Source organism: Pinus tabuliformis, chromosome 4_1 (genome assembly GCF_031772625.1).
Source record: "Pinus tabuliformis cultivar Carrire ecotype Pingquan chromosome 4_1, CPIR1, whole genome shotgun sequence".
NCBI classification, from domain to species: Eukaryota; Viridiplantae; Streptophyta; class Pinopsida; order Pinales; family Pinaceae; genus Pinus; species Pinus tabuliformis.
The window spans coordinates 573,621,155-573,693,243 of NC_142303.1; positions in this window are offsets into that span (position 1 = coordinate 573,621,155).

Consider the following 72,089-nt stretch of genomic DNA (forward strand, 5'->3'; position numbering starts at 1 on the left):
GAATTGGCAAATTAACAATGATCTGGATTTTTTATGGATCAACTTTAATGCCTTGAGAAGAAATATAGTGACCTAATACTATCCCTTCATTTAACATCATAAAACACTTTTCATTGCTCAGGGACAGATTAGCTTCAATACATCTCTTCAAAACTTTTTCAAGATTTTCTAATGAATGCTCAAATGAATTACCATACACTGAAAAATTGTCCATATAAACTCCAACACATTCATGAACTAAATCAGCAAAAATAGCTAATATAGCTCTCTGAAATGTAGCTGGATCATTGCAAAGTCCAAATGGTAAAACATTATAGGCATAAGTGCCCCAAGGACATGTAAAAGTGGTTTTGTCCTGGTCCTCTAAGGCTATCCTGATCTGGTTATAGCCATTGAAACCATCAAGAAAAGAGAATGATGATTTCCCAGCTAATGTGTCTAGCACTTGGTCAATAAATGGTAGTGGGAAATAATCTTTGAGGGTTGCTTTGTTCAATTTTCTGTAATCAACACAAATCCTCCACTTGCCATTTTTCTTGGGCACTACTACCAATGGGGATACCCATTGACTATCAAAGATATGATAGATAAAATTGACTTTCAATAGTTTTTGTAATTCATCTCTAACAATATCCTGAAGCATGAGATTCATTCTTCTCTGTGGTTGCCTCACTGGTTTGATATTACTATCTGTATAAATATGGTGAGTGCATGTTTCAGGGTGAATTTCGTGCATGTCGGTGTAATCCCAAGCAAATGCTTTCTGATATTTTCTCAATAATTGAATCAATTTTTCCTCCTGAGATGAGTCTAGGTGAGTGCTAATATTCAAAGTTTTTCCTGGACTAATCTCTATGGTCTTGCTCTGTGTGTTTGTGATAGATTGAATGGGAAAAATGTTCTGAAATGTTGTTTGCAAAGAATGAATGGTACATGTTTCCTGAAAATTTTGTGCCAAAAGTTCATCTGCAGCATGATATTGTTCATTTCTTAATTCTTCGGAAATATCAGGTTGAGAAAGGAACAATTCTACCAAATCATCATTATTATGTTCTTGAAAATCATAGATTTGATTGATGCTGAAAACAGATTGAACTTCTTCCTTATCATTGTATTTATCATCAAGCCATAAATTGTGTGCTACTGCTGGTGATTGTGCTGATGGGTAAAGAGTGAGTTGTTTTCTTTCAGTTCCTCGTGAAATAATCATATTACCCGATCTACATCCTATGAATGCATCAGCAGTTGCTAACCATGGTCTACCAAGGATGATAGGGTGTCCTCCTAAATTAGATTTTGGCTGAAGAACTAAAAAGTCCACTGGATACTCCCAAGAGTCCAGTGAAACAATTATGTCCTCCAAAATCCCTTCAGGAATCACTTTAGACCTATCAGCTAGTTCTAGAACAATTGTTGTGTGCTGCAAGTTTGTGAGCTGCAATGTTTTCATTGTTTCAAGAGTCATCACATTTATTGCGGCCGCAAGGTCAATTAAAGTGTTTGGAATATGTATGTTGTTAATGATTGTAGTGACTCTAGGAATACTAGGATCAACATACTTTTCCATTGAAATGGTGTTTGTCATAAGGCCAGCTAAATGTCCAATAACATGAATAGTTTGTGGATCAACTCTTTTTCTGGTAGGCTTCTTGAGGCATAGTTCTTTGATTGCTTTAGTATATATGGGAATGTCTTTTATGGCTTGTAACAGTGGAATTTTTATATAGACATTCTTTAGCTCATCTAAAACATCAAACTGTGGTATAGACATGGGAAGTTTTGCTTGGACCAATCGTTCTGGAAAAGGTGGTGGATGCAACAGTTGCATTTGTTTATTTTTGATGTCATCATTTTGTTTCCTTTGAGTTGGAGTTTCATTTTCATTTTCTTCATTTTCTTCTTGTTTTTCAGCTATTGGAAGTTCTTTTTGAAGTACCTTACCAGACCTCAGCGCGATATTTTGTAAAGGTAATGTGGGATATGATGGTCCCTCATCTACACTATAAGCTGGTCTCTCTGCTCTATTATTTGGATTTGGTACAGGTTGAGCAGGAATCTGAGTGGGTCTAGGAGGTTGTTGGTTAGATGGAAGTTGTAATTGAGGTGGATTTATTGGTGGAGGAGCAGGCAATGCTTGTTGAGTGTGTTGGGGTTGATAAACAACTTGCTGCTAAGGATATTGTTGATATGTTTGAGGATATTGCGAATGTGGCTAATGATACTGTTGATATGGCTAAGAATACTGTTGGTATGGTTGAGGATATGGATGATATTGTTGAGAGTACTGCTGAAATGGTCTCCATTGTTGCTATGGGTAATTTTGGTGTTGCCATGGCATGGGTACATTCCAAGAATTCTAAGCATACATCTGATCTTGTGTAGGAAATTGTAAATTTTGGTTTGGAAACATACCTGGAGGTGGAGGTCTTGGTTGCCACGGTCTCTTAGCGCACATGAAATACACATTCTCCATATCTGTGTTAGCTTCCACATTACAATTCTGCAAAATCTTGACTTTAGAGCAATGAAATATATCATGATTTTCAATACAAATGGTGCAAACTTGAATGTTTTCTAATGGGCAGTCTTTCAAGGCATGTTTCTTTCGGAATTTTGGACAAAAGACAGCCATTAATTGATCTTCATCTTCTTGTCTTTTCTTTGCTTTTAGAGTGCCAATTTGAGTTCCTACGGTACTTAATAGATCTGTTTTGAATTCTTCTAACAAGTTTCCTATTTCAGCCCTTGTGACACTTGCTGAAGCAGATTTTGTGGCTTTAGATGATAGAGCTCTTTTTCCATATCTGGCTTTGCTCCTTGAATACTTTTCACATAAATCAGCAATTTCTTCAAAAAGTAAAGTGGAAATATCGCCTTTGCCCATCAAATTAAGATCATCTAAGTATTCCTCTCGAATTTCCTTCAAAAATATTGTTCGAATCAGATCAAGAGACATGGTTCTATGTTTTGATTTTTGTAAATTGTAAACAAATCATTCCAAATACTCCTCTAAACTTTCATCCTCTTGTTGATTCATTCTAAAGATATCATCTTTAGAATCTTTCAATCTACAATAAGGTTGGTATTTCTTTAGGAATATTCTTCTCATGCCATCCCAATCAATTATTGCATGTTCACCAAGTCCCATGAACCATCTTAATGCTGATGCTTTTAATGTTCTTGGGAAGAGTCTAAGCCTATGGGCATCATCTGTGTAACCATATGTTTGACATACTATGTCAAATTCAAACAAGAATGAATCTGGATCTTCTGAAGCCATGCCATAAAAGTTTGGTAACATAGATGGAGGTATGTTTTTCATTTTTATTTCCTCATCATAATTTTCTCCTGGTTCTTGAATAGGAAATTTAAAGGTTGACTCTTCCTCCTCTCTTCGACCTTGATTTTGTGGTCCTCTTGCTGATCCATCTCCTTCCTCAGCCATTTTGATAGGTTCCTCTGTTGATTTAATTTCTTGTTCAGTGTCACTTGTTTCAAAGAGAAGTTGTTCTAGTGATTTTTCTCCTTCTTGAGATTTTTCAAAATCAGTAGGTTCAAGGAGAGATTGTTGAGTTATTTTGCTACTTTCTCTTGTTATAGAGGATTCAAGGAGATGTTTCTTCTGTGATTCGTTTGCCAACAGAATTTGTCTCTCAACGAGTGTGAGTCTTTGCCCTGATTTCAATTTATCCTCTAATTTTTGTATGGTGACTTTCCCAGCTGGTGTTGTGTGTTCAACTTTTCCTAAAGGGTCTACTCCTAGTGGCGAATTAGTTTTTGGATGGGGGGGTTTTATGAATCTACCTTTATCATCTCTAGATCTAGACATAAGTAAACATGACTTCTAAAATGATGAATCAAAATTAAATCTATGTTTTTGTTTTTTTTTGTTTTTATTTTTTTTATTTTTTTTTATTTTTTATTTTTTAAATCCTCTAGTTGTGCCTCCCCGGCAACGGTGCCAAAATGTAGTTACCAATCCAGGGGTCTAGATTAGACTAAATTTAATGTCAACCAAGGTAGGTAAACTTAGAGGCACGTGTCTAAAGTTTATAGACCTAAAAGGATCTCATCTACCTAGATAAGTGTCTACTGTGACAGGCTACAACACTCTTTTACAAGAGATTGGAATATGTTTCCTTTCACAATTTAAACACCTATATCCTCTAATTTAATTAGTTGTTCTAAAACAAAGTGTTACTAGTCTGAGTCTTCAATCCTCTTACAAGGATATAGTTCACAAAAACTCTTTCCAGCTAACACACTAAGCATTCATGAAAACCAAAAACTCTTTTAAGCATACTAAAACTCAAATTCATGAAAACAGAGTCCATAGAGATACTTTGAAATTCAATGTTCAATTAAACCTTTTACAAGATCTTGTTCAATAATTTAGCAATTGAATTTTCAAGCTATCACCATGAATCATACAATAACACTCGCCAGAACTTCTAATTGAATTAATAAACTCACAAGCAAGGAAATAACATCAAACGCTATTCAGATCTGAAGGCTAAATCCTACGAAAATGAAATGACAGTGTACCAATCTTCACGTAGGGCCCTTCCACGCTTCGATGGCACACTTAGAAAACTTCAGGTGATGAAAACGTTAACACATAAACACTACAATTGATGAAACACTGCCTGTGATTAAGTTCTGGAAAATTAATTACATACTAGAACAGAGTTCTGGAATACGCAGTCTTAAGCCTGCCCTTGCCTCCTCCTAGTTATTACCATTTACATCCAAACGTACATGCATTATCGCTTCAGATGTTTCTGCTTTTACAATAAAAAAGGCTAGGTTCATTTTTTTCTAATCCTAACTAATTTCTAAAACAAAACGAAATCAGTTTAGGTAACTTCAGATTTTTGCTGCTTTTACAACCAAAAAGGCTGGGTTTGACCAGCATTGACCATGTATTCAGGAGCTCCAGATTCGATGCTGAATAGATCTTTCACCATGTATGTACATCCTAGATCACGTCCTTATCCTCTGTTTCGATTTTCCTACCATGCCATGTGTCACAACATAAACCAATTATAGGAAGTCATGACATCCCGTAATTTTGTTGAAAATTTCCAATTTTTAACATAAAAATCCACAAATTAAATTTAATGTAAAATAACAATTATAATGCTTCATTAATCAATTTCAATGGACTATGAGGGGTTTATGGGAGAAAATGATAGATAAATGATGGATTTTTAGAAGAAAAGAATGGCAATAAAATAGTACCAACAAAGACTTAAAGTTCGGCACTGTTAATAAGGAAATTCCTTCAGAGAGTAATTTAGCCCCTTGTGCAGTTAGTTCCCATTTGAATTTCAGTCCAAAGAAAGGTTCCCATTCAGTTCAAAACATCCCTTTGTATCTACCATCCATCACAGTACTTCCTACCATTCAATCTGCTAGTATTCTTCCACATATCCCAATCATGGCAGGCCAGCAAGCACCTATGAAGATAGAGAGAATTGTTGCTGCTAGATATGGACCTTTGGTCTTGCCTGTTCCTTTGAATCCTATGCCAGTGGGAGAATATCAAAAGTATATGCCTAAGATTACTGGCACAGAAGGAGTAACAGCTGAAGAACACGTAGAATATTTTTATAGTTATGTTGATAACCTTGATATAAGTGAAAATGATGTGTGGATGAGAGTTTTTGTCCAGAGCCTTGATGGAGAGGCCAGGAAGTGGTTCAGAGAATTACCCCAGAGATCTATAACAGATATTGAAGCCTTAGATGATGCATTTTTGAAGCACTGGGGAGATAAAAAAGACTTGTTGTATTATCATACTGAGTTTGGTAACCTGAAGAGGGAAAATGGGGAATCATTGCCTGATTTTAATAAAAGATTCAATCGTATGTATAGTAAGATACCAGCTGAGGTAAAGCCTACCCCCACCTCTACCAAACTCACTTATGCCAATGCTTTTGACTCTGATTTCTGCCTATTGTTGAGAGAAAGAAGATGTGCTATGCTGGCAGACATGCAAGATGCAGCCATAGAAGTAGAGTCTAATGTCATGGTTATAGAAAAGCTCAAAGGTCAAGCTGATAGGAGGAGACAGAGAGGCTAGGCTTCTACCTCTTCTGCATCATCTTTAGAGCCTAAATTAGATAAAATGACTAAGATGATATGGTCATTGGCTGCTCAAATTTCTAAGCTAAAGGTTGAGCAGAATTCAGGAAATACAAGGCAGCAGAACACATTTTCTCCAAGAAATCCTAATCCATTCAGAAGAGCAAATGAACAGTTACAAATTATTCAGAGGGGTGAAGAATCAAGAGAAGAAAAGAAGGTTAAAGCTCCCTTCCAAAATGTAGTCATGGAGGAGGAACAATTTGAAGATAAGGATGAAATTCACTGCATGGAAGATAAAGGCAATGGTGCATTTTTGACATTGACTGCTTATGAAGAATCTTTGTTGCGGGAACAAAACAGTCAAGAATGGGACAAAGAAGCTGTTCTACAAACTGAACAATAGCAAAGATACAATTTGAGGTCCAATGCAAGAAATGTCAAAGAGAATGCTGCCCAAAGAGCTGTTGTCCAAACAGAGTCTCAGAATATCAGGCAGAGAAGATCAGCAGCTGATCCAGTCATCCTCAAAGCTCCAGTTCAAGAGGTAAAAGGTTCTGATAAGTTATCTTCCTTTTTCAGCTTTGAGTCAGATGTTTAGAAATTGAAAATATCTGTGCCTCTGGTAGAGTTGGTGAAGAGTGAAGTATTTAGAAAGCCTATCCTTGAAGCTCTTGAGCTAGAAATCACACAAACCTCCACTGACTCTGTAAATTTGCAAGATGACAAGCTTGCCATTGTGCTTAGCCCCATGATTGAATCTGTTGATAATAATTCTCCATATTTTTATGTCTCATTGACCATTCATGACAAAATCCTCCACAATTACCTACTAGATACAGGGGCTAGCCGCAATCTAATGCCTAAAGCTGTCATGGAAGAGTTAGGCCTTGGCATCACTAGACCTTATCATGATTTATTCTCTTTTGATTCAAGGAAAGTGAAATGCCTAGGATTGATTAAAGATCTGGCCATTACCTTAACTCAGTTGCCCATGAAGAGCATGATGATGGACATTGTGGTAGCAGATGTTCCTCCTAAGTTTGGCATGCTGCTGTCCAGAGGATGGATTAAGAGAATAGGTGGGACATTATAGAATGATCTATCTTATGCACTAGTCCCAGTGTTTGGAGGAGAAAGCAGGAGATTTTTTAGAGAAGCACAGCTAGCATACATCATCAGTGATGAGAAGAATCCTGCTAATCATCCCATATATGCAGTGGACACTGATTTTGGAGCATCTATTCTCCAAATAGAAGAATCTCAGAAGGCTTCAATGCAGATCAGGAAACCAACAAATCAGGCCGAAGAGGAGCAAGGAAGTCAGGTTTGGGAGATGTTCTTTGATGGATCATGTTCCAGGGAGACTGCAGGAGCATGGGTGGTGCTGATATCTCCACAACAAGAAAGCATTCAGCTGTCTTTTAAGCTGGTTTTTCAAGTCACAAATAATATAGCAGAGTATGAGGCTCTGCTGTTGGGCCTTAATGCAGCAAAAGACAGAGGAATTAGAAGCATAAAAGTGTTTGGAGATGCTGATTTAATCATTCAGCAAGTAAATAAAACATTTCAAGCAAAGCACCCAAGGCTGAAAGCATATAGAGATGAGGTATGGAGAATTAGAGATTCTTTTGATTATTTCTGTATTTCATATATTCCTAGAGCCCAAAATTAGCTTGTTGATTCCCTTGCTATTTCTGCTAGTCTATTTATCCCTCCCATGCCTCCCAGACTAGTTTATGAAGTCCAAATGTAGTACAGACCATCCTTGCCTAACAATGTTCACCATTGGAAAGTTTTTGATGATGATAATGAGATAAATAGGTTCCTTCAAGTCATTGATGAGTTTTCCGAAATGCAAATTGACCAAGAAAATGAAGCCTTGGAAGAAAGCCCCCAGTCCCAGCTTAGAAATAAGATTGGTAAAAATAGCATTGTCCAGCTTCCCAGCAATCATATTCCAAAAGGTCTAATTCCTCTTGAAAGACTGTTTTACCAAAATGATGTACCTTACAAGGCTGCCCAAAAGGAAGACCAATCTACAGTCTATAAGCATGATATAGGGAGTCCAGGTCAGCGTAGATATGTAAATTTGTCCACTCATTTGTTTGTTGATCAATGTGCTGAATATTGCAAATTAATGAAGCAATTTGCTGATGTGTTTGCCTAGGAGTATAGTGAACTAAAAACTTATGATAAGAAGATTATTCAGCATAAAATCCCTCTGGAGAAAGACACCATTCCTTTCAAACAGAAGTTGTGACCAATAAATCCTATGCTTCTGCCTCTAATTGAAAAAGAAATAAAAAAATTGCTGGCTGCCAAGATTATATTTCCTCTTAGATATTCCAAATGGGTAGCCAATCTAGTAGTGGTGAGGAAGAAAAGTGGAGAAATCAGACTGTGTGTTGATTTCAGAAACTTGAACAAGTGCTCAAAGAAAGACAATTATCCACTACCAAAGATGGAGCATTTGCTGCAAAAAGTCTCAGGAGCTAAAGTAATGTATTTCTTATATGGATTTTTAGGCTTTAATCAGATTGTTGTGCATCCAGATGACCAAGAGAAGACTGCATTGACCACTCTTAGGGGCACTTTTATGTATGCCAAGATGCCTTTTGGATTGATGAATGCTGGAGCAACCTTTCAGAGAGCTATGGATATAACATTTGTGGGAGAGATGGATAAATTTGTTCTTATCTACCTTGATGACATAACAATATACTCTAGTAGCCATCAAGATCATTTGTAGCATTTGAAAAAGGTTTTTCTAAAGTGCAGGAGGTTTGGAATTTCAGTCAATCCTAAAAAAATCACAATTTGCTTTGGATGAAGGCAAGCTATTAGGACATGTGGTTTCTACTGCAGGTGTCCGAATTGACCCAGAAAAAGTAAAAGCAATACAAACTTTATCTATTCCGAGATCAAAGAAGGATATCCAGTCCTTTCTGGGAAAAATTAACTTTGTAAGCAGGTTTATCCTTAATTTTACTGAATATGTGAAGCACATTACCTCCATGTTGAAGAAAGGGGCAGAAATCAAATGGACTGATATAGCAAGAAAATCATTTGAGTCTATTAAAAAAGCTATTATGGAGGCTCCCACTTTAATAAGTCCAGACTACAGCAAGAAGTTCCATATATTCTCATTTACCTCTGAAGACACCATTGCAACAGTTTTATTGCAAGCAGATGAAGAAGGTTTTGAACATCCTGTAGCATTTTTCAGCAAGAACTTGAGGGATGTTGAACTGAGGTATGATATTATTGAAAAACAAGCATGTGCCCTTATCAAATCCTTGAAAGCTTTCAGATTTTACATCTTGGATTCCAAGATAATTACATGTGTACCTTCTGCTGCAATAAAAGATGTCTTAACACAACCTGATGCTGATGGAAGAAGGGCAAAATGGATTGTAAAGATGATAGAATTTAATATAGAACTAAAGCCCACCAAGCTTGTCAGAGGTCACAGTCTTGCCAAGTTATTGGCTGAAGAGAATTGTAGATCTTTAGATATTAATCTCCTGTGCACAGTTGCAGAAAGTGGTCAGACAGATGAAGAAGAGGAAGCAGCTGAACCAGGAAGAAAACAGCTAGTGGCAGAAAATCTAGCTTCTTGTGATTGGTATTCTGTAATAATTAATTTCTTGCTGAAGCTAGAAATCCCTTTAGGACTTACTCAAAGTCAAGCTAGAACGGTTAAGCTTAGGGCAGCAAAATATTGTATTTATGAAAATCTGTTCTACTAGAGGGATCCATCTGGAATGCTTTTAAGGTGTTTGGACAAAGAACAGTCAATAGAAGTCATGCAGCAATTTCATTCCATCATGTGTGGAGGGCACCATTATTGGAAGACCACGACCCACAAGATCCTGAGAGCTGGGTATTACTGGCCCTCCTTATTTTCTGATATATTTTCATTTGTTAAATCTTGTGATAGGTGCCAAAGATTTGAAGGAAAGCAACAGTTGAAGTCCCTACCCTTAAAACCAATACTTGCAAAAGGACCTTTTCAGCAGTGGGGCTTGGATTTCATTGGAGAAATCAATCCACATTCCAGTGGCCAGCACAGATGGATATTAGTAGCCACTGATTATTTCACTAAGTGGATTGAAGCAATCCCTACAAGGAAGGCTAATCATAATGTGGTCATGAAGTTTTTGACAGAGAATATCTTCAGCGGATTTGGTTGTCCACGTAAACTAGTCACAGATAATGCAACAGCCTTCAGGGAAAAAGAATTGGTGGAAATGTGTGATTCAATGGGTATTAAACTGGTTCATTCCACCTCATATTATCCACAAGGAAATGGTCTAGCAGAATCCTCTAATAAAAGCCTGATAAGGATAATTAAGAAGCTATTAGAGGACAATAAAAAGAATTGGGATTCTAAGCTCATGTATGCACTGTGGGCTGACAGAGTGACCATTAAAAAATCCACAGGGAATTCTCCTTTCAAGCTGGTATATGGTACTGAAGCTGTATTCCCAATTTAGCTAACTCTCCCTGTGGCAAAATTCCTTCAAACAGAACAAAATGAGGAAGAAGAAATGGCAAAGAGGATCACTGATTTAGCAGAAGTACATCAGATTAGAGAACAGCTGGTTGAAAAGGCTGTAGCACATCAGAGAAAGGTCAAGGAAGCCTTTGACAAGAAGGCAAAAATAGATAATTTCCAGGTTGGAGACTTGGTTTTGAAGTGGGATGCATTGCCAGAGAAGAAGGGAAATCATGGGAAATTTGATGCTTTCTGGACAGGCCCTTTTATTATTATACAGATTCAGGGGAACAACACCTTCATACTGAAAAGTATGGGAGGAGAGGCAGTTTTTGATGGCCCAGTTAATGGGCGGTTTTTGAAAATTTATGTGGTTTAAGGTCTTTGGGCCTTAAAGTTGTAAATATTTTGTTTTTATCAGTTTTGTATAGGCGAAGTAGACTCCATGCCCAATGGAACACTACGAAGTTTGTTAATTTGTTTTTCATCATCAAGGCATTGATCTGTAGGTTCTTAAGACCTCGCAGGGAGGATCTCAACCCCAGAATGGGCCAGCGTTAGCTCTGCTATGTTCTTCAGCGTTTGATGGATAAAAACAGGTTGGGCAGTGTTGGTTTTGGTTGCAAAGGGCTCGCAACAGTTTTTCCATATTTTCCTTCATTTTCCCTATAACTCCATAAAACCCTGTTATCACTGTCTTACACCCACATTTAGCTTTAAAGTCGTGTTTCCATAGCTCCTGGGTGCTGGGTTTAAATTTTATAAAACCCCGATAACGTGACCGCACACCATAACTCTCCTTTTCCTTGTCACTCCGCTTACACTCTTATAACTCCCCATTCCCCATTTTCTGCTAAATTTCTCCATAAACCCTGTTTATATCCTTTTCCCTCGAGTTCCGGGCGCAAAGTTAACCCATGAGACCGTGTTCGTATAAACCCCCAGCGCTAAAGTCTTAACCCTTTATAGCCGCACCCATACAAAGAAAATCAATATTGTCGAGGCCCTCCCATGTCACATCATTTAGCAAATGTGCACGTTAATCCACCGTCGTCTAATCCTCCACCTTGTGATCCGACAATTTACACTGCCCCCGCTCTCGCAAGCCGCATATGCAATAGCCCGTGGGGAAAATGGTTTCCTGCCGGACCTTCCAGCCACGCGTCGCAATCTGACTGCATCGCGCCCCTGCATACAGAAACCGCCTGCGATCCCAGAGCGGTGCGGGGAAACTGCTTACCACCCTCTCATACATCGTCCCGCTCATTAAACATCGTGTAACTTCATTGCTCGATGACCGTTGGATATCCCCGCCCGAGATCCAATGGCCCACAATCTACCCTTGCATATACCTTCCGATAGCCCACGTAATCCAATCTCCCCTATCCAATCTGTCAGATCCAACGACTTATAATCAATTGCGCCTCTGTTTCTTCCCATCGCTTCCCGCCATGAGATCTCAGCTATCCATCCATTTCATCCAACGACTAGCATTCATTCTCAACCCTTCGTTCATTTTCCATGTAATTTTCATGTTTTTGGCCTATCCCGTGCTTCCAAGGAATGAAGGTGATCATCCACCAACACTCTGCACTTATTATCTTCAACTACCTCATTCAAGAGACAGTACGGCTGAGGAAGGAAAGGACGACCTCGAGCAAATCAAAGTGTTAATTAGTTATGGAACCCCTTCAATATAGCACTTCACTAGTTCATGAAGTACATCAAAATATCTAAAAAGGCCGATTTTGTTCATTAAAACACACAGTTTGCAGCAGAGACCCATATCAAACAGTTAATGTGGTTGGTGGTCAGCTATGACCCTCCACGCATAGCATAGCAGAGTGTTTTTGTAATCAACCTCTATATATATCCAGAAGAGAGAATGTAAGAAGGTTGATGAATGTTATCTTGATGTAGGGTTCAACTTCTGGACAATGTAACTACTGTGATACCTGTAGTGTCTGGTCTTCATTTTCAGCTAATGCAATCTTCTTTTGCTGTTAATTGCTCACTTTCCACTTCTTCTTAGTTCCAGGCTATGCCTGTTATGCATTTTTCATGTGCTTTAAATGTTTAGCATTAGAGGGGCTGTCATCCCACCTCTGTGTTAGAATCTAGTATGTATCATTGAATTTTTATGCAGGTTTCTGTTGTTTTAATGTCAGAGAGTTGTCATCCTATCTGTGCATTAGGAAATAGATTTGCAAACCTCCTTATTGGTTGCAGCTGGCCATCACAGCGTACTGTGCATCTGCTGGTGTGTTCAGTATTCTCCAGCTTCACCTGTTCCTCAAACTTTGAGTAATTGGTGGTCTAAAGCCTTGTAGTCTGGGGGTGTTCACCCATGTCTGGGGTTAAGCATAGTAGAAGTGGTTATCTGGCTTGAATATGCATCATTCCTTCCATTCATCCACCATTTTCCAACATTTTTGTTGAGTTTGTAATGTTCTTGAGCATCTCTAATACACAACCTAGGAGAGTTTCTTGGGGTGATAACAGTAATCATTGAGCTACTTGGATTAGTCTTCTTATTTCCAAATCTAGATTTTTGAAAATCCTTTGTAGAAAAGAACAATAAATTTCTATTATTTTTGGAGCATGCTAATGAGCATAAATCGAGTTGGTTCCACTTGAATTAGATCACAAAAACATTCTATTTAATAACAAAATTTACCCCATTTCATTTGCACTTTATTAGGTTAGGAATTTGATATATTTACTAGCTCACTAGTTCTCGAATGCCTGGATTTTAGACTAGTAATTTTCCATTATTTAATAAATCTTTCCCAAGCTCCATTCCACCTTCTAGACCACTTCCTAAGCTTTCAGCCTAATTTTTGTAATAAAACAGGGGTTCCTGTAGACATCCTGTAGGAACCAGTACTTCTTGTAGACATCCTGCAGGAAAACCTGTAGTGGCTTGTGTTGAGCCCGAATTGAGAAAAATCATCAATAGAAGCCAGGATTAGGCCCCTACTTTCCCTCCAAGCCATCTGAACCATTGTACTCATTTTCCTCCACACCTATCTCCCCTACCAAAGAACCAAGAAAGATTAGCATTTATATTTTTCAAGCAAAAAGATAAAAAGGAAAAAGTTATTTTATATTTATTCATGCACACAAAAGTTAGCACTCTCTAGATCAAATTCCATGCTCAATTGGCTTAAATCATCACATGTGATAAGTAGGGTTAAGTTAGGTTTCTTTTACATTTATTTCATGATATTTATGCAATTAGAATATGTTTCTTTCCTTGTACTTTATTCCTTGTAATAGGTTATGGTTTCCATTTTAGTTCATTTTTTGCAATTAGTTTAGGGTGTGATTTCAGTACATGCACTTCATTACATCATGACATCAAAGAAATGACACATTGTTTGCTGCACAAATAGTGTTGATACCTCTTAAGTTTGTAAAAACCAAAGGTTGATAATTAAAAGTTGGTAGCCTTGTGAGTTGCAGCATTCTTTCTACAACACCGAGGCTCATCAAAGACCTTTAAGAGACTAACTATAGTCCTCTTTTGAGTGAATATGAAAGTGAATAAAACCACCCTGATAACCCCCAAGTAGCTTCACAGTATTCACCCTTCCAGCCCAAAAGTTTGCAGAAGCCAAAATCCAGTATTAGCCAGGGTATTTCTGGCTCCCCTCCTAACCCTCCCCCTACCCCTCTGTCTACCCCCGCTACCCCCCATCCCCCTCCCCTTACTTATCCCTCTCCCCATCCCCATCCCCCTTCAAGAAGAAGTATGGATGACGATATTAAGCTACTTGTTTTCAAAGGAACTAGATTGGAGGATCCATAATAGTTTTGGCTTTTATGTGAAGTAGTATGGACAATGAAGAAAATCAACGATGAGAATATAAAGAAAGTGCAACTCGTTACAACATTATGAGATAGAGAATTGACATGCTATATGAAGCATTCAAATAATGAGAACATAACATTTGCAAATTTTAAAACATCACTGATAAGATAATTTAAGAAACCAAAGTCTGGGTTGCAGTGCATCACCGAGTTAAAAGAGATCAAAAAGAAACCTACTGAGTCTGTTTGGGAGTTTGATCAGATATTTAAGGTGTTATTAGATCAACTAAGCTTCGACATAGCTCCGCGGCAACATCAAGAATGCTTTATAGATGCACTGCTACTCCATATCAGATTGCCATTGACACAACAAAAGATAGGGACTCAAGCTGAAGCTTTAGAAATTGCAATGAAATTGGAATCTTTTCTTCTAGGAAATACTAATGTAGGTATGCAACAAATTCAAATTCAGCTGGTGAACCTAACCATCTGCAAGACATCAAGAAAAGCAAAGAAGTCAGAGAAGAAGTATGGTGTACAAAGTGCAAATCGGAGGGTCATTCTAAAGAATATTGCCCTATCTTTAGGAATCACATGGCTAGTGGAGCACCAAATCCCTTGAATGTAGGATCTAGCTTGTGGTGCGAAATATGTAAGACTAGATGCTAACGTCGTTCAAAAGACTATTACTTGTTAAATAAATATGTGTAGACTCCGAGGAATCTATACTACAAATTTTGTAAATTAGTAGGACATGATGAGAATAATTGTCGGGCTTACGAACTAATGATGGAGCATGGTGCTAAAACTTATAGAAGGAAATCAGAAGAGAATGGAAATGAGGAAAATGGACAATGTGGTGGTCAATGAGGTTACCAAGGAAGAGGTCGAGGTGGTCGAGTTGGTCAAGGTCGTGGAAATATTATTTTCTATAACTGCAACGAGCCAAGTCATTTTGCGAGAGACTGCTAGAACCCTACAAAGACATGTAAGTATTGTAAATTCTTTGACTATGTAATTGAAGAATGTCCTGTACTTGTGGCAAAGATGCAAGAAAAGAGGAATCCATAGCTGACACAAAATATTCAAATGATGACTACTAAAAGAAGCATCGATGAACCTCGAATTTGTATTGTCACTAGAAGTGGAGCTACGACCGATAGTGATAAAGAAGATGAAAATAAAGAATCTAAAAGTGCTTGGGCTAGAAGGACTATTGAGAAAGTTCCTTTTTTATATATTCAGAAAGAAAAAGAAGTATTTGTGGATGCAAAGCAAATTTTTATGGATGTTGGAGCTTCGACATCTAGTGCAAAGCCAAAACCTGATCATAAAAGTAACCACGATGTGTCATCAGCTTCGATACAGGACCAACCTTTGACACAGGATCTAGCTCTGATACAAGACCAAAATTCAGTAAATCAAGTAGGTATTTTAAAGTCTTTTCTATAGACTTGTATGAAAATTTTAATGAGATCAAAAGGTTGTAGAAGGGCTTTAGGAGTTGATAGATTCTAGTGCATCCAAAGAAACACTATGAAGTGAGATGCACGCAGTCACTAATTTTCATCAACAGAAGAGAACTGGAAGAGAAATGAGGCTTGGTGTGCAGATAGGAGTATATAAGATGGATCAAGTTATTCTGGATCTGAGATCTGATGCTAATGTCTTGACAAAGCAAAGATGGAAATTAATGGGTAAGATGAAGCTAAAGTGGTCACCTTTTCAGTTAAGGATGGAAAATCAACAAAAGATCTTCCCTCTGGGAAGACTACACGTTGTCACAATGGATATTGAAGGAGTTTGCACTATTGCTAATTTTGAAGTAATAGAGATCGTTGATAACAGTAACCCTTATCTCGCATTTCCTAGAATTGATTGGGCATTTGAAAATATGGCCATAATTAATCTAGAGAAGAGACATATGATATTTGAAGGCAACAATATGAGAGTAATTGTTCCCTTGGACCAATCAGAAGGAGTAAGATATACAAAACCAGTCAAAGAAGAACACTGTGCAACTGACGTAGAAAATATCTATCAAATGACAACGAAGGAACATGATTTTGTTAACCCTACTACAGAGGGAAAGTTGAGTTGGGAGCATGATAGTTCTTGTTCCTCAGACTCAGAGGAAGAGTTGGATAACTCACAAAATAGGCTGCATGAAGTATCCACAAAGCGTTGTGCAATAATTACCAAATCAATTCACTATATGATATATGAGGTGTGTAACATGCCTTCTTATGATGGCTTGGGTGATCTAAATACTTTTCTTAATGATTATGAAGAAGAAGTTCTAGAAAATCAAAGGTTTCTAGCCTTGGATATAGCCCTGAAATCTACCCCTGCTAGATGGTGTAATGCACACAAGAAGAATATAGGAGGCTGGCAGGAATGTCAAAGATTGATGTGGATAAGGTTTGGATAGATAGCTACAGAAATAGAGATAAAATACGATAGTGAAACTAATCCTAGGAAGCATATCCAGCTATGCACTACATCATGGAGGGAGACTCAACAACAAGAATGGGTACATGGATTCATTCATACATTAGTGACTATCCCTATGAACTGGTACTTAGAAACGGAGTTTCGACATGGCATAGTGAACTGGGTAGACATGGTTGATGAATTCATATTAACATTCAACTTTGACGATGATTGTCCATACATAGATTTGGCCCTTCAAATAGTAAAGAAGAAGGTCTTTGAGAATGTAACCTCACTTACATGGCAGTAGCCTGATTGGGCTGCACAGATAGAAAATGCAATGGAGTGTTATAACCTTACTATAGATGAAGAAGAAGTTCCTCGCAACATCAACATAGCAGAATCAGAAGGATATCGTGAAGTAACTGGACCTGAGCTAGAGATACCAGACATAACGAAGCCACTAAAGACCAAGAAGGTGAATATAGGATTAGAGAAGGAAACCAAGTTTGCAAGAATAGGAGACTACTGCAATAAGGAGAGAGCCAATAAAGTTACATAGTTACTTCATGAATATCACAAACTATTTCCAACCAAGTTTTCAAAGATGAAGGGTATAATAGGAGATCTAGGAGTCATGAAGATTCTCCTTAAGCCTAATGTGAAGCCAGTCAAACAAAGACCTTATAGGCTGAAACCGAAGTATAAGGAGAAAGTGAAAGTAGAGCTTGATAAGATGATAACAGTAGGAATTATTGAACCAATAGAAGAATCAGAATGGGTGAGTCCTATGGTGGTGCAAGAGAATAAGACTCAAGGGGAAATTACGATTTTTGTTGATTAGATAAAGTTGAATGATGCATGTTTACATGATCGCTTCCCTACCTGTTTCATAGATTAAGAGCTAGGAAATGTAGGAGGTCAAGAATCTTACTCATTTACAGATGGATTCTCAGGTTATCATCAAATTAAGATTGCACTTGAATATCTACATAAGACCATATTTGCTATAGAATGGGGCTCATATCAATACATAGTAATCTCTTTTGGATTAAAAAATGCCCCTACTATATTTTCTAGGATCCTAGTTGCAAATTTTAAAGAACATATCCACAAGTTTTTAGAGGTATATTTTGATGATTAGACAGTATTTGGATTGTTGAGAAAACATGTTGGAATTTTAATACTTATGCTCGACATATGTAGACAATATCAAATCTCTTTGAACCTAAAAATGTGTATATTTTGTGTACCTTTTGGCATATTATTGGGACATATTGTTTGTAAGCAAAGACTAATGATAGACCCAGCTAATATTTCTATCATTGTGAACTTTCCTCCACCTGAGACAGTAAGACAACTTCACACTACATTGGGACATACTAGGTATTACATGAAATTCATCAAGGGGTATGCTCAGCGCACTGTGTCTATGGATAAATTGTTGAAAAAGGATGTAACTTTTCATTGGGATAAATAATTCAGAAGAGCCTTGACATATTGAAAGAAAAAATGGTAGCTGCACCTATACTTGTATTCCCTGATTGGAATAAGGAATTCCATGTCCATGTGGATGCCTCTTGTATAGCTTTGGGAGTAGTATTGGCACAGCCTGGTGCAGGAGATATTAATCATCCTATAGCTTTTGCAATTTGAAAGTTATCTAAAGAAGAAAAGCATTACACCACTACAATAAGGGAAGGAATTTCTATGGTATATACTTTGCATAAGTTTAGACACTATTTGTTGGGATCACACTTTAAAATATTTAGAGATCATTCTGCACTCAAATATTTGGTTAATAAGCCTGTCTTAGGAGGAAAGATTTGTAGATGGTTACTATTAGTTCAAGAATATGACTTTGAGATCATTGTTAAACTAGGGAGATTGAATGCAAGGCCTCAGCATCTGTCAAGACTAAAAATAGAGGAAGAACTAATCAGTATAGAGGATAATCTCCCTTATGCACAGTTATTTGCAATGAGAGTTTTAGATGACCATTTCACAGATATCATTTAGTTTTTGACCACAGGAATGGCTCCTTTAGAGTATACTACGCAGCAAAAGAAAGAATTAGTGCTTAAGGCAGCTAAATTTTCATTAATAGCAGGACAATTATATAAGATGGCACCATATGAGAAACTACGTGGATATGTTCCTAAACATGAAAGATAGATGATTCTAGTAGAGGCTCATGGGGGCGCAACTGGTGGACACTATGTAGGAAAAGCTACTGCGTAGAAGATTTTGAGAGTGGGATTGTAGTGGCCTACACTACATAAAGATGCGAAGGAGTATTGTCAAACATGTGATGTGTGTCAAAGAACAAGGAATCCTTCCAGAAGATATGAGGTGTCATTGGTGCCACAAGTTACATTGTAGGCCTTTGATAAGTGGGCCATTGATTTTGTTGGACCCATTAACCCACCTAGAAAAAGGACTAGTGTAAGGTACACAGTTACAACGACTGATTACTTGACAATATGGGCAAAGGCACAATGAGTAAGGGACTATGGTGCAGAGACTACTGTGAATTTTATTTTTGAGTACATATTGTCTAGATTTGGATGTCCAAAGATTTTGATGAGTGACCAAGGTTCACACTTCCTAAATAAGACCATTGAAGTACTGACTGAGGAGTTCCAAGTTTATCATCAGAAGAGTAGAAGCATTTAATAAGATTTTGGAGAATGAAATTACTAAGGTATGCAATGTGAAGAGAGATGACTGGGACCCTAGAATTCTAATAGTATTATGGGCTTATAGGACCACATGTAAAAATTTGACTGGTCAAACACCATTCTAGTTAGTTTATGGGAAAGAAGTTGTGATGCCCATGGAGTACATCATGCCTAGCTTGAGGATTACAACTTTTATAGATATGGAAGACCCTGATATAATGAAGGAAAGAATGGCATAGTTTCTTTCTTTGGAGGAAGATAGATTTATAGAAGGATTCCATTAGTAGGTACAAAAAGCAAGAGAAAAGGTTTGGCATGACAGACATATTAAGAAGAAGAAGTTCTTGGTAGGAGTCCTTATTCTCCTCTATGACAGTAAGTTTGTAAAATTTCCAAGAAAGTTCAAGATGCATTGGTTAGGCCCCTACATTATCAAGAATATTATTGATGGAGACGCAGTTCAATTAGAAAAGTTAAACGGAGAATTCATTTAGGGAAGAGTAAATGGTAGTAGGTTGAAGTTGTACACGGAAAACCCTACCCTTATAGATTCACTCTGAAGAAGAAAGGAGAAAAGTATTAGTGCCACATGCAGTTTAAAGTGGGCACTAGACTACAAACTGTGCTACAGAGAGCTTCGACATAGGAGGCTACAGTCTGGATTATGTTGAAGTTCATAGGAGTTGTGATGTAAGAGGGGTTGTTCGCTACACTATAAGATGCGTCAAAGTTCTCTCGAAAAATATGATTGTTAAAAGGGAAATTTAGCATTAAAACACATGGAAAGTTGCATTATGAGGACAAATTGACAAGATCTAGGGATATATATGCAATTAATGAGCACAATATGAGCCAATGATGGGGTTAGAAATTTAGATTTGTCATAAAAAGCCACGTACCACCTAGATTTGGAACTTTGCTTAATTCAGAATTCGAGTACTTCCATTGTGAAGAAGTTGCAGAAATTGTTGCATGAATATCCTATCGACTGAGGAATTCATTCATATATTTAACAAGAAGGGTTTAACTGGAGTCATGTAAGGAGAAAATGAAGCAATAGTTGGTATGCCTGCAACACCATTTGATATGCCCGCAACATCATCACCCGCAAAAGAATCATCATGCCCATAGCAGAGATACCCGTGAAAGAAAATTCCCAAGGAATCGAGAAGGAAGAATAAATAGGATAAGAGACTTGTTGAGCATTCCGAGAAAATAAGAGATAGTGAAGAAGAAGCAGAGCAAGCACAGATGGAAACATATGGCAAAATATTTCCATCACCTCTACCACCATATATTCCACCGAGAAAACTAGATGCAAAACCAAGGAAAGAGTCGAAGGATGAAAAGTATGGCACCTTCACACCTTTATTTCCAAAGTCACTACCATTTGTTGGAGAAATACTTGGGAAAATTCTGCAGCTGAAGTTAACAGACTATGATTTCAATTTCAAGAAGAAATACCCATATTTCACACCAAGATGATACTTGAAATAGGTGCACTACCCTAAGAGTGGTGTGACGAGGTTCGAACCGCAGTAGTGAGTGGCTGGATTGGTGTAGTTGGGATTACTAAACATGTTGAATGTGTCGCACTTCAGCAGAAGTCCAAGGAGCACAACCTGTGTGAGGGAACTTCTCGCGCTGGTGCACGATGGATGCTTGTGGATGGGGAAGTGGATCCCTATAGACCAAATTCTCATATGGAGAATCACAAGATTGCCTTATAAAGGGTGGAACCCTGTAGAAGAATTTTTTGGGAAAGACCAGGACAGAGCAATAGCCAAAAAAATGAAGAAGTTTGGACTAACAAAAGGGAAGCGAGCTTACGATATCAACTTAATTAGTGGCCAGGGAGATCACTTCCTAGCACATATGCTAGCTAGAAAGATCATGAGGAAGTGCCAGGTTAATGAAGTCCCTGCATCGATGGGTTCATTAGCTGTGCAATGCACCAATGGGGTTGAGTATAACTAGGCCACATATCTATGCCAAGAGCTTTTGAAGGAATTCTGTGAGTTCCAAGGGAAATGTTCTACATTTCATTATGCATGGTTGATTTTAATAATTGCGATGTTTCCATGGAGAGAGCCATAGGATTCACAGTTCCCTCCGATAGCTTTAGATGTTTGTGAAGCCGCATGGTATGCATCGTTGTGGTATGCCACTAAACCATCACGAGCACATGAGAACATAATGTTTTTTGTATTATATCATATGGACTTACATATGTTGGTGAACCAACACCCTCGCCTTTTGCCAAGCTTATATGAGTAGTATAGCTTTGTTGCGAAGTTTAAGCTTTATTTCCCCAAAGTTTATATACAGGCTCGTAGAGACGCAAAGAGGAAATGACATCCCCTGCCATATTTAGTAATAGAAGATGACCTCCTAGCACGGGTACAATAGTGGCCCATTGAATGAATAATTGTGCTAGAGACAGAGGCACAAGCTACCTCGACAAAGGAGGACACATCACAGCATGGGGAATCTAGTGGGAAAGATAAGGATGAACATGAATGACAGCTAGAGGAGCAACATGATGAGGGTCAGGAAGATCCTCCTAAAGGTGATGAGTAGAACAAAGAATCTAAAAAGACAGAGACATACCCGGTTGTCACAGAGAATAGAAAGGTAGGTGCTAAAGCTACCACAAGAACCAAAAAGAAATAGAAGGTGTACAAGACAAAGGATATAACACCATTGGTCCTCTCTAAGGGGGACTTGGATTAGATTAGAGAAAAAATTCGTGAAGCAATAGCAGAATCATGGAATAGGTTAGAAGATCACTACGATGTACTTTTAACAGGTGTACAAGAGTGCATCATAGAATTTAAGATACTGGCAGAGACAGTTAGATAGCCAGTGCAGGCAGTGGAGAAGATTGGAGAAGAAAGTCCAGTAGAGCCTACACGTGTAACACATATAACACCAATACCTGTCGGAGCCCTCCAATTTGACTCCATCGAAGGTTCAGCAGTAGGCTAAATAATGGAGGTATGTCAACATGAACATCACAATAGTACCATTGCAAAGATTACAAAAGCCGCATCTGGAGATAATTGACGAGTTGAATCTATGCGAACAACACACTTCAAAGTTGAACATTTAGGTAGAGAAAGAGTGATATTTGCTACAACAGAAGCTCGACTAGGCGATCTAGCAGAGCGATCAGGAAATAAAACAACAGCAAAATCTAAAGGAAGTTATGGAAGTAATGCTTCCATGTCATGTGTTCCATGTGTATTACAAGTTATCAATGAGTATTCTAAGGTGCTATTTTAGATGTGGTTGTTTCCCATGTGTATGAGTTCTAATTGTGAATCCCAAGGAATCAATATAGAAGTTGTGATTTCCCTATGTGTGTAATTTTTCTATGTCATAGATCTACCTTCTTTGTATCTTATCATCTAGAAGTCAATGATCTAATTATTATATATGTAACTACTTTATGTGATCAATAAAACAGAGTATGTGATTTTTTGTGTGTATAATCTCTCTTAGCTCTCTCCTATTTTCTCTAATTTGGTATCGGAGTTGGTACTGGCTTGACTCCCTCAATGGAGGGTCAAGATTATGTAAGGGATCTTGAGTGTTATTATTTATGTACATATTAGTATAGATGTGTGAGAGTTTATTTTTAGTGTGTGAATTTTTTTTTGTGATCCTGTGTGTAGATCTGTTTGTTTGTTTACATCTTCTTCAAGCATCATCAGATCCTTCCATTATCTTTCTATCTGTAAAGTTTTGTTTGTTCTTATCTTCCTAGAACTTGCAAAGGAGTTAAATTCATGCCTGGATCATTTTTTCCAAGTTGTGTGCACTATCATAATATAAATCTACAAAATCATGCCCACGAACTCTACATGCTGTTGCACGGATCTGGATTTAAAATTTGGCTCTGAGATCTGGGGCAGAGGAGTTTCAAGTGGCCAATGATATATGTCAAAAGTGTTAAAATTGGAGGTAGATCTCAATTTTTCACTTCTGCGGGGAAGAGATCTCTGCGTCAGATGTTTATGTTGCAATCTTGTTCTGATCTCAAATTTTGGAGTTTTCATTTTTAAACATATTGAGTTTGGTTAGCTCAATATGTGAGTGTAAGTTTGTTGGAATTGACCACTCTAACAAATGTTGCTTTGTGAAAACGAGAAAGCTCCAAGACAAAGATTGAACCAGATGAACAACTTTTGACTTGTGCTAAGGAGGGGCATGGAAACTTGTCTATGTATGAATGACAGCTGATAGTTTGATGATTATTAAGTTTGCAGTTGTGAAATGTTTCAATTCTAGATATAAAAAAGGGTTGGTGGTTCTTTAACTGGAAGCCCCAGTGTCCAAAACATGAATTCTTGTAAGGTAAATTTGTTTAATGAACTTTTGAACACATTCAGTATCCAGACCTCCATCCTAACAACTGACAGATAGCCAAAAGAAAAATATATGATAGATGGTGGTTGATCCATAGGCTGGTTCATTATTTGATGACTCTTATAGTAGAAGCGCTAACGAACTGAGGTGTTGATATTGTTGATGATGCAATGTTCATCAATGATGGTCAGAGGCGGTTATGTTTTAAATAGAGGCCAAGTAACAGCTTGAAGATGTGGTGGTGAAAGAGCGGTGTTTGCGATATTCCAGAGTGGATGTGGGTGCTAATGAAGACCAGTAAAACAAAGATTTATTTATTGTTTTCATATGTGTTTTTAATATTATCCATGTAAGCATTCAGGGAGGGTGTTGGAAGTAATGATTCAATGTCATGTGTTTCATGTGTATTACAAGTTGTCAATGAGTATTATGAGGTTTTATTCTAGATGTGGTTGTTTCCCATGTGTATGAGTTGTAATTGTGAATCACAAGGAATCAATCTAGAAGTTGTTATTTCCCCATGTGTGTGAGTTGTCTATGAGTCATAGGTCTACCTTATTCAAATATTATCATCTATAAGTCAATGATCTAATTCTTATATATGTGACTGCTTTATGTGATCAATAAAACAGAGTATGTGATTTGTTGTGTATAATATCTCTTAGATCTCTTCTATTTTTTCTAATAGGAAGTGATTGAAGCAACATGCTGAGCGGTTCTAGATCTTGATGTCCAAGAAGAGGAACCAGTGGAGGACAAGGTTGTGAAGCTCGGCCTTGCAGTGAAAGGATATAAGAATAGAATTGCGGAAGCACGATTTTCATAGAGATGAAGATCAATAAGCTAGATATGAAGCTACAACCAAACACACCACAGGAAGTATGGGAGTAGAGGGAGACTGACCTAAAGGCTGCAATGGCGAGCATCTCCACAGTAGTGATAGATTATGGGAATCTATTGGATGAGAGCTTACAGATTTGGTCTTCACCACAGGAAGATCCAAATGTGCAGAAACTACAAGAAGACATTCAACAGAAACAGCAGTAGCTGGAAGAGATTTGAGAAACTGCGAAGACCTTACCAATTTCGCAGAAGCTCGCAAAGATCAATGAGGGAAATTCCCTCCAGAATAAAATAGAGGAGCTATGGAAGGAAGATTAGGTTTTGATAGAGAGAACTCAACCATGGTAGGATTAGGCTCTCCAACTATCCCAAATATTAGATGAGAAGGTTCAAGAGCTTCGACAGAGGGAGACAATAATAATGTAGAAGGCTACATAACCTACAACAAAAGAAATATTGGAGGAAGTGCACAACGAAGAGAAGTAGATCGCAGACATTTTGCAGTAGTCCAAAATTTCTTACAACAACATTGCAGCAAAGATAAGAGGCAAAATGGTTGAGTGAATTGGGACGAGTCACACATGAGTGTTGGGGGATTGTTAGGCGCAACCCAATGTGGCCTAGATTTTAGCAAAGACTCTGCATTTTGAGGAGCGAAGCGCGCAGTAGAGCATGCAGTGGAGCACGCAATGGGGCATTATGAATATACTACGCGGCATAAGGGCTTCGAAGTGGGTCAAAGACCCTCCTTTGTTTTAAAAAACATTATGTTGTAAGGGATAAATGGTTTTGGTACCATAGTTTCTTTCTTTAGGGATTCCACGGAATTTGGACCATGGTATTGTAATGATGTAACCGTTCGATGTAATAGTATATATAGGGTGAAATAATAAGAAGAGAATCATCGAATTGGTACAGATCAGTGTTATGGTTGTATTATTATGATATGTAGTTTTGTAGCAAAGGGAAGGCTTTGCCACTGAGTGCGCAGAGGCCTAAGTCTGCAGCCGAGTGTGCAGACAACCTCCATCTTAGTGCACAGGCAAAGAATTGTTTATTGTACAAAGATTCATTATATTAGCAATAGTTCTTGTGGACGTAGCCCCACATTGGGGTGAACCATGGTAATTTGGTGTCTTCTTGTATATATTTTCTTAGTATATGTTGTAGAGTAGGAGTTACAGTTTACTTTAGCACAATGATGGTTTATGGTTTTAGATGGCATATTTAAGTGATTAATGTAATGTGGCAAAGTGATGTATGAATGTTAAGAATAAAAGAACATAATAATACCACACCTCCATATCCTTTAAGGCTGCAGAAACCTGGTTCTGTATCCTCCCATAATCACTTCAGGTGAGACTACGATCTCTTGTAGGCCGTTGTCGAAAGGGCCAATGATTGAGGGTTTTATTGGTGTGCAGTATAGATCAAACTTGGGCAATCCCAAACCAGGCCAACATGCATCCTAGGAATTATGTCCATTATCCTATCTGGGGACCTCAACTTGACAATGGGGTGAGGAGAAATCTAGGGAGACAAGGCAATTTTGGATCCATTATCCAATTTTTTCCAGGATTTTTTTGATTCATTTGTACTGTGTGACATTGCTCCAGGCACCATCGCTCCCACTTGGAGGAACGGTCACACTCATTTGGAGGGCATCACGAAGCTATAGGACCGTTTCTTCCTAAGTCATTCTTTTATCAGGTCACCGTTGGGGGTGTCATATTAGATCATTTCTTCATATATTTCTGACAATCAACCGATCCTCCTCACTTGAGAAGGCAGGGATTCTAAATTCATTTTCCCCTTTAAATTTAACTTTTCGTGGCTTCAAAATGAGGATTTTAATGCATTAGTGACAGAAGTTTGGCGTTGTCCTCTTCTCCCTCCTTCAATTGATCGACTGGGGTCTTTCTGTGGTAAACTTTGAGCTCTCAAGAAGGAGGCCCACATTTGGATCATAGGGAAAAAATCTGTGGATAACAAGGCTCTCGTTGATATTGAAATCTCCTTTCGATATTTCAATGACCCCCTTGACCCCTTATATTTTTCTAATCGCTATAAAATCATTATCATGGATATGGAGGCAAAAAAGAACAACATTCTATTATCCATCGAATCTAAGTGGTGCCTCAAGCGCTGCACTTTATGGGTCGCGAAAGGCGACAAAAGCTATTAGTATTTTCACTCATGTGCTAATCTTAGAATACAGATGAACTCAATTAAAGGCATCAAGGGTATTGAATGAAATTATATCCATGATTAAAAAGTCATCGAGAAGGAGGGTTTTCGCCATTTCAACAAATTATATGAAGCTCAGGAGCAACATTTTGCCTCACAGCTTGAGTCCATTGTAGACTTTCCCCTTATGTTTGATCAAGAGGGAATTTTTTTTTTTGGCCAAGCCTATCTTACCTGACGAAGTTATCAAAGTTTTAAAGTTTTGTGCGAAAGAGAAAATTCCCGGTCCTGACGGGTGGGGGGTCGAACTCTTCATTCACCTTCAAGAACTTATTTTTTCCAACATTGTTGTAGTTGTAGAGGAATCCAGAATCAAAGGATATACTTATGGGGCAACGAATGCCACATTCATTGCACTAATTTGAAAGACGAAGGACCCTACTTCCCTATCGGATTATAGGTCTGTATCACTATGTAATTCTATCTGCATAGCTATCTCCAATCTAATAGCAACTAGGATCAAGCAGACTTTATCTGCTAACATTTCTTCGAAACAAATGTGGTTCTTGGACGGCAGGAAAATCTAGGATACCATTGCCATTGTGCAAGAATGTATTCACATAATGAAAATTGGTAAGAGGGGAGATAGTTTGCTTAAGGTCGACCTACATAAAGCCTTTGATAACATTTATTAGGAGATTATGCGAATGATTCTTCATAAGGTTGGCATGTCACTTCCCAATATTTTCTGGATCATGGCATGTCCCGAGTCAACTAATTTCATCATGATCATTAATGGATGTCTATAAAACTTCTTCAGGGCCCAGCAGGGACATCGACAAGGTTGTGCCTTATCGCATTTTCTCTTCTTGCTGGTCATAGACTAGCTCAGCCATAGGATTGGTACTAAAATGGTCGCGGGTAAGTTCCTTGATGTAAAGATTATCAAAAACATTCTTATTTCTCATCCAATATTTGTAGACGACCTACTTTTTGGTGGCGTGAATATCATCAAGGAATGGGTGGTATTACATAACATCATTAACACTTTCGGTGTGTCCTTGGGATTATATATGAAAAAAACTAAATCTCTGGTGATTTAGATGTAGGAACATCTGTTGGTGATTTGGAATTACTACTGTAACTCTTGATGAGGGATTTACTTAGCTTGGTTTTCATCTCAAACCCAACAACTAGGACAACAAGGATTGGGGCTCGCTGATTGAAAGATTCAAATAGGAATTTGTTGGATGGTGACACAGGTGATTAAATTTTGGAAGCAGGTTGACTCTCATCAAATCTATTTTGCAGAACATCTCTATCTTTTGGATGCAACTTTTTATGTTGCCCATGGAGATTTGTCGTAAATTGGATGCCATTATGGCCAATTTTATTTGGTCAGGGACGGATTTGAAGGGAAAGCTCCACCTAGTGAGATGGAAAGTCATTGCCAGGCCAATTGATGAGGGTGGTTGGGGTATATTGGACACCCACTCTTTTAATAGAGCACTGATTATTAAGAATTTGTGGAGGGCAGTGACAAAAGACAGCATTTGGGGTCACCTCATCAGGGAGAAATATATGCAGGGAAGGCCATTCACTCTATGGCTCAGGGATGGGGCAAGGAGGACCAACATTTCTTCCTACATATGGCGGGGCATGACAAAAAACAAACAATTAATGTTGGGCTTCATGAGATGGGAGGTGGGGGATGGAAGAGAGGTGGAGATTGGTCTGGATGCTCTGAAAGGCTTTCAAGGTAACCATACACTATTGGTTGACCTCATAACCACCTTGCACAACATGGGCATTCACCATTTTTCTCAGATAAGTAGGAAGAATGACAATACACCTCTGCTACAATCCTGGGTAAAGGCAGACGAGCTTGGCTTAATCGGTTAGAATGTTATTGAATGGGAGGTCTACCTCACACATCTTTTTGACGCTGGCATCTCCATCCATGAAGGGGAAGATAGACTGTTGTGGGTGTTGAAATGATAATTTCAACGGCAACATTATTTTAACCTTGCGATGCGATCAGATCGCAGATCGCAAATCGCATGCATGCCCACTACCTCCATCTGTTCACTTGATTTCTACGATTGCGATGTTGCGATGCGATCCAATCGCATATTGCAGATCGCACCCAAATGTTAATGCTTCATTTTTCTCTTCCGCCGAATGCGATTTTGCGATGCGATCAAATCGCAAATCGCAAATCGCATATTTCAATGGTTGAAATACAGGCCTGCAAAATGAATTTGACGTGAAGTAAAAGTTTCATTTACAGCTAGTTTTGTCAGTAAAACAGTAAATATAATTTACTGCAGGTTGGTAAACGTTGGTAAGATTTTAATTTTATTGTTTTTTATTATTCACGGGAGTATGGTATAGTGAATATGTATTGTTATGTTTTTTTTGTGTGGAGTGTGAGAGAGGTATAGGTGAAGCACAGCAGTGCGTCTGTAACACGCAGTAGCATGAGAATGTAAAGAAAGCCGCAGTAGCAAAATAAAAAAAAAATACAGCAGACACAGCAGTTTGAATGTTTTTTTTGTAAATCCCTCTGTGAGAGAGGAAGACTCTTTTGTAACAACAGTTTTATTAATGAATAGAAATCTTTTATGTGTGTGGTGAAACTCTGTTCTCCAGCAAACAATTTTTTTTTGGCTTCCCTGTGAAAAACAGAGCATTGTTCTTTGTTCATTATTTTGTTTTGGAATTAAACAGAAAATTTCCAACAGTGGTATTAGAGCTTGTCCAGGCTCTTTGAAGGTGTCAAAGAAGCTGAAGGAAGGTTCCTTTTGTTGTAGCAGCTTCTCCAGCAAAGTGAAGACTCAGTCAAGAAAGGATCCAGGTATTTCTCAAAGATTTTTTTTTGTGTTGCTACTAAAAAAACAGTGAGTTATTTTAAATACACAGTCAGGTATTTGAAGCATAGTTTAGAGTGCAAGAATGGCCAGCACCAGTACCAGCACTGGCATGGGTATTTTTAATACTCAGCTCCCACAGTTTAATGGGAAAAACTATGACTATTGGGCAATAACCATGAGAGCCCTGTTTGCCTCACAAAACTTATGGGAAATAGTTGAAGATGGTTTTAAATAACCAGCAGATGAAAATGAGTTTAATAATATAACTCAGGTAGAGAAAGATCTGTTGAAGAGCTACAAGAAGAAGGATTCAAAAGCCCTCGTATTTTTGTATCAGGCAGTGCATGAGAGTGTGTTTCCAAGGATAGCAGCAGCCAAGACATCCAAAGAAGCATGGAAAACTCTCAGGAAAGCCTATCAAGGCATGGAAAAAGTGAAGATAGCAAAACTACAGTTGCTGAGGAGAGATTTTGAGAATATGTGCATGAAGGAGTCAGACAATATTGACTCACTCTTCACACATGTGATTGGTCTGGTCACACAAATAAGACCTCATGGAGAAACTCTTGAAGAAATGAGGATTGTGGAGAAACTATTGAGGGTCCTACCCTCAAAGTTCGATGTGATTATCACCACCATAGAAGAGACAAAGAATCTCACAAACTTTTCAGTTGATGAACTTCATGCATCATTGATAACACATATGAGCAGAGGTTGAGTAGAAATGAAAACACATCTCTAAAGCAAGCCTTCAAGACCCAGATGTCTTTTGGAAGAGGAAGAGGTCAAGGCAGAGGAAACAAGAGAGGAAGAGGCAGAAGCCAAAACAAAGGTGGAAGGAACAGTTCAGCAAATGCTCAAGGAAGAGGAAGCAATTCAAGTTAGAACCAAGGCCAAGGCAGCAGCCAACAAAGTGGACAACATCATGCTCAAGGACAAAGGTATGAAAGATCCAATGTCCAATGTTATTACTGTAAAAAATATGGGCATTATGCCAATGAATGTAAAAAGAAGTAGCATGATTTGAACAATAGATCTAGTGCAAATATCACTAGAGAAAATATCAGCCAAGATAATGTATTGTTAGCTTGTAATATGGCTGAAACAAACAGTGAAGATATATGGTTTCTAGATTCTGGTTGTAGCAACCATATGACAGGAAACATAGCCCTGTTTTCTACTTTAGATCAAAATGTGAAATCACAAGTCACACTTGGGACTGATAGTAAAATTTCTGTTATGGGAAAATAAGAAGTAAAAATATTTACAAAGAAAGGTGAAAAGAAAACCATAGCAGATGTCTATTATGTCCCTGGAATGAGATGTAACCTCTTGAGTATTGGACAGCTTGTTCAAAAGGGTTACAATGTTTTCTTTGAGAATGATGTATGCACCATCATGGATATAGCACCCAGCAAACGATGTATTGCTGAAGTGAAGATGACGAGGAACAGGATGTTCCCTCTTAGAATAAGGGCAGATTTGAAAGATAAAGAAGTAATTGCAGTAGTTACCCAAGAGGCTTTCCAAAGCGTACCAAATGATGAAAATTGGTTGTGGCACTTGAGATTTGGAAATCTCAACTTTGGAGGTCTTAACTTGCTGAGCAGAAAAGGAATGCTAAGAGGATTACCATTAATAGAGAAACCGGACAGCGTTTGTGAAGGTTGTATATTGGGAAAACAACACAGAGAAAGTTTTCCATCAGGGAAAAGCATAAGGGCAAAAGTACCCTTAGAGATTGTCCACTCAGATTTCTGTGGACCGATGAAAACTCCATCACTTGCAGGCAGCCAATATTTTCTAACATTCTTTGATGATTTTACTAGAAAAACTTGGGTTTACTTTCTAAAGAACAAAAGTGAAGTGTTTGAAAAATTTCGAAATTTCAAAGCAATTGTGGAAAACCAAAGCAGGCTGCATATCAAAGTTCTAAGAACTGATAGAGAAGGTGAGTATATCTCCAAGGAATTCCTATGGTTTTGTAGAGAAAATGGAATTCATAAGCAATTTACAGCAAGGTACACTCCGCAGCAAAATGGAGTAGCTAAAAGGAAGAATATGACAATCATGGATATGGCAAGGAGTATGCTAAAGGCAAAGCATTTGCCAAATGATTATTGGGCTGAAGTTGTAAATTGTGCAGTATATATTTTGAATAAGTGTCCTACAAAAGCAATCATGAACAAAGTGTCGGAAGAAGCATAGAGTGGGAGAAAGCAAGGAGTCACCCACATGAATGTTTTTGGATGTGTGGCTTATGCACACATTCCAGATCAGCTAAGGAAGAAGTTGGACAGCAAAGGGGAGAAATGTATTTTCATTGGATACAGTGAGGAATCCAAAGCTTACAGGTTGTATATCCCATCTACCAAGAAATTTTTTGTGAGCAAAGATGTTCAATTCATTGAGGAGGAAGCTTGGGATGGAAGCATAGAGAAAACAGTAAATGTTAAAAACTGTTTGTCTCATGATGAAGATGATGAGGAGATGGCTGAAATACATCCCCAAACAGCAGCGCCAACACAAGGGCAGCAAGGGACACCCTTGAGGAGAAATGAAAGTGCTTCTCCAAGCACACCACAAGGAGGAAATTCAAGTGCTTCTTCAAGCACTTGCACACCAAATGAAAAAGGTAAGAAATTCAGAAATTTAAGTGACATTTATGATGAAGGAATGAATTCCTTGTTTTCTTTGTATTGTCACGTTGATGACCCTATTCATTTCGAAGATGCAATTAAAGATAAGAAATGGATAGAAGCTATGGATGATGAGATCAATGCCATAGAGAGAAACAAGACATGGGATTTGGTTGAGCTACCAAAAGGTAAAGAAGTCATTGGAGTTAAATGGGTCTATAAGACCAAGAGCAATGCTGAAGGCAAGATAGAAAGGCACAAGGCAAGACTTGTTGTCAAGGGATACAAGCAACAGTATGGGAAAGATTATGAGGAGATTTTCGCACCGGTTGCAAGAATGGAAACCATGAGAGCAGTGCTGTCCATAGCAATACAAAACAAGTGGAAAGTTTACCAAATGGACGTAAAGTCAGCATTCCTAAATGGAGTGTTAAAGGAAGAGGTCTACATTGAACAACCTCCAGGCTATGAAAAGAAAAGCCAAGAGCACAAAGTGTGCAGATTGAAGAAAGCTCTTTATGAGCTAAAGCAAGTACCAAGAGCATGGTACAGTAGGATAGATTCATATGTACTGGAAAAGGGATTTGAGAAGTGTGAGGGAGAACCCACCCTCTACATCAAAGAAAAGGATGGTAAAATTCTAATTGTTGTGTTATATGTTGATGATGTTATCTTCATAGGTAATGATGATCATCTCATTGAAAACTTCAAAACAGTCATGAAAGAAGAATTTGAAATGACTGACATGGGTTTGCTGAAATACTTCTTAGGAATAGAAGTAGATCAAAATGAAAATGGAATTTTTATTTCGTAAGCAAAATATGTTAATGAAGTATTGGAAAGATTTAATATGCAGGACATCAAGGCAGTAATCACTCCCACAGTGATAGAATTGAAACTCAGCAAAGAGGACAGCAGCAAGAATTTTGATCCTAGCTTGTATAAGAGCATAGTTGGCAGCCTAATGTATTTGACTGCAACTAGACCGGATATAATGTATGCTGTTAGCTTAATTTCCAGATTCATGGAGAGGCCAAAAGAAGCACATTGGCAGGCAGCAAAAATAATTCTGAGGTATGTTAAAGGTACAAAAAGATTTGGCATTTTATATACTTTTTTAGAAAGTTTAGATTTAGTTGGCTACACCGATAGCGATTAGGCTGGAAGTGTAGATAATCGGAAAGGCACATCCGGTTATCTCTTTCACATGGGTTCAGAAGCAATTTCATGGGCTTCTAAAAAACAACCCATTGTGGCGTTGTCTACAACAGAGGCAGAATACGTGGAAGCTACAGCAACAGCGTGTCAAGCGGTTTGGATGAGAAAGATGCTAAGGAGCCTATGCCAAGAGCAAGCAAAAGCAACGGTTATTTTTTGTGACAATAGCTCAGCTATTGCGTTGTCCAAGAATTCTGTGTTTCACAAGTGAACGAAACAAATTGATACAAAGTTCCATTACATCAGAGAATTGGTGAATAACGGAGAAATTGTTTTACAACATTGCAGCACTCAGGAACAGGTTGCGGACATTCTCACCAAGCCTTTAGGACAGAAAAGTTTTGATTTTTTGAGGAAATGTCTGGGTATGACCGATAACCCAGCAATTGAAATTAAAGGGGAGTGTTGAAATGATAATTTCAACTGTAGCATTATTTTAACCTTGCTATGCGTTCAGATCGCAGATCGCAAATCGCATGCATGCCCACTACCTCTGTCTGTTCACTTGATTTCTGCGATTGCGATGTTGCAATGCGATCCGATCGCATATCGCAGATCACACCCAAATGTTAATGCTTCATTTTTCTCTTCCGCCGAATGCGATTTCGCGATGCGATCAAATCGCAAATCGCAAATCGCATATTTCAATGGTTGAAGTACAGGCCTGCAAAATGAATTTGACGTGAAGTAAAAGTTTCATTTACCGCCAGTTTTGTCAGTAAAACAGTAAATGTAATTTATTGCGGGTTGGTAAACGTTGGTAAGATTTTAATTTTATTGTTTTTTATTATTCATGGGAGTATGGTATAGTGAATATGTATTGTTATATTTTTTTTGTGTGGAGTGTGAGAGAGGTATAGGTGAAGCACAGCGGTGCCTCTCTAACACGCAGCATCGTGAGAATGTAAAGAAAGCCGCAGCAGCAAAATAAAAAAAAATACAGCAGACACAGCAGTCTGAATGTTTTTTTTGTAAATCCCTCTGTGAGAGAGGAAGACTCTTTTGTAACAACAGTTTTATTAATGAATAGAAATCTTTTATGTGTGTGGTGAAACTCTGTTCTCCAGCAAACAATTTTTTTTTGGCTTCCCTGTGCAAAACAGAGTATTGTTCTCTGTTCATTATTTTGTTTTGGAATTAAACAGAAAATTTCCAACAGTGGGAGGGTAACATGAAGAAAGCCAAGCCACGTTTCAAAGACATATACCACAAGATTCTATTGGCAGAGCAAGATTTTGATAATAAAAATTGGTTCCAAGCTGCATGGAGATGGGTGATCCCATCCAAACTCATTTGCTTTTGCTGGCTGGCATTACATAACAGGGTTCTTACTTGGGAAATTCTGAGGTGCAGGGGATTCCATGGCCCGGGGATTTGCCCCCTTGTGCACAACGAAGAGATTGGCCACCTCTTGATGCATTGCCCCTTCGCTACAAAGGTATGGACGGGCGTACTGGATTACCTGCATCTCGGTCCTCCAGGTCCGCAACAAACTCTGCGTTCCTGCATTCGTTTCTAGCGTTGGAAAGGTAATACGTTTCATGCTTAAAGAAGAGAAAGATAACAATAAATGAATTGAAGGGAAAATATCCAATTGGTCTTTTTGATGGGTCAAGCTAACGAAGGCACTGTGGTTGTGGAATTGTCATCATTCTGGAACCTGGGAGACTTTATCACTTCTGGTGGAAGGGAGGAAAGGGCGCTAAAAGCAAAACCGAGATCATTGCACTATGCGGCGTTCTTCAACGCGCGACATGGCTAAGACAAGAGCACATTTACATTCACAGAGATGCCAAAAGCATCACAGATCGGGTGAGGGATCACTCCTCTTTTAACCCTCCTATCCTCTCCAATTGGATGGGGTGTATTAGGAGACTAGTTAGGAGCTTTCAAAACATAACTTGAACCCACATCTACAACATCTACAGAGAGCAGAATCAAGTGGCAGACCTCCTCTCAAAGAGAGGTATTCACTACGATATTCTAGGTAAGTTTTTTTTGCAGCTTACGCACATGGCAAGCTCTTCTCCGCTTTATAGTGTTCATGCAGTGTGTTGTGTACATACTAGGCTTACTTCAATTATGTTACTCCTCGTAGAATTTATGTAATCGCTCGTAAATTTTATCTCACTAGCTTTATATTTTTGCACTGTGCTCTACTAATAAAAACCTATTATATGTAGAGATTTCTGTAACTCCCTCAAACACATGATTGTAAAATAGAAGATCAAAGATGAAAAGACAAGGAAAAAAGATGAAAGATGGAAGAAGGTAAGAAAAGTTCTGAGAATGTGCTCTCTTTCTTCCTAATACGAAAAGAAAACGCTTTTTTTTTAAAGAAAAATGTAGCATTCGGCACGGACATGTTTGTGGGCATGTTTGTCCTCGACGGCCTAAATCTTCGGTGTGCATCACTGAATCATGGTGACACCGCGTAGGACAGGGAATTCATGTGAACTTTGTCGCCATTACCGCTAAAAGTCCACGCGTTTCTGATAATTGTATAAGCCTGGTCACTTAGGCTGTCCGAAAATATCTGCAATGATGATGGCACTCTGCTTTCTTGGTCTGTCGTGGGGCATTCCTACATCGCATTCATCCGACCAAGTGTGAAAAGGGAATCCCAGTTTTCTATGCCTTTCGGCCGAGTGATTGTTTATCGTTACTATTAGAGACATTACTACAGGTCGGCATCACTGCGCTAATATCAGTGGAACGAATAATTACTGGTCGGTTTCAATTGCCTCGGAAGCAGGATAGAAATTCCAGATATGAAGCGCTCGTCCGTTTGTGCACACTAATGTCTGTTTAGATCATTTTAATGTCTGTTTAAATCATTTTATCGCAGAATGTTCGCGGTACTAATTTCTAAGGGAAAAAAATCGCCATATTTGAATGGCAAATCATTATGTGAGGGGTGATTTGTTCATTAAATTCCATCACATTCCCTGGCTCTTCCAAGCCCACCCAAACCCGTTTCATTCGGAGGTTGAGCCATTAAGGAAGATGGGCTAGTTGGATGGTGAAATTAGAGGAGTATTATTTGGAAATAAAGGCCTAACCACATGATCCAAAATATCATTTGCTAATGGGGTGATTTGCTCATTAAATTCCATCCAAGTGATGTATTATGTTTTTCTAGTCTCTCTTGTAAAATTCTAAATCAACTCATTTCATTATAATTACTTAAGTTAACACATATAAATAAATAGTATCTATCTAACTTAAAATATATAAATGAATTTGACTCAATTTGATTAAAAAAAATATGGTAATTTCAAATATATATTTTTTTATATATTATGTTTTATAATTATTGTGAGACTTAAGAAAAAAGGTTAATGAATTTCCCAATCATCAATAAGATTGTTTTCCTTAAATAATAAAATAACAATGATGAGTCAACCAACATAATTATATAAAAACCAATAATAACTATCCTACTATTAATTTGATTATGCCCACTATAAATTTTCCCACTATTTACCCACTATTTAAAGTGGATTCCACACGCTCAACACTTCACACCATTATCATAGAACTTTGGTAACATTGCCTCCCACTCTTAAGCCGTAGGACACCAGTAAAATGTTAAACAAGGGTTCAACCCCGGTAGGCCGATTTTGTCGACAGCCATGTTCCGTTTGCGGTTTAACTTGTTTTTGCCAGTAAAAAGACTATATATATATATATGCAATTCAATTATATAATCCAAATCTATTGATTAAACTTAATAAATTATCATTTTTATTACAAGTCCTAACAGTATCCTATACGCAAAATCCCAAAATATCATCATTTTGAAAATAAGAGGAAAACCCTGTCACCTACCATTCGTACATTTTCTTTCTTTTAATCATTTGACTGTCCGTCATGAACTTTTAGGTATGGAGAAAATGGTCTTTAAATTGCCTGCGAGGGGCAAGGGAAGCAAGATGGACGCCATGAAAGCTGTTGTGGAATCTGGAGGAATGAATCTTCAGTAGGATTGTTGCACTTATGAAACCAGAACCTTTTCTGCTCAATTAGTATACATTTGTAGTCATGTATTAATTTATGAATGCTGCTATTGCCTTGTATCAATTTATGAATGCTGCTAATGCCATGTTACGGTGGAGTCTATTGCGTTAAGACATGGAGGAGGGGAAGATGATTGCGGTGGTAAAAGCAGATCCTGGGTGTGTCGCATCAAAACGCAGGAAACTGGGACACGGAACAGAGCTGCTGGTCATGGGTTCTGCCAAGGAATAGAAGGAAGACAGATTGAGCAATTCCTCATAGATTAGGGTTCTTTCCCATCCAACAGAACAGATAATGCAGGTATTGGTATTATACTAACAGTGTAAGAAGGGTATTGTTGATTAAAACCCGGAGCCATAATCGCTTCTCGGATTCACATGTTAATGATGATACACAGCATTTGTAAAACCCATAGTCCTTTTCCGTCTTCTTCTCTTCCTTGGCAGGACCCACGCTCAGCAGTTCTGTAAATCTGCATCTGGGACTCAGTTTTATTGTGAAATAGAATGGATCATATCGAGAGACTTTACTCTTAGCAATGTAATATTTATGGAATCAGTAATCTGGATAAAATTCAGTGGCTGTTAAGTTTTTTTCGTTTAGAGAAGATCCATTTTTATTTCACATTATTTCATAAAGCAAATAAAAATGGAAATCTATAATGACTGACGCATTTAGATTTGAAATACATTAGTGCTTTTTATTAGAGTTTTGGGTATTCGATTTGGATTTTATTTTTAATCTTAATTTACTAACACTTTAATTTCTTTTATAAACAGCACATCCCTTGGTCCATACAGCTAACTGGGATGAAATTTATCTCCAAATTTTGGCAACCGTGGGCAGAGCTTTTTTCTTGTTTTTTGTTATACAAAATTGCACAGTATGAACACTATTTTCTGCAGATCCAGCCGCACATGGATCATCATCATCAGTGACTCTGCGGATTTAGTAACTCATCTCCGAATCCGCCGGTAATTGATTCCGTTTGAAGAGAGCAGGAGTGGTGGCGTGCCTTCATATTTGACAGCAAAGAGGAGCGCCCCAGAACTTCCAGGATCGAAGCCTAATCAAATGGCCAATGAGACATTTAGACATTTAATTTTTTCTTAATGAAAGCCGGCAGTGATATTTTTATTACAAATTTTGAAATATTTCTGAGAATATTTTAGAATCCAAAGCGAAAGGATTTTTTTAAGATGGATGTGTACCCGAGGGATTGAATGGGTATCGTTTTCATGTATCGAGTGCCTACTTCCTGATATTACTGTATCTTATCTTATTTCGAATGCACTATTGCAATGTATTGAAGAAGGTCGGACCACTTTAGTTATAAATTTGTACAAGTAATGTATTTTGCCAGATGTGCCATTTTTTCAGAGAAAAAGAAGTCTTTTTATTAGGGGAAAGAAAAGTACACATATTATTAGTGAGTAAATTTCAATCACCATAGATGTGTTCAAATTAGTCATCATTTATTTGTTAACATAAATAGGCACAGAGAAAAAAATAGAGAAAATACATTTATGCGGACCATAACATTTGTGAATCAGAGGACACAATCGGAAAACTGCCATAAATCCAACACAGTCTAAAAACAGAAATCTCTCCGGAAAGTGGGCCGTGACAGAAAACCCTACAGTCGAAGACCCATGTTATAATGGGATGGAACCTTCCCCTGTCAGAGAGCCAGAGCATAACCGTTCTGGAAGATGATGCGATCTGAAACAGAGAAGCAACCCAATTTTGATAATCGATCTGCTTCACTATTTTGAGGGCCGTGACAGAAAACCCTACAGTCGAAGACCCATGTTATAATGGGATGGAACCTTCCCCTGTCAGAGAGCCAGAGCATAACCGTTCTGGAAGATGATGCGATCTGAAACAGAGAAGCAACCCAATTTTGATAATCGATCTGCTTCACTATTTTGAAATCGGTAGATGTGTAAAATGGGAAGATGAATAAAAACCAGTGTAAGATTTCTTATTCGAGATTTCCAAGTCTCGAGAGCAGGAGAATTTAGAGAACCCCTTTGGTTAGAACAATCTAATAGATTTAAAGTCACCAAAGACAGAGAGATAAGATATCAAGCCAGTGGACACAATAAAAGGCCAGTGTTAGAAATTTAACTCAAGTATTAGATCCCTAGCCAAAATGCCCATAAAACCTTTTAACTCAAGTATTAGATCCCAAGCCACATTGCCAATAAAACCTATAAAAGAGGTCAGGGCTGATATGAATGACCAAAGCCACATTGCCAATAAAACCTATAAAAGAGGTCAGGGCTGATATGAATGACCAAAACCTTATGTATAGTGGTTTTGGTACCATCTACACTTAGCTTCCAGATTAATATTTTGTTTGACTTGAAGATCATTTACATCATGTATCATTTTTATTGGTAACCGTTGTAAAATTCTTTTCAAAGATACTTATACCACTCTCAATTTTATTATGAATTCCGCACAAGATGTTAAGAAATGATTGGATGGTTTGAACGAATAGCCTGCACTAAGAACTTTCATGGCGTTGAAAAGGTTCCCACGAAACACTATTACGCTGCTTTCACATGGGAATTTATAGTAAATATTGATCTCTCTGTAAAGGAGTTTAGTGGTGGTAGTTAGAGGGGCGGATTCCCTTTTCTCGTGAGTCTGCTTTTGCTAAAATCATAGGAACTTAGTATACCCGATTTGCAGATGGTTGATTATGCTCTTGATGTTATAGTGGTGGCTATGAGGTTTGATCCTTGGTCTCCCATAGCTTAGGCCTGGCAGTTACCGATTCACCATGTGATTAAAAAAAAAGAAGAATTTATTGAAGCCAATGTGGCACATGCAACAGCATGTTGCATTTACATGGCAACACGGGTTATACAAAAGCATATTAGAGATAAAAGGTGATTTACGCATGTTTGTCAATAACGTTTTGCTCTGGGTCAAATAATTGTTATAAATGGATTCTATTGCTCACATCTTTTTAAACCATAAATTATTTTAACTTTATTAAAAATTTTAGGAAAGAAAAAGAAAGGCCTCTTGCAGTTGAGCGGTTTTTCTCTCGATGTGTTTAGATATTATTCGTCTTATAAATCCTAATTAAGTGTTTGGTGGACATATATCAAAATTGATGGATTTCCGAATTGGCTTAAGCATTCGCATTTTATACAATTTTTGGAAGAATTATTCTGGTGAGATTTCGTGTTCCTTACAAATTCATTGTACACCATGGATCAATACTTATTGTATAAAAAAATTACATAATTCTCTAGGAAGTATTCGGAAGTATAGAATACTAATGGGATAATTTTCAAATTATTGTCCACAAGGACTAAAAACTTTCGTACAAATTTTAGAAAAGATAATCACTAGAAATGATAGGAATTGGTATGAAAAGTTGTTAAATGACTTACGGGATAGTCGCATCACACCAAAGAGGTGTATAGGTTAATATCGATTTCACTTTGGTATATGGAAAAGATGCAAATATGTTTATATCTTAACAACTCAGGTACAAGATAAAAAAATAGATCACACCTATGCAAATAGGGCTTCATCAATTGGTTTATCTAGGAAAACAAAGGGGACAAACTTTCAGAAATATCCAAAAGAGACAAGAAGTAGTTAGTAGAAATTTTAATAGAGAAGCTAATAAAGTTTTCTCCAAAGGGAAGCTTATTTTTCTATGGAACAATGCCAAAAAGAACCATTTAGTGCATGCAAAAGTCAATGTTCTATTGTTGGACCTTATCTCATAAATAAGATAAATTGTTTCTACTCCTAAATTTTGAAAGGAATGGATGATCAAGTGTTAAGGTTGCTCACCTGTGGGAAACATCTCTAGCATTCCTTCACTTCAAAATTCTCAAGTCTGCTTTGTACCATAGAAGTATATATAATTGTATATATTCTACCTATTTTATTATTTGGTTAGCTCATGTATTTTGCTGAAATATTTTGACTCCATGACTTACAGATTTAAGGCCTTCTAGGTTCTTAGTAACCCACATGCGGTCACTATCCCAAAGTTGTAGCTCAATGTTGATCACTTTTTAAAATACCATTACCACTGATATGTATTGTCTATCGCTAACCAAATTTTCATACTTAGTCATTTTCTAAAATGTAGCAGTCTAAAAGATACTTAGTCATTTTCTAAGATGTAGTGGTGCAAAACTCTTTCATATCTCCATGCTCTAGACATTTTCTAAACTCCATACATTTTCTTCTTTGCACTTTAATCTCTCATACTCTTCCATAATCAATTTTCTATGTGTATGGAAGACTCAAACACTCATCCTTTTGCACAATCATCTTTCTACACATCGATACTCAAACATCCATCATTCCACATGTTTGAATTTCCACATATCCAACTTTCTACACATTCAACCTTTTACACATGTAAATTATTTAAGCATAACATATCATAAACTCTATCAAAATGACTTCTTTGCTTATAATCCATACTTATTTCAAATCAATTGTTTGCTCATTTGGAGGCTACTTGAAAAGTCACTTAAGAAGGTATGATCTCTAAGGATAAATGGAATTTTATTATACTATGTGAATTATCTATTAGTATGACTTTCCATAAGTTATTAACATCCCATTATCATTATTGAATGGCCCATGGAAGGTGGTACATGATGGAATGATATATTACTAATGCTACCATACTTTAAGCTTTTAATAGCCAAGAGCTTCATTGAGGCCTCATTGATCTGTCTGTATATCTAAGTACATTGAAAAAATAAGCAAATGTAGAAAATAAAAGGAAGAAGGATCATATTTGTGGGGTTATAGCCAAATCACTAGCACATTGAGATAAAAAAATCCATTGGTCAATTGTATATCAATGGTATTTGAATTCGGGACCATAAGAGAAAAAAGGAAACAAAATTTGGAGTACAGGGTTAACTAATGCCTGATGTGTTCCAGAAGTGTTTGAATTCAAAAAATCATTTATTGGTGTTCTCGTCATTTTGATTCAAACCCCAAAACTATCAAGCCCACTTTAAAGAACCTAATTCTATTCTCCCCAAAAAATTTTAAAAAGATGTTGAGGCTGTCGAAACCAAACAAGCAGCGTAAATTTTCTGATTTTGGCACCTTTCTTGATTTTCAAGTTGTTGAGATGAATATCATTTAGGAATCTATTATTAATTCTATGTAAGTTCTATCCAACCTCTCTTACATGTAAATCTCTTTATTGGCATAGCCGTGTAGATATTTATCCTATTTATTCACCCTCATTATGGGTTTTGAATTGAATGAAAAAGTACCAAGGTCATGTTAGGACTCTGGACACCACATATCTCCACAATGGTATGATATTGTCCACTTTGGGCCTAAGCCCTAATGGATTTGTTTTTGGGCTTTACCCCAAAAGGCCTCATACCAATGGAGATATTTGTCCATCCTTATATACCCATGATCCTCCCCACTTCTAGTCAATGTGGGACTTTGGTCGTATACCCAACAATCCTCCCCTCGAATAAAGGACCATCGAGCCTCCCCTCAAACGATTATCCATCCGTCCACTCTCTACCAACCAGGATTCTCCGCTCCAGTGCGTTGGAAGCACACGCCTTACATGGAAGCACCACCTGCCTCGAGAGCTTGCTCTTCCCAGGTCAACTCCTCTTCACCGTGTTGGGACCAGGACACGTCCATGAAGAATCCGAAGCACACCGCCTGTCTAACCGAGCTCATCCAAGGATCCCATCGTGATATTACCGGGGCCCACCACCTTCGTTTGGCATTCCGAGAATTCATCCACTTGGCTAACTTCGGGGCATGGCTCTGATACCACTTGTTAGGACTCTAGACACCACATATCTCCACAATGGTATGATATTGTCCACTTTGGGCCTAAGCCCTCATGGATTTGTTTTTGGGCTTTACCCCAAAAGGCCTCATACCAATGGAGATATTTTTCCATCCTTATATACCCATGATCCTCCCCACTTCTAGTCAATGTGGCACTTTGGTCGTATACCCAACAGGTCAGTCCTATACATAATATACTTCTCTTTCAAGAAAAATGTTATATTCGACTCGAGATTATTTTTTCAAATGATATTTCCTTATATTGGTTAATTCTTACAAGACCCCCCTTTTTTTTTTAATGAAAGCCTCATGGTGATGCCTACTTTTTTTTTTCTGTAATTATTTCCATGGCTTACCCCACACAAGTGTTGAGAAACCAATGGATTTGTAGATTAGTGTTTGATTCCTGCTACTTGATAATTACTTGTGATATTTGTTGGTGTTTAATTAATTTATTATATCTTCTTCATCAAGAAATTACCAAAACCGTAAAGTACATGAAGATCACAAGAACAAAAAGGAACATAGAATATAGGCTTGAAGCTAGGGAGAAACCCATCTAAGGGGAAAACTAAGAAAAAATATTCTCTTCTTATATAATCAATTCAAAGTGAGACATCTAAGACCCAAAGAACAAGATCAAAACCACCTTAGGCACCAAACTATCCCTCCATAGAAACCTTTGTCGAACAAGTCAAAGTTCGCAAGGTCAACAACTTCAAAACTTGCCTAGCTTCGTAATTTCGGCCTAACTTCACTACAGTATTGGACTTCCAGCTTCACATAATTGTGGTCCTACATATTCAAATATTCTAAGCCATGCAACTCGTATGGATTCCCTAGAATGTTCACTCTTGTGAGCTAAAGAAGTCAAAAATAGAAATCCTTCTTTCTTGACTTTATCTTCTTCCTCTTGACCTTTGAACTTGATTTTACTTCTTTATCTTAAAGATCAAACTTGTGAGTGCATGTGTCCAAATGAGGTCGAATTCTCTTCCTTATATAGCCTTCCATGTGGTCGAATTAGGCCCCCTCTAGGCTAGCTTCCCTTAACAGGGCCAACTTGGTCTTGGGGGTTAAATAGACTCTTCTAAACTAAAAATTAATAGTTTTTATTTATTACAAATAGCCCAAAGGGACTTTGACTCATGAAAATTCTTCTTATTGAAGCTAGAAGCCTTAAAAGCATGAACATACTTATCTAGAATAATAATAATAATAATAACAAATTTTCTTTTTCTCGTTTCTTTTCACTTCCATAAAAACTACATTTATATGAGTACAAGTATAATTATGAATACCGAACCTTGTTACATTTTCTAACACTCCCTCTTAACTAGGGAGGTATAGCAAGGTACCTGAATTCTCAAATTGAAAATTTCTCATAAGAATATTTTGATTGATAAGTTATCTATCAAGCCTCACAATCGGTGTTGTTAATCTCAAGGATAACAAGTCCTTAGACTCATAAATTCTAACTCTTAATCAGATTAGAGCACAATGTTAGGAGGCATACATATGGACACTAGCCTATCAAGCAATATGCCCCATCCAAAAGTTCATAGGGTATGTCCTTCCAATACTATTATTATCTTGTATTCCCAATCCTCAAAGAATATTGGTCCTGTTTAACTACTCTTATCTTGGATTCCCTACCACATCCTCAAAGAGTATCATTCCACATGACTACTTCCTTCCTTGGATTCCCATACCTCAAGGAATACCAGTCCTAGATGTTTATCAATCATCTATTCTCCCTCCGAGTGTGATACAATAGATGTATGATGGTTAGTCCTTGCCTAGTGCATGACATCTATGGAGAGTATAGTGTCCCATATCACTCCCTCTTGATTAAAGAGGAGATGTCAACAAGTCCAAGTTTATTTCTCAAATAATAAAGCTTCTTATTTGGAAATGACCTCATCAGAATATCAATTACATGTTTGTCAATGGAGATACCGTCCCTACAGCTTTACGACCCCATCTTGCACCAAGCTTCGAATGTAATGACACTTATTATTGATATGTTCAGTCCTAGCATGATATACTAGGTCTTTAGTCTATCTTATACTGCTTTGGTTATCACAAAATATGATGGTAGGGTCTTAACTCCTTAGAACAAATCAGATATAATCTTTCTCAACCATATAACTTCTCTTCCAGTTTCACATGCTGCAATGTATTCTGATTCAACACTACTTAATGCAACTGAGTCTTGTTTTTTGTTCATCCATGAGATCATAAAGGATCCCAAACTAAAGAATCAACCAATAATGCTTCTCCCATCTATCTCATTACCACCCCTATTAGAATTTGTATAGCCTATTAGTTGTGTTTCCTTACCAGTATATCACAAGCAGAGTGTTGGGTGTGGAGCCGAATTATCTTCCTGATTGTTCATAGTTTTTTTGTTTTGACCACATTGGATCCCTATTCCTAACGAGGTGGAGACACCACCCATTTAAGCACCGTCAAGGGTGTCTAGGGAGGGCGATGATGCATTTTATGAGCCCCCCCTACCAATGGTTCGGGGGCAATGCCCATGAAGCTAAAAATAGGTGAAAAAATTCTTGTAAAATATTATAATTTTGTAGTCAATTTGGGTCGTTCATTAGGCGATGATATGACGGTAGAATTTATTTTAATTTAGGGATTTTTTCCATAGGAGGAGACACTTGGTTTATATGAGGGGATTTCATTGTGGTTGCGTATTATTATTCTGAGCGAGAAAGAGAGAGGGGGCTCTATGAGATCAAAGAGGAAATTACAACGGATTTGTTTTAGGTTGTAGCTCTTCATTGTGCTAGATAATATAAAAAGAAGGACTGGTTGTTTCTCTGTGGACATAGCCCAAATTAGGTGAACCACGTATATATGTGTCTCTCTTGTTTTATGCATTTCTATATTTTTGTTTCCATAATATTTTATGTATTTCATTTCTTCGTTATTTAATTTTTAACAACTGGTATCGGAGTTGAAGGTTTATTTGAATGATAAATTCATAGGAGAGAAGAGTAATGGTTTGAGTGGAAGCCATGGAGGGATATGGTAGGTTTAAGGTCGATAAATTTAAGAGGAAAGTCTACCAGCTGTGGAATATGTAGATGGAAGCTTATATGTATCAGAAATATATATACCTACCGTTGAGTAAAAAATCAAAGAAGCCGACGAGTATGATGGATGGAGAATGGGAGATTCTTGACAGAAAGGCATTAGGAACAATACGGTTGTGTCGAGAAGCATCGGTGGAATTCAACATTTCAAAAGAAATGACAACATAACGTTTAATGACGACATTAGCCAAACTATATGAAAAACCCTTAGCCTCAAATAAGGTATTTCTTATCAAGCGTCTATTTAATACGATGATGTCAGAATGTGGATGTGTTGTTGATCATTTAATGAATTTAATACGTTACGAGTCAGTTAAGTTTTTTAGGGGTAAATATTGATGATGAAGTTAGGGCTACGTTATGTTTGTGCTCATTGCCAGAAAGTTGGAATGGATCAGTTATGGTTATCAGTAACTCAATCTTTGGATCTAGTACTTTAAAGTTTGATGATGTTGTTGGTGTCATCCTTACCAAGGAAATTCGATAGAAAAGATCGGGTGTGACATCAGGTAATCCTTGGACTACAAAGACCAGGGGAAGAATGATGGAAAGAGGAAGAAGCCCAGGAAATCACAGTAAGTCAAGAAAAGGAAAATTCAAATCTAGATTAGGGATAGTGTGCTGGAAATACGGGAAAAGAGGACACCTGAAGAAACACTGTAAGTCTTGAAAAGGAAAAGAAGGAGATGGACATCAAGGTAACAATCATAAAGTGAATGTGACAAGTGATTTGTTTCAAGATGCTTTGATTCTTTCATTAGAAAATATTATTGATGCCTAGGTGGTTGATTTAGGCGCTTCATTTCATGATACACATGATAGCAAACATTTTCATGACGATGTTTAAGGAGATTTTGGAAATGTTCATTTGGGTGATGATAAACCTTATAAAATCATTATAATGGGTAAGGCTTTTATAAAGCAATGGAATGGAAAACAATGGATATTGAAAGAGGTAAGGAATGTTTCAGATCTGAAGAAAAATCTAATTTCAATAGGGCAGTTGAGAGGTGAAGATTGTGTAACTACATTTATAGGAAAAAACTTGGAAGGTCACTAAAAGAATCCCTGGTAATAGCAAAAGGAGAAAAGGTTGTTACATTTTAGTTATGTAATGGTATTTCTAATTATGTTAATGCATTAACCTCCAAAGGAGAAAATACGACATTTTGGCATTATAGGCTCAGGCACGTGAGTGAGAAGGGATGCAAATTCTTCACTCAAGAAATTTGTTTCCAGGTTTGAAGCATGCTTGTTTAAATTTATGTGAAAATTGTTTTTATGGAAAACAAAAGAGAGTCAGATTTATTAGAGTTGGGATGGAAAAGAAGAGTGAAAAATTATACCTTGTGCATACAGATGCATGGGGACCTATTCAGGTATCATCTCTCGGTGGCTCTCACTATTATGATACTTTTATTGATGATGCAACTAGGAAAACATGGATTTATTATATTAGAAATAAATCTAATATATTTGATACTTTCAAGAAATGGGAAGCTTTGCTTGAGAATGATACATGAAAGAAGTTGAAGTGTCTCAGGTCAGGAAATGGAGGTGAATATTACAACAAAGAGTTTGATAACTATTTCTCAAAGCATACAATTCGTAGAGTGGAGCATTATGCAAATCGATATAGAATTTAAGGGAAACACTGGACAAACATATGAGTTATGCAGATGAATATAGAGCATTTAAGGAGTTTCAAGTTGGGGAGGATGTGTACTTATGCATCAAGCCCAAGAGGTGCTCCTTGAGGATTGGATCATGTGCTAAGTTGACACCTCGATATTATGGGTCTTTTGACATCCTTGAGAGGAATGGACTAGTTGCCTACAAACTTGAATTGCCGGAAACAATGAAAGTCCATGATGTTTTCCATCTTTCATTGCTTAAGCGATATGTACATGATGTTCATCACGGGTTTGATTGGTCTATATTGCAGGAGGAACTAAAGGGAGATTTCGAGCTAGAATTTTAGTGCATTTACAGTGGAAACAACTAATGCTCCATAACCGAGCAATAGAGCAGGTTAAAGTGCAGTGGAAGCACTTTGGGCTCAGTGAAGCTACATGGGAGATGGCTGATTAGATGTGGGTCATGTATCCTTCCCTATTTGATGGTTGAGTAGATGTGTTATGTATATGTGTTTTGGTTTGTACTTATATACACATATGTGTATTGTAAATATTGCAACGAGTTGTGTTAAGAAGCTCCAATAAGAGGTATGTTGTAAATACTACATCGAGTTGTGTTATAAACCTCCAATAAGTAGTATGATGCTCATGATTTCTTTTTCAATAGTTTGGTATGGTGTATATGATGCATCAAACTATGTTATAAGGCTCCATAGGAAAGATGTTTTACTAGTTATAACTATCATAGAACACCAAGGACGGTGTCCCCCCAAGGGGGACGATTTGTAAGAACCCCTGGTTGATTTTCCATATAAATAAATTAAGGCCAAGGTCATGGGACATGTATTCCAAGTTGAATGGTGGGAAAACATTATAGTGGGAATCACATGTGGTTGATTAATGGCTATGGAAATTGGCAAAGACAAAGGGGAATAAATGGAATTTAATTAAGCAAACAAAGGAAAATAGGATAAAAGGAAGGTGAAGAGACACAAATATGCATGCAAGGAAAATTAGAAGGAAAATGAAATAAAATGAGACATTAGTGATAAAAAGGCATTAGAGAAACAATTGTGATATTTTTTACGGTTTTGGGTTCAACTCTTCTTCATTCTCTCATACACTCTTGCACACCTAGAGCATCCTTGGAGCACTCTAGCATTCACTTGCATTTGGAGAGAGGCAAGAAAGAAAGCAAAGGAAATCAAGGGAGTGCAAGAAGAAGGGTGGATCGACAAGTACAACATGTATACAATGTAGGTAATAGGTTGCATGTGTGGTTTCCTTGCTGAGATTTGGATTCATGATATTTTCATGTGGTTCCTTGGTTATGTGTTATCATTGGCATGGATATCTGCCTAGATTTCCAGTGGTTTCAGCCTTTCCTTTCCATTTCTAGGATAGCCATGATGTAGTCAGTTCACCATTTTGATATTCTAATTGGTTCCAAGATTTTCTATGGCTATGGGTTGGGATAGAATCTATGGATCCGTGGAACAACTTGGGTCCCTGGAGGGTGTGGGTTGAGATGGTAGTTCTTTGGATCCCAGTAATAGCTTGGGTCCCTAGAGATTGTGGGTTGAGATAGGGGTCCCTAGAGCCCTAGACAGCTTGAGAAGAGACTGATCTAAATTAGTGTCAGTTATTTCTAGACTAGTTAGATGAAATCATTATGGTTGAGAGTTGAGGTGGTTTGGCATATGAAAGCCCTAGTTGGTTCTATTTTGGTTTAACCCAAATGATCCCACATTCATGGTTGTAATACACCACCAGGGTGACTGGCTAAAAATGTTATTTGGTTCACCTCAATCTATGGTTGGGTGGTACAATGAAGTCCCTCACTTGGTTGACATTTTCATATGTTAATATAACAAATTTTCCTATTGTGACTTATGAGCACTTGCACTGACTATTATGTTGATTTTATGGCTGATTTTTCATGTTTTCAGTTATGGTTATATGTCGGTTATATGCATGGTTCTATGATGTGTTCTTACTATGGATCCTGTTCATGATTGAATAAGTTATCAAATGGTTAATGAATGTATGGGCTAACAAGTGTTGTTGTGGCTAGATTCAGAGGGCATTGGGCCTTCTTGATGATTCTCAGATGAAGATTAGAAGTGTATGAGAAAATATGCATTCGTGAATTGTGGCTTCTATGTTTACTATTTCTTTGAAAAAAATTCCATCATGTATTAGGAATCTTTTGGTCAAGATATTGATTGGGTATTGGTTGTTTAGATTTTCTATTATCTTACACATGTTTCTGGAACTTATGGGCACTTTTAGGCAGTGGCCTGAAGTCCATCCCTAAAAACATGGCACATATCTCGCAACCGCTGACACAAAATAGAGGAATTTTGGTCATAGACCCATGGAGACAGGATTATGGGTGTAGTTGTAGCCTCCCAACTTCATGCATGTTGTGTTATGGGTGTGTTTTTGGTGTTAGAATCGTGAAAAATAAGTTCCAACTCAAGATATGATCATCGGAGGTGATGGGCTAACTTTTGGGTGATCTGGTGTTCTTGAGAGGTATCAGTAAGCTTCCGGATTGTAGGCCCCACTTCCATAACTGGAACTTGGAGTTCTAGTCATATCAAAGTGACACTGAGTTCATGTTTACCCTTGAGAACTTGTAAAAGTGGGTAAATGTGGGAGGAGGTGTTACAAGAGTGCCGACTGGTAAAGGTGAATATCAACATCTAGCAAGTTTACTTCACCTGTTACCCATTCCTGAATAGAAATAGGAAATTATCACTCTATATTTTATCAAAATTCTACCTGAGTCATAAAGGAAAAATGACTCCATAATGGTTGTCCTGGATAAATTAAGTAAATCAACACATTTTTTTCTTATACAGTCAACTTATAAAGATGTTCAAACTATTGACATATTTATGAGAGAAATTTTTTGTTTACATGTTATACCTAAGGTAGTAATCTTTGATAGAGATGTGAAGTTTTCTTTTTCTTTACAGAAATATTTGTTTATGGGACTAGGAACTCAAGCACATTTTAGTATTTCCTACAATATGAAAACATATGGACAAACTCAATGAATGAACCAAGTATTGTAGGATATGCTAAGAATTTACATCATGCAACAACCAACCAATTGGGAAGGTTATCTCCACCCAGTAGAATTTCATATGATAATAGTTACCATGCTTCAATAAGAAATATCCCATTCAAAGTATTATCCAAGAAAAAGTGTACAACACCTCTTAATTGGTATAACCCTAAAGATAAATTGATATTGGTACCATACATGCTAAAAGAAATGGAAAATATTGTGAGAAAGGTGCGAGTAAGTTTAAATTTCACTCAAAATCAATGGAAAACTTATCCAGATAAAATAAAAAACTACAATAAATTCCAAGTGGGAGATCATGTGTATGTAAGGGTCAAATCGAAAAAGAGTAATTTGAAATGGGGATCCTGTGCAAAACTGGCTCCCCAATTTTGTGGCCCTTTTGAAATACTTGCTCAAATTGGGCATGTAGTTTATGAATTGGCCCAGCCCAGTCATATATGTATACAAAATGTATTCCATGGTTCTTTGTTAAAGAATTACATATATGATCCTAAGCATATTATTGATTACCTAGATGTATAGGTAAACAATAAAGTGAAATGATTTTATATGGGTTTCTTACCTAATGATTAATAGAAACTAATAATGGCTATAATGATTGTGGATATAGGTCAAGCCGAATGGAGAATTTCTAGTTGATGTTGGGTTGTGTTATATTCTTTCCACGACTAGCCCACGTAGTTAACTGGGGGGTTAGAAGCGGGGTTAGAAGGGGGGCGGAGCCCCCCTTCATTGTGCTGATTGCGTAGCGGGGGGAGTCACAGGGGGTTTTAGGGCTGTCGGTAACGCCAGTCTATGGGGTCCGGGGCAGCGCCCCAGAAAATTTTGTTTTTGGACCCTATATTAGGTTGCACGGACCTACCTATGGTTTTGTGCATGTTTTTTGCACATGGTTTTGGACGTGATGGTTTTCGGTCCATGGTATTGGATGCTTCGGCATGTATAAATATGTATTGTAACATTGAAAGGAACATAATGAAAAATCAAACTGGTAGTCCTAGTTCTGGGATCCAAGGGAAAATCTCTATGAAGATATGTTTTATATGTTATGCTCTCGCATTGTTTTTTTTTCTGTGTTTTAGAATTTGTATGCAGGTAATTTTTATACGGGGTTAAAACCTACATTTGGTATCAGAGCTGTTTTGGCTTCAAGGGAATGCCTTTGTTGCTGAGGGGTTTCACTTAGGCCTGTGGTAGTCCTTGTTCAGTGGGAGATCTGCGGGATCAATTCTGATGGTGAAAGAAGATGACGAGCAGTGGAAAGATAGAGATCAAAAAATGTAATGGTCAGATTTTTGAGTTGTGGAAACTCAAGATGGAGGATCTGTTGCTGGATAAAGATGAGTGAATCACGGTAGATCCGAGTACTAAACCAATGGGATTGTCTGATGAAGAATGGAAGAATTTGGATCGGAAGGCAAAGAGCACAATACAATTGTGTGTCTCGGATTCAGTATTGTTGAATGTATGAGGGGAAGCTACAGTGAAGGCTTTGTGGGACAAGTTAGGGACTTTGTACCAATCCAAGTCTGTGGTGAATAAACTGTTCCTATGGAAAAATCTCTATAACCTGAGGATGAAAGATGGAGACTCGGTGACAGAGCATTTGAATGCCTTTAATACTATGGTAAGTCAGTTATCGTCTCTTGATATCAAAATTTTAGATGAAGATAAGTGCATTAGTTTATTGTGTTCTCTACCAGATTCGTGGGATAGTTTGGTTATTGCAATAGGTAGCAATGCAACTACCTTGCATTTTGATGAAATAGTCTCATCATTGCTGACAGAGGAGATGAGATAGAAAAATATGGAGAGACAGAATGGTGATTCCTTGTCTATATAAGGACGGTCCCAGAACAGAAACAAAAATACGTCATTGAGTGAGAGATCTAAATCTAGGGGGAGATCTAAATCTCCAGGAAAACCGGTAAAGGTGGTGTGCTGGAAATGCAAAAAGGAAGGGTACTACAAAAGGGAATGTAAATCTAAAGGTCCTGATAGAGGAAAGGGATCTGATGATGCTCCTTCTGTAGAGGCGAAAACCACCTCAGATAAAGGTGGGGATGTGTACTTGGCTTCTTCAAGTACACATGTAGATCATGATGCATGGTTGATTGACTTAGGTGCATCTTTTCACTTCACTCCCCATAGAGAGTGGTTTTGCGAGTATGAAAAATACGATGGTGGTGATGTCTTTTTAGGGGATGATAGGAAGGCTAGAATTGTTGGTCGCAGAGAAGTAAAGTTGAAGTTGCAAGGTGGCAGGGTTAGAACACTTCTGGGTGTTCTACATATTCCTGCATGGGCCAGAAATCTGATTTATGTAAGCAAGCTGGTTGATGCAGGTGTAAAAACAGTGTTTGAGAAGGATACCTGCAATATGGTTTGGGGAGCACTATTATTGATGCGAGGATTTCGGATTGGAACTCTGTACAAACTACAAGGAAACATTGTTGTTGATGGGTGCAACAATTTTGTGGTTCTTGAAAGTGGAGCAGAAAATCTAGTGGTCTCTGGAGAGAAGACCATGTTGTGGCATCAAAGGCTTGGAAATATTGGAGATAATGACCTTCGAATAATTCATGGTAAAGATATGCTAGAAGGTATGAATAATAGCTCTCTCGATTTTGATTTCTGTGAAAATTGTGTATATGGAAAGCAGAATCGGGTGAGTTTCCCCTATGGTGGTAAGAGGGCGAAACAAATATCAGAGCTTGTGCACAGTGATGTGTTTGGACCTGTGAAGCTTCCATCACTGGGTAATTCTATGTACTATGTATCATTTACAGATGACTTCTCAACGAATACATGGATATATTTCCTTAAGAAGAAATCTGAAGTCTTTGACAGGTTTAAAGAATTTAAGGCTCTGGTGGAAAACCAAATAAAGAGGAAGATAAAGGTGTTGAGGACAGATAACGGTGGAGAGTTTTGCAGTAAGGAATTTGAAGAATTTTGTAAGAAGTGTGGTATAGCACGACATAAGACTACTCCATATACACCTCAGCAAAATGGAGTTACAGAAATAATGAACAAGACGTTGATGGAAAGGGCAAGATGCATACTCAGTGGTGCCAGGTTAGGACATGAATTCTGGGTAGAGGTGTTGGAGACAGCATGTTACCTGGTCAATAGATCAGCTTCATCAGCATTGGAGGATAAGACTCCACAAGAGGTATGGACTGGTAAGAAGCCGTCTCTTTCATACCTAAGGGTATTTGGATGTGATGCATATGTACATGTTCCAAAGGAGAAATGAACCAAGTTGGATAGTAAATCTGAAAAGTGCATCTTTATTGGGTATAATGATGGTTTAAAGGTTATGAGCTTTGGAACCTAGTAACAAGGAAGGTTGTGAAGGTTGTGTACAACCGAGATGTGGTGTTCAAAGAGGTAAAATATGTTATTGAACATGAAGTCCAACCTAAGGAACCTGAGAAGATAGAGTTTGAGCTAAAGGAGGAAGAATTAGACTCTACAATAGAGGAGGAATCAAAAGATGAAGGGACACAAACTCCAGGTGTGAAAAGATCAGTTCGAGAAAGAAGGCAGCTAGAAAGGTATAGTTCATCTGCTTTCTGTTCAAATTTTTCTTTATCTATTACTGATGATGATCCCAAAACTGTAAATGAAGCAGTAGATTTAGAGGATGAAAAAATCTAGAAAGAGGCCATGGTTGGTGAAATGGAATCTTTGCACAAAAATGAGGCTTAGGATCTGGTGGAGTTGCTAGCTAGGAGGAAACCCATTAGCATCAAATGGGTGTTCAAGAAGAAGACAAATGCAAAAGGAAAGGTGGAGAAATACAAAGCTGGGTTGGTAGCAAAAGGTTATTCCCAGGTGTCGGGAATTGATTTGGTGATATTTTTTCTCCTGTTGCCAAGGTAACTTCTATTAGATTATTTTTATATGTTGCTGCTGCTTTTGATTTTGAGGTAGAATAGATGGATGTGAAGACAACATTTCTTCATGGGGATCTGGAAGAGGAGATCTACATGAAGCAACCTGAAGGCTTTGCGGTGAAGGGTAAGAAAGAACTAGTATGCAAGTTAAAGAAGTCTCTGTATGAGTTAAAAGAGTCACCAAGGATGTTTTATCAGAATTTGATACATTTATACGGGGACTTGGCTTCACCAGAAGCAAAGCAGATCACTGTGTATTTTAAATTAATTGGTGATCGTGTTATTTATCTGGTCTTGTATGTGGATGATATGTTGCTGGTTGGAAATGACAAAGAAATTATCGAAGATTTGAAGACCCATTTGTCCTCCAAATTCAACATGAAAGATCTTCGTGCTACAAACTATATTTTGGGCATGGAAATTAAAAGAGATCGGACAAAGAGGAAGCTTTGGTTAAAACAAAGGAAGTATGTTGAGATAATATTGCAGAGGTTTAATATGCAAGATAGTAAACCGGTGAAGGTTCCTATTCCTTTAGGTGTAAATTTATCTGGTGAACAGTGTCCCAAGACACAAGAAGAGGAAGAGGATATGTCCCATGTTCCATAGGCAAGTGCAGTTGGTAGCCTGATGTATGCAATGGTTTGCACTAGACCATACATTGCACATGCAGTGGAAGTATTGAGTAGTTTTATGTCAAAACCAGGGAAGGAGAATTAGACATCAATGAAGCGGATTTTCAGGTATTTGCATGGCATTAGTGATTATGGTTTGTGCTACCAAGGAAGACCAAGATTGGACAGAGTTTTGGATATCCATGGCTTTGTTGAATGCAGACTAGGCTGGAGATCTGGATCAAAGAAGATCTACAAGTGGGTATGTTTTTAACCTATTTTGGGGTGTAGTCTGTTGGATGAGTAAGAAACAATATGTATTGACACTATCAACTACAGAGGTAGAATACATGGCAGCCACTCATGCAAGCAAGGAAGCAGTTTGGTTGCAGAGATTGTGTTCAAGTATGGGGTTAATACAGGGAGCTATAAGGATAAAATTTGACAGCCAAAGTGCAATTTTCTTGGCAAAGGTATATGATTGAAGACAAAAAGGTGTTGCTGGTAAAATTGGACACTTTGAAGAATATTGCAGATGCATTGAAAAAATACGTGAACTCTGAGAAGTTCTCTTGCTATAGTTCACATTTGTGAGGGATATGATAGAAGACAAAAAGGTGTTGCTGGTAAAAGTGGACACTTTGAAGAATGCTACAGATGCATTGACAAAATCTGTGAACTCTAAGAAGTTCTCTTGGTATAGAGAAACAATGGGCATTGCAGGGAACAATGTAAACATTGAAACGGGAACTCATACAGTTACCCGTTTTGTAGAGATAGCAAAAAAGCGACTTGATTTTGAAAAGTGGTGATGTAGAACACACATGTGTTTTTTAGAGCATAGTTTTTGGCACTATAATTTATTTTTATGTACATTGCATTTTAGAATGGTAGTGTTTTTGATGCTGATTTAAAAAAGTGGTAATTCTACACCAGGCCCTTTTTTTTTTTCCTAATGTATGAAATGTACATAGTTATTTTGTAAATTTAATAATTTTTGAAGTGGTCGTTTTCTTCATATTTTCTTGTTTTTATTTTAATTTTAATTTTTTTGTAGTGAGGTTTTTATTGTCTTGCATTTTTAAATTAGAAGGTCGATATTTTAAATTTTCGATATTCTACATATTTATACATCGTTAATTAATTTTTCAATCTACATGAAATAATTGTTTCTAAAAATCAATATTTTTTAACAATGGACATAAAAATAACCATTTTTAACATAAATATAACTAAAAAAGTACATGTTTTGATCATTTTTTGGTAGAATTGACATGTCAAAATCACAATTTTTATACGAAAATTTTAACTAAAAATGTTTAAATAATAGTTTTTTTAATGAATTTAATGTCAAAAAAATAATAATAATCGTTTTTTTTTTCAAAAAATAACTATTAACTTAAAAATTAACGCGAAAATCACATATTACAAATATTGAACGCATAACAACCTTAATTGAGTGTTTATTCTTCTCATAAAATGTCAAAGTCAAAACATTACAACTATAACTACTTAATAGTTACAAAAAATGAGCTTGATTTCCAAGCATAACTTAAATTTAACCAACAATGTCATGTAATCCAAACTCTTCGTCCTCTAGAGTTTCATCATTGTCTTCCTCCACAATATTTTCTTTTTCCTTTTCCTCATTTTCCTCTACTAATGGATCTTTGATGTCTGCGAATCTCCCAATGTATGTCTTTCCAAACATTTCATGTAATGGTGGTTGGGGTTCCTTTGCCTTTTTTGCCACACGTGATTCACTAAAGTCTCCTTTCTTCAACCCAATTTCTTGCATTGCATCTGGAAGAAATTGAAGAGCATTAATTCTTTGTTGAATGAAATTGCATTGTATTGGACTTTTTTCAATTGTAATGCAATTTCTTCCTTTTTGAAGGCAACATGCTAGTGTTCTACCTAATTATCAAACACAAAAGAAATAATGAAGTAAATTAGTACAATGACATATTAATTAAAAAATAACATATTGAAATTCAATTCCATATAATAAAACTTACCTCAGCTAGAAAATAAATCCAGAACCCAATCTCCTTCATTTGAACATATGTCTATAAGATAGTTAATCAATAATTGTGGTTTTTGATAAATGTTAGTTATCTCTCATTTTGCTTGTTTGTCTTCATATGTTGGTTTTCTCACAACAGCATCATAAGTCAGTATTTGGCTATGACTCTTTCCGTCTACCCAATTAAAAATCATAGACATATAACTATCATCTTTTGCCCAACTATCAATATGAATGAACTCACAATCATTTATAAATTGTTGATCTTCACGATTAAGAAGATTTGATTTTTTCCTGTAACATGAAATAGTAAAAGTTCAATTAACTTGTACATAAATGAATTTTTCAACATTAATCAAAGATACATTTTAAACATCTTACCATGTAAACTACATCCTTGAATTTGTTTTCCCCTTGAAGCCTGACAATATCATTGCCAATTGTGTGTCTAAATGAAATGTCACAATCGCCATAATGGTGATAATGTGACTTCTACAAATCCCGCAACCACTTTACTAAGAGCTTGATAAGTATAAGGGTCAATATCATAGTCAATGTTTGGAATATTGAAACCATGGAGAATATCTGCAATAACTAGAGCATAATCCCTTTTAGGTATGAGTTTAGCAATGTCTTCATAGTCGCCTTGTATTACTTGATATTGAATAGTGTCTAGCCCATTCCAAATGAAATGAGTAAGATTTGGATCAAGTTCAACATTCTTAATACGTTGCTTTCTCAGTCTTTCGATCTTTATTTTTTCAATAAAGGTTCTGAAACTATCTAGTGCTCCATTATCATCCTTCTTCATCTTTTATAAAGTAAACAAATATATGTGTAAGTTATAAATTAAAAATAGTACACAGATGAATAAAAAAGAATGTATAAATCAAGACACCTTTTTAAATGCAGGATAAAAGGCTTTTAATGTTGATGTAAAACTTGAATCTAGATAGTTCCGTACAACATCATCCCAACTATCTTCATTCAACAATTTAACCATTTTTTCTTGAATTTTCATGTAAACTTTGTGACTGCATAGATAAAGTAACAAAAAGTTAATATAATGATATGTATAACAAATACTACCAAGAACAACATGTTTTATTTAAAAGAAAATTATAATCTAGAAATAAATAAAAATAATTCAACAAACTTACTTTTGAAATTCCTCATACATCTCCTCCAATGATAATTCCCCTAACCTCACATGAGATAATATTTTTTTGATTTTTTTTTTCATATTTCAATCCTTGCATTGCTCTCCAATGTGTGATAGTCATATCTTCTGGAAGCTGCTTCATTTCAGGAGCTGATTTACTGCTGCTACATATCAATGGCTTAGACTTTTTGACCTTCTGGTTTTTAATGCTAATGTTTTACCACATGCTAAAAATCTCATCAATCAACTTCCAAACATCTCCAGTTCTAAATTCTAATTGGAAAATGTTATCAACACCTTTGAATAAATCACTAATTTTGTTGCCTTTTCCACCCTTTTTATTGGTTTCTTCTTCAATTTGATAACCTATTTCTATACAAAATTCCTTTCGGAAATCTACAGTAACATTTATCCTATCCCCACCACATTTTTCTTGAAATTCACTATGAATAAATCTAACCCTTTGGATGAAAGTCATAGACATCCTATCTTCATTATCTGAATTATGATCCCACGCCACTAACTTTGCTTCTATATCTGATAAACCAGCATAAATGATACATTTCATTGTTTTAAAATGTGGGTTATTAGGATATTCCTCCATCAATTGTGTTTAAGCTTCTACAGAATGGTTCCCCCCAAGCACATAATAATTGTATTCAAAACATTTGGACTTATCAAATGCTTCTTTGTTGGGAACTTGAAGTGGATCAACAAGAAGCACATAACTAACCACATGAGCATATGGATTGTACCTCATCAATGTCTTTAAGTTGTGAAAATGTAGATGATGTGGCTCTGACTTGATATTGACATTGTCCTTCACTTGCCTTATAGATTTGTCTGACATTAAGCTGAAATGTATGACCACCATCAATTAAGTTTCTCTTTGTCAAATTCTGTCAAATGGCATTTTGATTTTTTTGTAATGCCATCCTCTAAATCAACTCCTGGTGTAATGATTTCTCTACTTTCTTTTGAAGTTTCACTAGGTTCTTGACTGCTGGTAACGACTACATCAAAATATTCAACTTTACTTTTCTTCGTCATAACATTCTCAACAGATTTATTCTTGGGCATTGTTACTTTTGGTCTTTTATAGCTCTTCTCAGTTCCAATGTCATATTTAGTAATAGCAACATATGCTTCACTGTCAGTTTCAACTTCATCGTCCTCAAAAGTAACTTGTCTACCCCTGCTAGATTTATCCACTAGAGGTTGTTTTTTCTAATCCTTTGGATGTAGTTTTTTAGCATCATCAATTACTACATTTTGATTGTTTTTCATATCTTCTTCTGACACTGAGTAAAAACTGCTGACAACTTTCATAATATCATGCTCTATGAAATGAATGCCTCCCAACCTAATTGAACAACTTTCAACAAAATTTTTCCAAACAAAATATCATATGTCAATAAAAGCAAAGTTAAAAAAATATAGCGAGAAACTTTCAAGAACACAAAATACAAATATAAATAACAATACTTACAATGTTTTGTTTTATCTACTTTACGATTTGTTTACACAACTTTGTAGATACCTCTCTCGTGTCATACAATGAATATGATAGTCGGTACTTAATCTTTTCATGTGACTTGGGAGCTTTTGTAAGTATGTAAACAACTTTAGTGTCCGGTACCGAACACATATTTATGACTCTTCCCATCACCTCATAAATTCCATTATCATTCAGTATATCAATATATAGATATATATTCACATTTTGGCTTTCTCTTTCTTTCACATACCAGATTCTTGATGCAAATTTCACTTCTTTTGAATTCTTCCAGTGTGAAATCATCTTCTTATCATTTGAGGGACTTGAAAGATTTGTAGCCATAAGCTTAGGTGGAGTTTGTTCACCAATGATTTTTGAAGATGCACCTTTAAGAGTCTTTGGTCCAGAAAGATTCACATAAATATTCTTTGATGCCATTTTCCTGAAAAATAGAAACACATAAATCAGCAAATAACGAAAACATATTAACTTAAATTAACAACGTCAATATATCATAAATTTTTAATTTGCATAATCAGATAATTAAAATTAAAAAAATATCAACACTAAGAAAATCACCCGTTACCACACGGGCAAGCTAGCCGTCGAGGTGGCGCGGGGGGAGGCTGTGGCAACAACTCCTATCATTTCTCTCCACATTGATCTCCTTCTTCGTCTTCAATCTACCCCTGAAGGGGGAGGCGAAGGGGTAGATTGAAGACAGAGAAGGAGATCAATGGGGCGATAAATAGTAGGAGTCGTTGCCACAACCTCCCCTCGCGCCACCCCGGCGGCCCACCCGCCTGTGTGGTGGCCGCCAAGGTGGTACGGGGAGTTGCCCCAGCATTCCCCCTGTGCCACCCCGATGGCCTGCCGAGCGGGGTGGCATGAAGGGGGTTGCGGCAACAACTTCTACCATTTCTCTTGATATTGATCTCCTTCTCCATCTTCAATATACCCCTTAGCTTCCCCCTTGAGGGGTAGATTGAAGATGGAGAAGGAGATCAATATCATGAGAAATGGTAGAAGCCCCCCGACACCACCCCGCCCATTTGCGGAGTGGCAGGTGATTCCAAGAATCGCCCAACCCCTGTGGGTGGATGGGTGGGCCACCATGGTGGCACAGGGTGGGGTTGCAGCAGCTCCACACCACATTACCCTGGCAGCTCGCCCGCCACCCCACAAGGGTTGGGAAATTCCCGGGCCACCCCGGTGTCCCGCCTGCCCACCCACCCGCGGGTGTTGGGTGATTCTCAGAATCGCCCAGCACTCGTGAGCCAGTGGGCAGGCCGACGAGGTGGCGCGGGGTGGGTGCCTCAACCCCACGGGCAGGTGAGCAGGCCGATGGGGTGGTTCGGGGTGGGCGCTGCAACCCCACGACTGGGCAAGCGGGCCGCCGGGGTGGCGCGGGGTGGGCGCCACGGCCCCTCCTCGCACCACCCGCACGGCCCGCCCGCCCGCCTGCAGGGGCTTGGAAATTCCAGGAATCGCCCAACAGCCACCTCGGTGGGCCCGCCAGGGTGGACCGTGGCGGGCTACGGTAGCCCCGCCCCGCGCCACCCCAGCGGCCCACCTGCCCCTAGCCACCCCCAGGGGTCGGGTGGGCCGTCAGGGTGGCACGGGGTAGGCACTGGGCGGGCCGCCAGGGTGGGCACGATAGCCCCACATCGTGCCACCCCGACGGCCTACTCGCCCGCCCGAGGTGGCCGTTGGGCGATTCCCGGAATCGCCCAACAGCCCACCGGGCGAGCGGGCGGGATGCTGTGGTGCCGCAAGGTGGATTGCCATCGTGAGCTTTATCGAGCCCACGATGTTCACAATGGACATATTGGTTAATTTGACTCACAAAAAGGATTAATTTAAAAAAAATCTACTTCATTAAACTAATTTAATATGAAAATTTTCAAGGAAAAAAATTTAACTAACCTTTCAATTGCGAGAATTGTTCGTTGAATATGTTGTTGATAGAAATGTAGTTGCTCCACAAATTCGCTCCAAGTCTTTCAATGAACCTCAGAAAGCCTTGATGTGAAGTGAGTAATAGTGATAATGGAATTTAGTATATAGGTGAAATTACAGAGATGTTTTACCGTACGTTTAATGTGGGATTAATTTGTTTTAAAAAAAATTAGCATGTTAATTTTTTTATGGTGATGAAAGAAAATATGATAAAGCAAATATTATGGAATTGTTTTACAGCGGGGTGAATGTGGGATTAATTTGTTTTAGAATGTATTATAAAAATTAAAAAAACATTCAATTATTTAATAAATATTATATACTTTAACTATTAAAATAATTAATGTAGAAGTTGTAGTTTACAATTTTAACTTTAATGATTTATTTCATAAAAAAAAATTAGTTTACATTTTCAATAAATTGTAGAATAAAATAATGAAGGGAAATAAATCTAACAAAATTTTTGGAGAGAAATATTTTCGTGAAAATTTTTGGAGGGAAAATTTCATTCTCTAAGCTATACAATATCTTTAGGAAACTCTCCATTTGTATCATTCAACATCCTCTATTTGAAAGATATGGATTGTCTTGATAGTGAAGTTTCGATTTATACAGCATCAACATCTTCATCGCATAACAACTCTATCCATATTGATGAATATAGCGAGAATTCTTCCACTATGAATAGAAAGTCAATTCTTCCACTTAGTCTTGATCCTAAGGACTATGAGAGCAGCACTGATGAAAGAGGGGATGGAGAATTTCAAATAAATAAAGAGTCACTGATTCCACTTAGTCCTAATTCTAAGGACTATGAAAGGAGCAGTGATGATGAACTTGATAAAAAATTTCAAAAAAATGGTGTCACAGTCTCCACTTAGTCCTAATTCTAAGGACTATGAGAGCAAGAGTGATGAAGAGCATGATGGTGAAGTTCAAAAGAATGGAGTGTCACGGTGTCCACTTAGTCCTAATTCTAAGGACTATGAGAGCAGCAGTGTTGAAGAGCATGATAACGAATTTCAAAAGAATGGAGTGTCACGGTGTTCACTTAGTCCTAATTCTAAGGACTATGAGAGCAGCAGTAATGAAGAGCGTGATAACGAATTTCAAAAGAATGAAGTGTCAAAGTGTCGACTTAGTCCTAATTCTAAGGACTATGAGAGCAGTAGTGATGAAGAGCATGATGATGAATTTCAAAAGTATGGAGTGTCACGGTGTCCAATTAGTCCTAATTCTAAGGACTATGAGAGCGGCAGTGATGAAGATGAGGATGATGAATTTCAAAAGATTAGAGTGTCACGATGTCCACTTAGTCCTAATTCTAAGGACTATGAGAGCAACAGTGATGAAGAGTGTGATGATGAATTTCAAAAGAATGGAGTGTCACAGTGTCCTCTTAGTCCTAATTCTAAGGACTATGAGAGCGGTAGTGATGAAGGACAAGATGATGCACTTATTCCTAATTCTAATGAGTATAAAAATAGCAGTGACAAAGGATAGGATGTAGCATCTTCAATAGTAAATAGTCACATTTTCAATGTAGTCCTAATTCTATGGACTATGAGAACAGCACTGACAATGCACATGAGGAAGAATATCCATTAAACGTCGAGTCAAATTTTCCATTCAGTTCGAATTCTAAGGACTATGACAGTAGCACTGAAGAAGGGGAAGATGAAGAATATCTTCCAAGTCAATATTTGAGAAGCATAGTTGATCATAGTGTGGATAAAATTCCTCTTAATATTGATGAAAATCCTTATACAAATGATAATATAATGATGGAGATGTTGCCAAGAAATATTGTATCGAGGAGTAGGAGCAGACCTTTTCGTATCAATGCAAGATGTTATAGTTATACAAGGGGTAGAGAAGAATATCTGATGAGAAGAAGTTCTATCAGCACTCTCATTTCAAGTGAATGTTGCCAAAAAGATTGCTTGAAACATATGGATTTCAAATTTGCATTAGAGAGAAGGAAGAGATATTTGTCAATGAATAAAAGCATGCAAAATTCATATTTAGTTGGGTGCATGCAATCTACATTGTCAGGTTATGATTATCATATTAGGACTTTATTTATCATAGAAAAGCTTTCAAAATGTTTCATTCGATTAGAAATTTTCATCTCTCGAGAATTCAAGAAAATTTGGAAAAGGATCCCACAATTTATTAAGAAGTACATCATAAAAGACAGTTTGGGCCATTATCAAATACTGCAATGTCATGGATGAAAGATTTATTTTCAAATCATGGAGAGTGTATGCCAAATAGAGAGACAATATGTATTCCAGATAATTTTTCAAGATGAAAAATCTACAACTTATACAAAGAATATGCAGAAGGTACTGAGGGACATGGGCGGTTTATTACATATCAATATTTTGTGAAGGTATGGAAGAAAGAATTCAACAATGTTCGTATTCCTAAGAAGACAAAGATGGGGATTTGCAGTACATGTGCTTCTCTTAAATAAAAAAGGGACAAATGTGAAGGGTCAGAAAGAGGTAAGCATTCATAACTTTAACTTTTAAAGTTGTATAGTCATGAACTATGAAAACATATTTCTTAATGGCTTTCTTTTATGTTGTGTAGATTCAATTGTCAAAGAACTTCAGGAGCATCACGAACAACAAACGAACGAAAGGAAAAAGTTACAGAAGCATCGAAAGAAGTGTTATGATAATCCGAATAAATATTTGGGTTTGATAATTGATGGTATGGACCAAAAGAAAACACTTTTACCACATTTTGTTTACACACCCAAAAATTTACAGGAGGAAAATTTTATTCAGTATCACTTGGTCGGTTGTATGGTCTTCAATGGGAAAATGTTGCCAAGGGTGTACTTCACAGCTCCAAATATTCATAATGATGCAAATCTGACCATAACCATAATTCATGATGTGCTTTCTCATTGGTCTTGTAATGTTCCTGAAGTTTTGTATCTACAATTGGACAACACTTGCTGTGAAAACTAAAATCAGGTTGTTTTTGGATATCTAAACATGCTTGTTGAATTCAGAATTTTTCAAAAGGTAAAGGTTGGTTTCCTTTTATTTGGGCACACTCATGACCATATTGATCAGATGTTTAGTCGTTTTTCAGTCACATTGAGGAGGAAGGAAGTTGGGAGCTTGCCATCATTAATTGAATGTATTAAGAAATCATACATGCCAGAGCCTACTTTTGATGTGTTGGAAGAAACTGTTGACACGCGAAGGTTTACTCTGGGATCATATGGTGAGTGGAAATGCATTGAACAACTTAATGACATTAGCTTCCAACATCAATTTCGTATCAAAAAATTTGATGGGAAAACACTAATATGGGGAAAGAAGTATTCAATTACTGCAGAATGGGCACTATCATCAGGTTTGCAATTTTTGAAGTTCATTCTAGATCATCCAATATTTGCATCAAAAATATTGTTACTACAATCAGTTGTTGAAGTTCATAATGCACGCAGACAAAATAGAGATATAAATTATTCTGATTGCCTAGAAGAAATTAAAAAATGTATTAGATATACATATGAGTACTTTGACATTGTTGATTCAGTTTGGTGGGATTCATTTTTCAATAATCAAAGTGATACCATTTCAACAACAGCAAATGAAGATATAGCTTTGAAAAATCCATTTATTTGGCCACAAAATGTGTCGAATGAACATGAGGAAATAAACATTGTTGAACAGCAACAATCTCAAGGGATTATTAATTCTTCATAGTCATAGGAAAGAGAGATTTATATTGGTTCCAGAAGATCTCATGCATAACGTGAAGCCATGGAAGACCTTAACAGGGGTTCAGTATAGGATATTAAGGAGGGTTGCATGATCGCAGTGCTAGCAGATGAAGATCCCAATGGCTATCCATTCTGGGTTGCTAAAGTTATAAAGGTCTTTATAGAAAATGAGGATGTTACAAGTGTTGAAGTACATTGGTATGCCATAAATACACATCCATTCAATGGTGTGTATAAACCAGAGATGGTAGTGGACAAAAAAAATGGCAGAAAGAGAAAAAGAAAGGGTACAAATATAAATTGCCACTACACAGACATATTAAAATTGGAGAATGTTGACATACTTGTATATGACTTCAATTTAACAAAGAGAGGAACTCTTTGCTTCAAGATGATAGAGATTCTGAAAATGTTGTTACCGGAAGGAATAGTCTTGAGATGGGAGTCCGCTAAAACCAGTTGTAGATCTAGAAGAATTTTGAAACCTAAAATGGTGGGCATGCATGTGGACTCAGATGGGGCACTAGTTGATGAAAGAGAAGAATATGGAACATCTTCGTCAGCATCCAGTCACTCATCTGAAGATGTGAATTCTGATGGTGTGTAAGAAAATATGAGTGATTTTTAATAATTGTTTAAGACAATTTATATAACTGATGTATGCATCGTATCTTGAAGTAAAATTTTTGATTTCCAGATGGTGTTAAATGAGAAGTTATGAGGAATTTTTATGTTGTTGGATTATATGTCTTAATTATGATAATTTTTATTGTTTAAAATATCTACAATGCAACATTAAATTAGAGATGTAATGTATGTTTTATTCAATATACAAATAATGACTTTTGAATTCATTTAGTGATGTAATTTTTTCATAGTGTCATGGTTTTTTAATTCTATCGTTGAAAAAGTTTCAATTTCTTTAGTATCTAGCACGCTATGGTTGAGAACATGTTGAATTTATACTTAGGAAAGAAAAATGATATTCTACCAAAAACATTAGTGTGTTTTTTTCCTCATAAACAACTTTGTTTGGCACATAAAAATTTGGTTTTACTAGCATTTTTTTAAATTTTTGAAGATTGACCCTAAAAAAATCTTCATTCTAGTATCATCACTTTTTCCTTTTCAAGCTGTATTTTGCATGAAAATTTTATTTTCACTGCCATTTTTAAAACAAGTTCAAAATGGACCCTAAAAAAAAACCCATCGTTCCAGTATACACACTTTTCATTTTTAGCACTGTTTTTTATGTTTTTTCAAGGTTTTTTGGCAAAAGTTCCCGTTTTGAGTTTATAGTTCCCGTTTCAAAGTTTACATTGTTAGGGCGGGATAAATGACTAAGCTCTCTTGTGGTCCCCTGTGGAAAGAAAACAACAAGTGGGAGAATGTTTGGTTGTGTTATATTCTTTCCACGACTAGCCCAAGTAGTTAACCGGGGGTTAGAAGGGGGGCCTTCGTTGAGCTGATTGCATAGCGAGGGGAGTCAGAGTGGGTTTTAGGGGTGTAGGTAACCCCACTCTATGGGGTCCGAGGCAGCACCCGGGAAAATTTTGGTTTTGGACCCTATATTGGGTTGGGCAGACCTACCTATGGTTTTGTGCATCTATTTTGCACATGGTTTTGGAAGCGATGGTTTTCGGTCCATGGTATTGGATGCTTTGGCATGTATAAATATGTATTGTAGAATTGAAAGGAGCATAATGAAAAATCAAGCTGGTACTCTTGGTTTTGGGATTCAAGGGAAAATATTTGTGTATATGTGTTTTATGTGTTATGCTTTTGCATTTTTTATTTACTGTGTGTTTAGAATTCATATGTAGGTAATTTATGTACGGGGTTAAAACCTACAGTTGAGCCTTTGTGTATTATCAATTAGAGAGAAATAATGCTACAGAAGTGAGTTATCACCTAGAATAAAGTGCAATGGAAGCACTTTATCTTAGAAGAGGCTACCTGAGAGGATGAAAATTTTATATGAGAGGCATATCCTAGACTATTCTAATAGTAAGGAAAACACTAGGGACAATGTTTCGCTCGAGGGGGATGTAATATCCCCTAGTAAATTTGTAGATATTCTGAGTTACTTTAGTTAAATTATTTGGAAGACTATGGGCCATGTTAGAGGATGGATATGAATAAGTGGTGAACATAAATGTTTTCTTTAATTTTCATTAATAAGTATTTTATATAGTCAAGCACGGAATTTACAGTGGAAAGTAATGTTAAAAGAGAGTTTCATATCCCATATAGTTGAAAGACAATTACCGGTAGAGGTGGTTGCTTTCCCAAATTCCTCTCCCTAGAGACAAACTATCTCAGTTTGCAGAAAGGGAGCCAAGAGGGTGAGAGAGAAAAATCCCGAGACAACCATGTCATCTTAGATCCTGGTTGGAGGGGGCCCAAGGGAGAAGAATAAGTTTGTAACCTTGATACTCTCAAATAAGATGTTGTTGAGAGAGGAATGAGAGTATCAAGTAAAGAATTCTTAAGTTGGTTGGCCAATGGAATTCCAAACTAAAGCTTCTGTACTCAATTGAAACCATAGACTAGACCTGTTGGGGTCCGAAAATGTTTTGGGTTGGACCGGTGTTAGGTGTGGCTTTTTACCTATTTTTTGCACCTTCTTTCACCAATTTTGATCCTCTTATCCTCCAAGCCTATGAACTTTACACGATTAATTCCCCTTTTTTTCACTTTTATAGCCTATTCTATTGTCATGTTATTTTTTAGTATTTTACTAAATAATACGATAGTTTATTCCTTTTTATGGCTAACTAGGGTGAGCATTAGAGGAGTATTTTTGGAAGCTCTTCTCCTTTTCAGGTGTTTCTCGCGGGAACAAGGTCATGGATTATACATGCAACATTGATGAATTACAGAGTAGGGTAGAGTAGTTCATTGTTACACCCTGTATGTTGTTACATGTTGTTGTTACACATTGAATGTTGTTACACTATGCATTGATACAAAGTTCCATTGTTACACCAAGGTTGATGTCGCCAACGATTTATGTAACATCTCGAACCACTATTCACTCGCAGGATGTTGTTGCACCCGATCTGGAAAGTGTGCATACTATTCCACATAGCAACTGTCGACATTAGGAATTGTTTATTTTGGAAGCAACATCCCCAAGCAGTTGCAATCCTAACTAATGTATATTTGTATTTAGAAATAGGTTGTAACTATTTTTATTTTTGATCAACATGCGAATTGTGAGATTCTCATGACTAATCTGTTTCTAATTTTGGGTATGTAATAACTATGAAAGAAACTTGATTTCCTATGAACAAGGACACAACATATAGAAGAGTATTGTTACTATGCTTCTGTAACTCTGAATTAATCATTATGGTGATGTTGTTACTGCTCTTCAGCTGATTCGTTAATTGCTTTTGTGTTATTCCTGCGCCCTACTAAGGAGGAAGGGCGCTCCTCTTTGCTAGGGAATGCAGTGATAGAGGTATTGTACATTCTGGTTTCGCTAATTGTTATATGATTTCTTGTTGTTGCTGTACAAATTGTGAATTACATTCATTGCGGTTCCAATTTATATTATGTTGTTACACTAAGTTAATCAACAAAATGTTAGTAACTAGGCAGAGTAGATATTACTCACTGTGTGGCGCACCCTTACTTTAGTAGTTGCAAAGTTTGATTCGATTTTGTGGATTGTTTTTATTTCTACATGAATGTTTTGGTTTAGCAATTTGATTCAATGACATATTTTACTGTTCTCTCCATTTTCTCATTCTTGGTTGTAGTGTATCGGCACGAACAGTGCAAACTCCATTGAAACAACAAGACCTACCCTAGGTTGACAATTAAATGTTGCAGTCTTGGTCAATTACGATTGATTAAAACAACACTACATTTTGGTGCCTTTTCCGGGGATGGAAGTTGATGATACAGTCAGCTAAGTTGTTTGCTTGAGGATAGAGTGGTCCTAGTCCACAATCATTGGGTGGTAAGATGAGAGGTAAGAACCTATGCATCGCTCTAACATACATAGGCGGGCTCACTATTTTTACCACTAAGGAACTTAGGGCAGGATATTTTAGTGTTTTGTTTAGTGTGTCTTCATCTCTTTAGTCCTTGGACAGTAAGACGAGAGGTAGGAACCTGCGTATCGCTCTAACATACCCGGGCGGGCTCACCATTGTCGAAGACTGAGACACTTAGGGTGTGAATTAATACACATAGGGTCCATGTGTGCAACTGTAGGAATTATAGAGATAGAAAAACTACCCCCACTCTAATTAGTCATAGGAAAAATGGGTCGTAAAAAGGAAAGGAAGAATGTAGATTTGGGAAGCAAAACATTTATCTCGGAACTAATCTCTAAGGCAAAAAAAGAACAGTCCAACCCTCAAAGGGATGTAAGGAAAACAGGGCCACAAAAAGTTGTTACTCCCATAGGCAGAAACCTATGATTCCTTTATCTCGGGACCATATCATTCTAAAGCTAGCACCCACACCCCCAAGAACAAGAATCCAATCCAGGAGAAGGAGGGGGAAGCTAGTAGCCACAACTTGAGGACTGAGGGACAAGGGGAAACTAAGGGGGAACATCAAACACCTGAGATGGAAGAGAACCTACTGGTTTATCAATACCGAGATACAAGTAGTGTGGTGAAACAGCTAGCCCTGAGGATACCTCAGCCATCAATTACACTGGGAAGACCATCACAAGAACAGTTTGAAGGACGTTTTTTACAGCAAGGGTTAGAAGGATTAGTCATGGGGGAAAACAGTGACAAAAATTCTAAAACAGATGCTAACATTACTACCTTTGAGTTCCCAATCAGAGATATCAGAGGGGAAGCTCTTATGAAAAATATTCCTCTATCATCCTTAACATCCTTCGAGGGGATGACTGTGGAAGATCCAGACACCTTTTTATTTGAGTTCGATGTCTTATGCAGAAGTTATGATTATACCTTAGATGCTCATAAATTGAAATTATTTCCTGCTACTTTAAAAGGGGTGCCTTGAGATGGTTCACGGGACTGGGCTCCACTTCCATTGGAACATGGAATGATATGAAGGAGACATTCTTATCAAAATACCAAGACTAGTGAAGAATGAGAGACTTAATGGAGGAGGTATTTAGAATGATACAAAAGGAGGATGAGAGCCTAGAAGACTATGTAGAATGGTTCCACTATGGTCTGCAAAGGTCTAAACACAACGATTTATACCATGAAATATTGAAGACTATATTTATCAGAGGAATGAGGGACGACTTCCTTGACACCCTCAACCTATTAGAGAAGGGGGATATATCACAAGAACCATTCACTAAAATTGTAAAGCTATGTCTAAGATTATCTAGAGGATAGTCTAAGGGGAGGAACACAATTCGAGATGCCTCTACTCGAATACAAAAATCTACTGGAGGAGGAGTAACCAGAGCAGATATCAGAAATTTGTTCAAGAATTTCAAGACCGATATCCTCAGTACTCTCTCTGCCCAGATAACGACAGTGAAGATCAAGAAGGCACAAGTAGAAGCTAATACACCTTTGGCTGTGTTTTGTCTGAGTTTCTAAAAGAACCATCCTTTGAGGGAATGTGAATTGAGCAACATCATCTTGTGTAATATTTGCGAGCTAGAACATTCGACAGGGCAATGTATGGAGCTTCCTAGAATGAAGACAATACTTAGAGAGTCAAGAAAAGAGGTACAGTCCTCTTATTTCATCACACCATGGAGGCCATGGAAACCACGATCTCGAGGCGTGTGTCAATATTTTTCCTCTTTCAATTCGTGGAACAATGCATATAATACTCAACAATATCCATGGCAATATCCTACTCCTTCAT